General features: G+C 33.9%; 7 protein-coding genes and 1 non-coding gene across 10 annotated transcripts; 2 read left to right on the plus strand and 6 right to left on the minus strand.

The window, feature by feature from the left end:
- Nucleotides 1–2,838: 2,838 nt before the first annotated feature.
- On the minus strand, nt 2,839–6,758 carry LOC18041370. Of its 3 annotated transcripts, XM_006432832.2 has the most exons (4): nt 6,709–6,758; nt 6,288–6,567; nt 4,749–4,958; nt 2,839–3,685 (listed from the first exon to the last, which is right to left on the minus strand). In XM_006432832.2, exons 2-4 carry the CDS (start codon nt 6,546–6,548, stop codon nt 3,056–3,058), a joined length of 1,101 nt encoding a protein of 366 aa, XP_006432895.1. In that variant the 5' UTR covers nt 6,549–6,567; nt 6,709–6,758; the 3' UTR covers nt 2,839–3,055. The 3 variants fall into 3 exon arrangements, with proteins under 3 accessions (XP_006432895.1, XP_024040261.1, XP_024040260.1); XM_024184493.1 differs by lacking the exon at nt 6,709–6,758 and having other exon boundaries at nt 4,749–4,928; nt 6,288–6,623; XM_024184492.1 differs by lacking the exon at nt 6,709–6,758 and having other exon boundaries at nt 6,288–6,623.
- Nucleotides 6,759–7,638: 880 nt separating this feature from the next.
- On the minus strand, nt 7,639–8,492 carry LOC18041371 (NDR1/HIN1-like protein 13). The gene has a single exon (XM_006432833.2). The coding sequence runs from the start codon at nt 8,249–8,251 to the stop codon at nt 7,649–7,651; it is 603 nt and encodes a 200-aa protein (XP_006432896.1). The 5' UTR covers nt 8,252–8,492; the 3' UTR covers nt 7,639–7,648.
- A 3,383-nt stretch (nt 8,493–11,875) lies between these two features.
- Nucleotides 11,876–13,712, minus strand: LOC18041304 (pentatricopeptide repeat-containing protein At1g77360, mitochondrial). The gene has a single exon (XM_006432834.2). The coding sequence runs from the start codon at nt 13,444–13,446 to the stop codon at nt 11,947–11,949; it is 1,500 nt and encodes a 499-aa protein (XP_006432897.1). The 5' UTR covers nt 13,447–13,712; the 3' UTR covers nt 11,876–11,946.
- Nucleotides 13,713–18,871: 5,159 nt separating this feature from the next.
- LOC18041305 lies at nt 18,872–21,866 on the plus strand. Its single transcript, XM_006432835.2, has 5 exons — nt 18,872–19,233; nt 19,334–19,411; nt 19,842–19,923; nt 21,292–21,434; nt 21,564–21,866. The coding sequence occupies exons 1-5, from the start codon at nt 18,985–18,987 to the stop codon at nt 21,771–21,773; spliced, it is 762 nt and encodes a 253-aa protein (XP_006432898.1). The 5' UTR covers nt 18,872–18,984; the 3' UTR covers nt 21,774–21,866.
- A 940-nt stretch (nt 21,867–22,806) lies between these two features.
- On the plus strand, nt 22,807–30,011 carry LOC18041306 (protein NRT1/ PTR FAMILY 5.8; the record flags this gene model as incomplete). The annotated part of the gene is made up of 5 exons (XM_006432836.2): nt 22,807–22,840; nt 23,112–23,329; nt 23,792–24,327; nt 24,625–25,341; nt 29,999–30,011. Coding segments are annotated over exons 1-5 (1,518 nt in total), but the record flags the coding sequence as incomplete, so codon positions are not given.
- A 1,858-nt stretch (nt 30,012–31,869) lies between these two features.
- On the minus strand, nt 31,870–31,976 carry LOC112098702. The gene has a single exon (XR_002905811.1). It is a non-coding gene; the product is annotated as a small nucleolar RNA R71 (small nucleolar RNA).
- A 16,432-nt stretch (nt 31,977–48,408) lies between these two features.
- LOC18041446 (protein SRG1) lies at nt 48,409–51,211 on the minus strand. The gene is made up of 5 exons (XM_006432837.2): nt 51,057–51,211; nt 50,111–50,256; nt 49,623–49,870; nt 49,181–49,505; nt 48,409–48,863 (listed from the first exon to the last, which is right to left on the minus strand). Exons 1-5 carry the CDS (start codon nt 51,157–51,159, stop codon nt 48,606–48,608), a joined length of 1,080 nt encoding a protein of 359 aa, XP_006432900.2. The 5' UTR covers nt 51,160–51,211; the 3' UTR covers nt 48,409–48,605.
- Nucleotides 51,212–55,773: 4,562 nt separating this feature from the next.
- On the minus strand, nt 55,774–57,688 carry LOC18041447 (protein SRG1). Its single transcript, XM_006432838.2, has 4 exons — nt 57,365–57,688; nt 56,850–57,097; nt 56,438–56,762; nt 55,774–56,139 (listed from the first exon to the last, which is right to left on the minus strand). The coding sequence occupies exons 1-4, from the start codon at nt 57,611–57,613 to the stop codon at nt 55,882–55,884; spliced, it is 1,080 nt and encodes a 359-aa protein (XP_006432901.1). The 5' UTR covers nt 57,614–57,688; the 3' UTR covers nt 55,774–55,881.
- Between the last annotated feature and the right edge of the window lie 9,518 nt (nt 57,689–67,206).

Raw genomic sequence — 67,206 nt, forward strand, 5'->3', positions numbered from 1 at the left:
GTATAATTTGTACATATTTTTGTATGATTACTATAAACAAGTTTTATACTGTTGAGATCTGAGGTCTATATTCTAATTTTATTTTAGGGGCCAAAACATCAAAATTTGACAAGAAATTTTAAATAGAAATTAAATGCTATGAAAAAGATCTAAAAGTTTCACGTTCCGTTTTCTGAATTTTAATATATATATATATATATATATATATATATATATATATATATTAAATTAGAATAAAGTCTAAATTAATTCTTTAGTCTTCTGTCTCTCTTAAGATTTGAACACAGGTAGCCGAATAAAAAAAAATTATTAAAAACGACTTGAAGAAAATTATTTAAAAATCACTTGTTTGAATCCTGGAACTCATTGAGTTCGGTATCTCATTTTGAAAATGATTTACACACTTCATACGTCAAAAGTTGTGCGCAATACTTTAAATCTTAATTTCTCAAATTTTGTTTTAAATCCCCTTAAATATCGTATTAGATTTCTCAATATTGGTGTCCATATTATAATAATACATTCCACGTACCATAAACCAACTCCCCAAAATATCTAACGTATTTCTTTATTTAAAAAAAAAGCCAAATATCTAACGTGTGCTTTGATATCGACCACCATCGTCAAACAATAATATAAAATTAGTATTGATTTGATGTTGATAGTAATTGATCATTATGAAAATTCAACAAGTGACAAATTATAATTGATCCAAATGAAAACGAAAATATTGTTTTTTTTTTTTTTCTTGTAATAGGACCTTGTAATAATATGCATACGGCACGCTTTCTTTTTATTTAATTTTACGCCAGCTGACTATGATTCTTAATGTCGCTTTCGTCTAGATTAAAGAATATCATGTCGGTCAAAGCAAAATAATGACTGAGGAAATTTCCCAGAGAAATACAAGACTTGATATCTTCTCTCAAAGTCTGGCTACATTATCAAAAGGCCTTTTCATTTGTAAAGAAATCTTGTCAAAAACTTTAAATATATATCTGATACGATACCATTATTAAGGGGATTGACACCAACACAATCTGATCAATAATCCTGTTAAATTTGATCATAGGTTGAATTAAATTTTTCGATTTTTACTACTATTAACTAAGTGTGTTTGTGGATCGAATTGTGTGGATTAAACATCAATTTATATCCAATCCACGATTTTACATATTGTAAATTTTTAATCTAATCCAATTTACAGATTAGTGAACTTCAATTCAAATTCAATTCATACGTCTGTAGATCGGATGCAGATTTGATGTAATTTATATCCAATCCATTATTTTACGGATTGATTTACGGACTTTTGCATATTCATTTGAGGACTAAAAAATTTTAATTCCGCCCTATTCACGAACTAACTAAATAAAAAAATTAATATAAACATGATTTTCCTACTGATCAAATTTAAAATTAAATAAAATTTAAATAAATTAATTGTTTAAATAAAGTTAAAAAATAAATTCAAAGTTTCAAAATATAACACACTAAAAAAATTGATTTATTTAAATCAGTACATAAAAATTAATTGCTTAGAAAACTATTTTTATTTATTTTTATTTTATATTATTATTGAATAAGATATAATACGGTGTTAATGTAACTATATTCTAACTTTTTTTTTCGAAGAGTTCTAATTTATTTATTTATTAGTAAATAATAATGACATATTTATAAGTTTAATTTTTTATTAAATAAATATTTTTTTTACAAATTTGTTGATTTTTATGAATTTACATAAATAAATCCATAATCGATTTTCCGACGGTAAATTTTTAAATTTTTAATTCAATCCAATCTACTAATCTACGGATCAATTTTTATCGATCAATGGATGGAACAGACCGAATTAAATTTTGAACACCCCTATTTCTAACCTCGAAGTTTTGTGATATTAAGTGACAGCCCATCAGGCATCAGTTCTGTTTGATTTTCTACGTTGTGGATCTTTCGTTGGACCAAAATCTTGATTCCATTTCTGCAAATCACCTGCATTCTAAAGAAGAAGTGATAATGCACCAATAGTTACCAAAAACTGTGGGCCCATTGCTGTATAATGCCGTCAGATTACACTTGAGAATCTGATAGGGAGTTGACGACTTCAGGGTCACATTATATGACCAAATGTCTAGATATTTAAGGTAAATGTCATTTTCCACTTTAATTCACTGACCTAGAAGATTCCTGACAATGCTTGCATTATTGTGCTCATTAGTTGGACTTCTGAGCATGCCGCGCTTGACCTTTCTTCCAATTCTAATGTTGTCATGTTAAGGGGAGCACATCAGGCGAGTGTGCGACTGTACGCACCAAATCTGGTCACCACAAAATTAGGCTACCGAAAAAGAGAAGGAAAAAGAAAAAGAAAAAGGAGAAAGATTGGAGTAGAAAGGAAAGCACACAATTGGAACAATCCAGTATCCACCATCATCTTTTTGACAAAGCATAGAAAGAAAAGCACACAACTAGGATAACAAATAATAAATGCCCAATTTGTTTCTTCGAGCTTATCCAATTTTTAGAGGACTCTACTTTGATGATAGCTTCCTTCACACGGTATTCATGTGTGATTAGAGAAAAAGAGAAGAAGCAAACAATAACCCCCCCAACGATAAATTCTCTCTTCTTTGGCTCAGAGCTTGGGGACATGCCAATATTATACGACTCATAAAACTTTTTAGGCCCAGAAGCAAGAGTTGTGAGACTTGCAGAGGAAGAAATTTTATACGCGTACAAAAGAGGGATAAGCAGAGAGTCACACTCACATCACCAAAGTTGCCGGTCCATTTATGCTGATTATCTTCATCCACAAACGTATCATTAAACCTGCACCACTATAAGGCTTCATCAATTATATAGATAAAAAGTTAGTGAGACTCTAAAAGCTTTTTTTTTTTTTTTCATAAATATATTTCTGCTCAGTCTCTGGTAAGAGAAAAATTACATAAGAGAAAAGGAGGACAAAAGCCTTACTATACAAAGTTGTACGCTAATTAGGGTCTATGGTACATGATTGTCGACTCCAAGTAACGGGTCCATGTTGATTACGCTAGTGTAATGAGATACCAAACCAATTCAGTGTCCGGCATATAAAACGTAAGGCCCATGGAGCCAACACACGGGCAACCTTCGGCAGCGTCGGGTATGTCAGTGTGCCGAGTATAAACCAGTTGAAGCTTAGTAAAGCTACTGCATCAGAAGCTGGTTTGTTCTTTATAGTAGAGAAAAGCTGAATTACACTTCTCAAAGACATGCCCACAACTGTAAAAAGAGCCACTACAAGAGGCATACAAGGATCTTGCGCTTCCCAAATGGTCATTCCAACCAAAAGAGATAACACCGCACTAAAAAGGGACTGTGAGATTGCAACCGCTTTTCTTTGGTTGTGAACTTCGTTCATATCCAAATTTCTTGGGATAGTTCCAGGTGCAAGTCCAGTCCCTAGGTGAGTGAGAAGTTCTGCATTACTCTTATTCTCATTCTCACACGTGTCTTTGTGTTTCATCATGTCCTGTAAGATAATGTCACTCCCCTTCCATGATGGAATCCCATAAGGAACACCATATTCGTCAGCAACAGAACCTTTTTTCTCATTGTTTCTGTCATGACCTGCAAAACTCCAGAGTTCTTTACCACAAATTTCCTTGAGCTGAACAGTGTCATCCTTCAGATCTTGCAACTATGGGAAGGCACATTTGCACAGAGTTAATATATCGACTCAAGCTCGTATTCAACCTCAAAAAAAAAAAAAAAAGCTAATGCAGAACATGAGCAAATTTCTTAAATCTCAAGCCAAACATTAAATTAACAATAGAAGGAAAAGTTACACAAGTTAGAAAAAAAACTGGATAGAAGATTGATCATTCAAATGCATCGGCACTATATATGTTGTTTACAATCTGTTTTTAAAATTTCTAATTCCGAGCATCTCTTTGAGGTAGGATACTTGGATCATGCTCACATGAATGGGGAGGTAATTTAGTTACCTTCACACTACTTCAACAACAAAAATATGTTGACATTATATCAGTAGTTCATCCCAAGTTGTCAGCAGCCAAACAGGAGTTATTAAATTTTTTCAAAGAAGCCCATCTCCTGTTAAGGCAGCTTCATCTTCTTGTATATGTTGAAGTCATTATTACCACAAAACAAATTACAGAGTCCAAAGTTGCTCTCTCTACACAGCTAAAGCCAAAATCATTATTGATCCAGCATCTGCAGATTTCCTTTTTTCTCTTAAGAACACAAAAATAGAAGGAAAAGAAAAAGAAGAAAGAAATAACGTGCAGTACTACGTTATTCCAGTTAGCATTTACGGAGTATGTCAAAGCATTTCTGTGTATACAATGTACCTATATATAACAGATTACTATTTACACGGCATAAATATTTGGCTCTCATTGGCAAGACTAAAGAGATAGAGGAACTAAGACTACTGTAATATATATTTCAATTTGTGTATTTCATGTTTTCAAAGCAATAAAACTGTGCAAGTTATGAACCACAATATGCATAAAAAATAAAATAAAACCAGGAAAGGAAATAAAAACAAGAAACCCTTGTTGCATGTAAGGTGCAATAAATGTTACAAGGGGACATTATAACCAGGAGTCCTGTACAATATTATTCAAGAGACCATATGGTAAGTCAAAATTCCAACCTTGGAGGTCTCTAGTTCACAGAAAGTAACCACATCAGCCAGCAGTACCAATTTAAGAGTTGGTAGATGATTTAATATTTACCTCTCTCTCTAAGAGTTCAATTTTTTCTATAGCCTTGTCATGTTCGTCTTCAAGTTCTGCAAACATTGACTCCAGAATTTTGCATTCTCTGTTGGCTGCCTGAAGATGGTCTTCAAGTATCTTTCTGTCCCATACCAGATTCTCCAACTCTAATTGCATCTCACACAAATTCTCTTCCAGCTGCACATTTTTATAGTCCTTCTCATAGTACTTTATCATGGGAAACAAAATAAGGTTTAGCGTATAGACAGATTTACAATTACTCGTGAGACTTGTATAATTGGAATAGATGCTTACAACAAACTGAAGAATGGAATACACAATCTAACCATCTTAGACTTTAGACACCCGTTCCGAAACTGATTAAGATTAAAAATCACTAAAGATGCCCTCCATGAACCGTTTCATTAAATAATTTCAAAGTTTTTAGATTTTTAAGACCGTGCAAATGATGAAAGAACATAGGATGCTTCTACTTAAAATGTCCAGAAAAAACATAATTTCGTAGCATGGCATCACTTTTACTCTAGTTTATTAGGATGGCAAGGATTTATTCAAATCCCAAGAGGAGAAAAGTTAATAACAGTTTACCAAACAGAACATGGTTAGTACATAAGATATTATACGCCCAAATAAGGGGGTTTACTTATGAGAAGCATTCTTTAAGATATTTGACAACTGAAAGAGTAAATGATAGTGTTCTAAATCAGCTTGGTGTTCTGAGCATCCAGTTCTTTTTAGAACAATTGTTGATTATATCACTTAAAGCATGGGATGAACTTAGCAAATGCAGTGTATCTATTCCGCCACTTCTGTAAATAGAAGTTCTAATTAATAGATGGCAGGCTTTCATCCAATACATCTAATTCTCCTCTCTACACAAATTCTTATTACTTACTTAGACCCCATCCTAAAATTCAATTTAAGAAGCTTAATAAACAGAGGATAACGCCATCTTGGTAATAGAATCACATGGGTGCAAAATCTTCAATATTTCATCATTGGATACGAAAACTGTCATTAAAAAGTTAATACATAGATAAGATATAAGATCAAAACCAAAGGTTTAATGTCTTTATCTTCTTTCTATAAAGCCTTTTTTGGATCAAAATGCCGAGTGCGTTTTGGTCCTTGCTTTGTCATGTCAAATGGGTTGCCTTCAAAATGTGATTTTGGTGACAGGTTTTGGATTTGAAGATGAGCTTGTTTGATAAGATTTAGATTCTTCATCTTACGAAGTAACTTCAAAGAAATCCAGTTATAATCGTGAACTAGGTTAGCCGCTATGAGATGACATGTCTGCATACTTACAAAGAGTCAACTTATTCAATAGCAAAATATGCATAATTTCATTAGCAAACATATTAAACCATCAGAAGAAAATCATAACTAGGCAGCCAATATACAGAGACTAATTAAGCTCCCAGGGCTTAGCCGGGTGGTTTTCAAGCGGCTTCTTTCCTTGGCCACTCGAGCTCAAAGAAAGAGACTAAAAAATTGATTTGAAATTAGTAAACAGTTTAAGGTAGAAAAACTAACCAGGGACTCCCTCTGCAAAGCAGTCAAGACCCTGAAAGGAAGTGAAACAACGGCAATAAAGCATACAATTGCTCTCCAAATCAAGGTCAAATGAAAGCTGATGGAGGCCTTGATCAGCTCGACCCAGGTGTGAACCACAAGGAAAGTTGTTCTCATACCAAACAGAAATGCCCATTTGCATATATAGATTGGCTTTGTAACCAAAATTATCATCATACCCATCAACTCTTGCAACAATGACATCATATTCATATCCATCATTATTATGTCCACTTGCTGCCTGCATGCATACATAAAAGCAATCAATTAACTTAAAACATAAAGCAAAAGGGAAAGAATTTGAGTTGAATGCTTCAAATAATCAAAGGAGAAATTTAAATGCGCAAAGGAAATGCAGAGAGAAGTGAAGAGTTGAGCACACCTGATCAGCTAGTGAGAGGAATAGGACAGGACAGGACAGTTTTAGCAGGGAAGAAGATTTGCATTTGAAGTGAAGTGCATGCAGTTAGTTATGTCATGTGGGGGTCCAAGTGGCAGCAAGAGGATCTACATGATCGACACGTGAGATAAGTGCATGGCTTTTCCCAACTTCGTTGCATTTTTTTAATATTCCTCTGTCTATCTTCGATCCCTTATCCGTTCATTTCATTCATTGCACGAGATACTAAACAAAGAGATTTTTTTCATAATTATGGTTTGTAAGCTATAATTGAAATATTCAAGGTCATATTTGTTACCATCTTTAATTTTAATTTCATAATTAAAGCGTTAACTTATAACTTTTAAACCACTAGCACCGTGACATTAAATTAGGCCACAATTCGTGTTATAGATTAGCCTAATTGTATACTAAATTGATCTTAATATTAAACAAACAAAAACTAAAAACTAATTGGGTAGTAATCATAGCCCCTGGTGGGTTTGTTGCTTATCCCGGGAAAACTAGAAATTTCCCAGATATTTAAAAAATTAAGCAAACAAAAAGTAGTAAAGGGTGCTTAAAATGAACAACTTTGAAAAAGGTAGAAGAAAAAGATAATCTCTTTCCTTTCCTGCCCTTTTCTGCTACATTCAGCAGAGTCTTCTAGATGCAAATTAATTAACCATTAAGTAATTATACTATAAAATTAAAAAAAAAATAATGAAAATGGGGAATTAATGCATCATTCAGAAGCAAATACATATATAGATAGTTTCAATAATGGTGCAGGTTAAAAAACAAAAAGTAATAAAATAAAAGGATAAAGGGTTCATTATTTTTTTTCCCTCTTCTAAATTAACCTAAAATCCCTACTCTCTCCCATCATAGAAGAAAACAAAGAGATGACTAATTGATTTCTTTTTTAAAAAAAAAATTTAATTTATTTGGTCGTGGAGCTGCATCTTGAAGGAATGTAACTCCCATTAGAAGGATGAAACTTGAGCTGACAATCCAAACGACACCAGAATTTAACAGAGCCCAAGACCCCTATTCTCCATCTAGTCCTCGACCCTCCTTTCAAATCGAACCTAACAACATCTTTCTTCAACGACGTGTCCGCAAATTCTTGTAGCTCAGGATCCAATGGCACAGGCCTTGACTCCACAACGTAGTTAAAATCAACTGAGCTATTCTTGCTCACTTCAAAAGGGTCGGCGACAAGCTGCGCAATCTTCAATCCATCAAAGAAAAGATACACGCTTGTATCCGAGAAGCTGGCCCCCGCTTTTGCATTCCCATTCCTCATCCGGATGACAATGGTGACTTGGGTCTCAAGCAACCCCGCCTCGTCGTACTGAAACAAGTCCAAGTGGGCTCCGACGACACTCATGACGGGGATCCTCGGGTGCATTACCAAGTACCCGGTGAATACAACTATGCCGGCGATGATCACTGCGATGGCCAGGATTGTGCAGATGATGGCTATAAGCCAGATCAACGGGTGGGTAATCCGCCGCCGTGGGGGAAAAAACTTCGGTGGCATTGAATTTGGAGGTGACGGCTAGTGTGGAGGCTTATTTCTAATTGTAAGTCTAAGACTAATGAGAGTGACAGCATGAAGCAAAAATAATTTGTTTTGGTTTTGGTAATATTTTATGTGAGTGTTTTAGGCTCAAGTCTTGGGGGGACGATTGGCGAAGAAAAGAATTAAGTAATTGGGTTGTACTTAGGCCTAGATGGTGGGGAAGGTTTTGGTATCTTCCTTTCCTAATTTTAAAGCATTTGTGTTTATTATATATATATATACATGGAGAGAGAGAGAGACACACACATATATATTATATGAACAACATGTATAAGCTTTCTCTGTTAAGGTATCTATGGTCACTTTATCTGCAAGTAAAGGACCAAACTTAATTGCTAAGGAGAAGTCTATGTCACAGCTTCTCTTTGTACTTCCTTCAAGAGCAAACTGAGCATTACCATGTGAAATTAGTTGAAAAAATAAAAAAACTCAAAATTATGCCGTGACTAGGGATGGCAATGGGCACCGCCCGCAGCGGGTTTGCCATTATTAAACCCAAACCCGCACAAAATTTAAATTACTAAACTCACCCGCAACCTGTAGCGGGTTTTAATTTTTTTACAAAAACCCACCCGCAGCGGGTTTTAACAATTACCAAACCCGCAATGGTATCCGGCAGATTTTTTGCGGGTTTCCGTATTTAAAATCACAAATGTTTAATATATAAATTTATAATAATAACCTCAAATTCCATATAACATACTCAATTTTATATTTAAATAATGTAAATGAAAAATTAAAATTTCCACATCAATTCAACACAAATTCTCAAATTTAAGTATAAATTACACAAATCCATTTAAAAAACACAAACTAATATCTAAAAATAATAATTACATTTCATATTATCATTTAAAACAAGCTCCAAGAGAAGATATTCATTTCATTCACCACCATAAGCACCCATCCAACACAATGCCTATAATAATAATTAAGATTAATATTTTCAAATACTAATTCGAAGGAAAATGCCTCTAGTTTTCTTTAGATTATGACTTTAGAATAGGAGATAGGTCACATACACACATACACAACTTTGAGCCTTTGGCTATTTGGTAATTTGATTAATGACATTATTTTCTTTATACATTTTTAGATTAAAATTAAATTAAAAATATTTAGAAAAAATATTACGGGTTTGGTGGATATCCATACGGGTATCCACCGGATATAAGGTTAATACCAAACCCACCCGCATTCATGTGCGGGTTTTAATTTATAATACTAAACCTGCCCGCAACGGGTAAAATTACCCGCAACGGGCGGGTTTTGGCGGATGAGTTTGGGCGAGTTTGCGGGTTTGCGGGTACAATTGCCATCCCTAGCCGTGACATGCATTAGAGTTGCAAGGAGATTTTGGCTTTTTTAAAAAAAAAATTATTACACTATATTATAAAATTGGTACTATTCTAAAATATTAACTAAAAAAATCAACTCAAATGTGGGCTTTGAATTGCTATGGCGTCTTAGCATTTGGGTCTGCTTTAGTTTTGCCACAATGGTTTGAGCTCTGTGTGCTCTTACTCCTTAATGCGAACTTAACTTACTTTGTTCTGATTGAAAGGTTCAAAGCGAGAAAGAGTGATTAGTCCATACAACATAATACATAAAATTCGCATTAAAAAGGAAGGCATGTAAATAAGAACTTTTCAATAACCCTTGCTCATCAAGCTTTTTTGAGTGCATCCAGCAAACATCCCTTGCAATTTTGTTTGTATCAAATGAATTTGATTTGTATTACGAATAAGAGGAGAGTTGAAACAACAAATTCCCTTCGTTGCATGTGTGACAGCAAAGTAAAAATTGGAAAATAATGATGAAATATTACGGTCTCTGTCTCTCTGAGAACAAATCAGATTACAGATATTGTAGTCCCCAAAAAGAATGAAACCAACTAATTCACAAATGACCTTAAATTGTTCAAACCAAAGTTCCAACTTCCTTCACAACTCAAGTTGTGAAAACTTACTATTGAGCAGTACTGCAAATGAACTCAAAAGAAGGTTTATGAATTGAGTGATGACCAAATAATTCAATTAGCTTCTGTAAGAATTAAACTACATTCGGATTAAAACGTAAGGCAACCAAAACTATGCGCGGAGTTTCTCCAAGTGCGGTTGTCACTTGAAAGTGACGAAAACAAACATCAAATAAAACTAAGCATGATCAATCGGTCAAAAACAAGAATGAGAGTTCAAGAAACTAACACCACCATGCATCACCAACCACATACTTCAAAAGAGACAATCAGAAAAGTGATATCATTCTGCAAAAGCCTAAACAACAAAATGATCACGCCCAAAACTGATTTAGATAGGTCAGACCACTACCAAAAGCCTAAATGAGAAAATATTTGTCCAACCTAGCTAAATACAGTTATATCTCATCAAAGAATCAGAACACAGATTGATCAAAAAGTCATATTATTAAGGACAACCTTTATGGCTGTGCAACCCCATACACAGACACTTATTTACCTCTGTCATACTGACTCATTATGGCCACAAAACGACATTTGCACACCAGCGCTCTTCTTTCTTATACACATGCCAGAAATAATAATAATAATAATAATATCTTTCAATGACTGTGCCATAAAAAATACAACAGTCACAGCAATCCTGCAACTTTAGATGCATCGGGATAATCACAAATGCCACATGTGACAAGCATCAATTCGCCCATCATCTAAGGGATAAATGTGATGAAAGTAGATCATAAAATCCCCTCGCGCATTTGCTTCCAAGATGTCAAAAGGAAACTAGTTAGACAGTCCCAATGCTTCTAACTATGTTCAACCTCACCTCCAAATATGTGTTATTAGAACAGAAAACTTCGATAACCACCCAACACACATCATAAAGAGAGCATGTTAAGGTTTTAAACAATCACCATGAAGAATCTCCTTAAGAGACCCAAAAAACTGTCCTTTCATAAGTTAAAAAGGCACAATGAACACATTAATAACTTTTCGAAAGGCATGAAAACTAATACAAAGAGCAGTGGCATTCTTATGAATACTTTTGGGGGAAGGAAAAGAAGAGTTTATACCAAGTCTTCATCAAATTACAAAAAATAAAAATAAAATAGTGATTACAAATTCAAAAGGAATTGGAAAAGGAAAATAGCAAACTAGAGAACTTAACAAACCCTCAAGCACTCATCAAACATATAAGAGGAAACCCACCAGTATGCATAAAAATAAGAGCATTAACCAAGAATTTAGCATATTCATTCTGTGAACTTTAAGAATCATGCAATAAAATCTTCAAAAATGCATTAGGAAATCAGCTGCAGGCGAGCAAAGACATCTACCAATAATTATGTTGAGCTTCAAGAGTTAAGAATGCAACAAGCTAGTCGAAAAAATAAAGGAAAAAAATCTAGAATTCCATTCAAAGTCAAAAGAATGAAGAATAAAAATAGACTACATTTGGGATAAGCTGAATGTAAGGTACCACTAGGGGGAAAAGAAAATGGAAAATAATGCAGGCTAGTCAAGAAACAGAAAATTTTGAATGTACTTCAGCCCCTTTTTTTATGAAAACATCATAGATCTACAATATATTCCTTCCAAATAATATCCCAAATGGAAAGCTAAAAATCTATACAAGAAAGTTAAAATTCTATACAACTTCAGAAACTTACGCCCATCACATTTGCGAAGTTTTCCATCTCCTTTCAAGGCTATCAAATCTATCCCTCATACTCCTACTCTCATTGTAAAAAGCTTTCTTCAACTTCTGCATCGTAACATCATATATAAGAATTCTTCTATTGAGCATCTCTTCAGCAAACCTCCTCACATCTGATAATCTACCCAAGTTACGTAGCCCAACGAGCAGTACGTTTGCACTCGCTTCAAGAGGTAAAATACCATTCTCCAAAATGTAGTTCCATATCTCTATTGCGAATTCAGGTTCATCAGCATCTAACAACATGGTAATGGCAGTAGCACAATTCAAAGGCGTTGGTTGCCACTCATTCTTGATCATTTCATGAAAAAAATTTTCCACCTCATGGACCTTCTTGTTTTTAATCAAACACTCAAAGATCATGTTATAAGTCAAGGAATCCGGAAAAGCTCCATGGAAAACCATCTGATCAAAGAATCGGAACACATTATCCACATCATTGTTGTTACACAGCAATCCAACCACTGCATTATACATGATCAAATTGGGCATCAAATTAAAACCAATACCCACCATTATATCCCACAGTTGCACAGTGTGAGTGGAATCATTCAGCTTAACAAGAATATCAAGAGCATTAGAGAAAAACTTCAAAGTTGGGAAGCAATTCTCCCCTTTCATGACCCGAAGAAACTTTAAGGCCTCATCAACCTGTTTCCCACGAATAAGTGTAATCAAGAAAGTTTCATAAGCCAAAACATGCTCCGGATTCCACTCAAAACGCTCCACCATTTCTCCGAAAGTCTTATTAGCCTCCACCACATTGCCTTCCTTCTCCCAGCCTTCTAACAAAATCGCGAAAGAATCCCCATCAGGATCAACACTCTTCTTAACTCTATTCAAAAACTCCAACGCCCTGCTAGTCTGGTTTTCTTGTCGGCAAATGGCACTCAAAAGCGAATTGACAGCGACGACATCTTGTTCAACACCGTGCCTGCTCATAACATCAAAACTCATCACGGCCTCGTCGTACTTACCAGCTCCGCAATAGCTATCGAAAATGGAAGCAAACGTGGGCAGCGATAGAACCCCGTCCTCTTTCATAACCCGAACAGCATTCCACATTTGTTCGAAACGGCCGTTCTTCCCCAAAACATCCACCATCAGATTCCAAGCGTAAGGGGAGAGCCTCTGGCCGCGGCCAGCCCATCGGAAGAAATCGACGGTGGAGGAAGGGGAGTTGTAGGAGAGCTGAAGGACCTCGTGGACGAGGTCGGGAGTGGGGATTATTCCGGTGCAGGCGAGCGCAGATTCGATGTCGTCGGAGGAGGCGTGGGCGAGGATTTCGCAGATGATTCGGGCGGATGAGGAAATATACGGCGCGTCATGGTGCGTGGGGAATCGTGGTCTAGTTGGGCGATGAGGGTTATGGCTGGTTGGGGAAGTGGTGGTGGAGGACGATGATGGGATTATCTTATTTTTTATGACGAAATCAGGGGTTTCGTCCATTACCTCCATTTATTTATTTATTTTTTTAATTTTGTTGAACGGAGGGCTAAGAGAATAATTTAAACAAACCCCAATGATATGGAAATCGATTCAAAAATTATTTTTTAAAACGAGACTGGCGGAATTGGGGATTGGGAATTGAGAGGGAGAACCTTTAAGAGCTGGTTAATAATGTTGAACTCCTCCTCTTCCTCCCAATGCTGTCGGTTTAGGAATACGACGTGGTCAAGTTCAGTGTTCAGTGTCTAGTTTAATTCTGGTTACCGCTTGGCAGTTGGCACCATTGGCATTGAAAGGGAGAGACTCAGATGAAAATTCGTGATTTTTGAAGGACTAAAAAGTAAAAACGAACAGAATCCCGGCTGCTTAATGGACAACAAAATGGGTTTTGGGTTTGGGCCTTTGGGATCGGGGAACAACAATTCTCAAACTTTTTCAGTAGAACTAGTGGCACCGCTTAAAAGTCCTCATACTACCATTGAACACCCCACTATATAAAACTTAAAAAAAAAAAAAATCCTACTTAAAAGGAAAAATTAACTCTAATAGTCTTTCTCTTTATCTTTGTATCATTTGCGCCTTGAAAAAAAAAAAAAAGATTTGTCATTAGTGAGCAAGTAGTAACTATCGACGTTTATGATGGATGACTCGTCGTTTATAGTTTTGCTAAAAAAAAGAAAACATGTTGTCCGAAATTTTTGTACAGGGACATGCATAAAATAGTACGGCTTGATGCATCAGTTAGACGACCTGTCGTTTACAGTTTAATAAAAACCGATATGGCGGTTTTAATATAAGCACATGCCGATGTGGCGTTTGTTTGGTTTCTTGATCAATGACGTGTCATCTATTGTGCTGAATTCTACATGATTTTAGCATATTTTTTTTTAAAATTACATGGAATAATAATAATTACAATTAATTGTAAAAAAAAAAAGCGAGTGAATTTTGACATTTGAGTTCAATTTGAGTTTCAACTTTATGGATCACTCATGTATTAGATGATGAGTTTTTATAATTTGTAAAATTACTCATTTATCATCCAATAGATATTTTACTCAATTTTAATAGTAATTGCAATAACAATTCTCAATATAACTGCAACTATTAATTACAAATAAAACTATAGTTATGATTATAGTAACAATAAACTTTGGTCATATAAATATAGTTTTATAGTAGGGGTGTTCAATGGTTCAAATCTATTACATTTTGTCAAATCTAAGTCCAATCCATCACATATTGGACTTTATATTTTGGATCCAATCTGATCCAATCACTTATTAAAATCCCATCACTTGTTGATATCTAAACAAACGAAAAGGGAAATCCAATTTAATCTAATCTAATCCGATCAATCTGATTAAAATAAAAAATTTACAAATAAAAATCGTCAATTGGACCATAGAGTTCAAGTTACTAACAACTAAAATAAGAAAAGATCAACTTCTTATCTTAGGGTTTTAAAAAAATGATTGAAATTCGAATATTGAAAGCAACCGATGGTTTTATTCTTTTGTACTTATACAAAATTAGGTTTTACTATTTTTAGGAAAATAAGTTTTTATTCTTTTAGCAAGCTAAATATAAAGGTGACATTTAGCTATTTCAAAAAATAATAAAGAAAATAAAAAATAATAGATTGGATTCGTTTGTATTGGATTTGAACCATAGATCCATATATAATCCAACCCCATAACATTGATTTTTTTTTTTAATTTGCAAGAGTGGTGATATTTGAGTTTGATCCACTCATTTTATCTATATCAACACACTACTCAGTTAGCGCCATTGGTAATTTTAAATAATTTTAATCTCTCATTTTTCTGAACGTCCCACCATATAAAAACTTAAAAAATCTATTTAAAAAGAAAAATTAACTCTAATAACCTTTCTCTTTCTCTTTGCATCATCTTCGCCTCTAAAAAAAAAAAAAGAATTGTCATTAGCATTCGTCGGTGTATATGATGGATGACTCATCATTTACAAATTTACTAAAAAATGCCATTTCGTTAAACTATAAATATTACAAACAACATGTCGTCTGATTCTTTTGTACAATCGACATGCTTATACAGCATGCGCCAGCGAATCAATTAGATGTCTCGTCGTCAACCACTAATGCAGCGCGGAAGTAATACTAGATTTCATTTTAATATACGTTCTTAAAACTCAAGAAGGTAGGCTCTCACAAAGGAGAAAATATTTCAATTAAGAAATACTTAATATTATTAATGAAAAGTTTGTGTCAAGAAACAAGCATAACAAGCCTATTTATACTAGTTATGATTATCCTATTCTTAATAAAATTATGATTCTTTATAAGTAAAGGAATCTGACTTAAACAAGAAATAAATATAAATTAAATCCTAATTAGACTAGAAAAAAAGAAATTAAATTTATACTCATATTATGATTAAGTTTGTCCTACATCAACCACCGTCATGTCGGTTTTGATATAAGCACGTGGAGACTTTACGGATGGGTTTTTCCTTGTTAAATGATGCGTCATTTATTATGTCGAATTCTGCATGATTTTATCACAAGGGTTCTGTTTTTTTTTTTTTTTTAACAATTACATGGAATAATAATAATTGCAATTAATTGTAAAAAATGAAAAAAAACGAGTGAATCTGATATTTGAATTCAATTTGAGTCCCAACTGTTGTGGTTTACTCATCTATTACATAATAAATTTTTATAATTTATAAAATTACTTATTTGCCGTCCAATATATGTGTTACTCAATTTTAATAGTAATTACAATAACAATTCTAATTACAACTACAACTATTAATTATAATTAAAACTATAATTATGACTATAATAACAATAACAAGATAATAAACTTCTGTCATATAAATAAAACTTTGTAGTAGGATTATTCAGTGGTTCAAATTCATTAGATTTTATCAAATTCAAGTCCAACCCATCATATATTGAATTTTATATTTTCGATCCAATCCGATTCAATCACTTATTAAAATCCAAACACTTATAGAAATCTCAACCAGTGAAAAGTGACATCCAATATAATCTGATAAGATCAATTCGATTAAAATGAAAATTTTCAATTACACTCAAGAATTCTAATAATAACAATTGAAAAAAATCAACTGCTTTAATATTTCTTGATTCATGTTTTTTTATTAACATATGATTGAGAGAAAATGGAAAAAAAAAAATTGAAATCTGAATATTGGTTGCTTTCGATTTGTACCTTGTATTATTACTATATATTTATACTTATACAAGATCAAATTTTATTATTTTAGGAAACTCGAAAGTTCATAAGCGGTCGTGAGAAGCCGACAATTCAGCCAACGGTTTGAATAAGAACACAACAATCAGGTAGCGTTTGTTTTTTTGTCTGAAATCTGAATAAACCTGAATTAGTCTGAATTCTGAATAGGTCTGAATGTCTGAATCTGAATAATATGTTTGTTTTTTCGTCTGAATCTCGAAAAACAAGTATTAAGTTGTTTGTTTTTTTCAACTTAAAAAGCTGAAAATATGTACTTTTACATTTGTATCCTTATTAAATTTGAATGTCAAATAAATAATATATTAAATACCACAATATTTTAACATTTATAAGTAAAACTATATTCAAGTGAATACATAATTATTTTAGAATTTTAATATATAAAATACCATAAATTTCAAATTTTATCATATATAATATAAGAAAGAAAAAATAGGGATATTTTTATGTAGGGTAAATATCTATAGGTGAGTTTTGGGATAGACATGAAAAATAAATTATAAAACATGGATATTTTTGACATTAGTAAGTAATTGACTTAATTCAGATTTCTCCATTAAGTAAAAAGCCAAAAAAATTAGCTTATTTTATTAAGTCAAAATTATCTAAAAAGTCTCATTAAGTTATAAAAACAAACACCTCTAATTAACTTAATTAATTAAGTTAAGTCACTTTAAATCATTAAGTTAAAAAACAAACGCCACCTCAATAAAAATTTTGAAAAAGAGCTGCGGTGACAACCATGCAATGAATCGCTCTCTAATTTCGACTCTAACCATGAACTCGCGGTCGTTTCTCTCAAGACGTGCGACTGTTTTTGAAAAGATATTTTGTCATGACTCGTCAGGACCAAAAAAAAAAAAATATCATCAACGGTGAAATGATGATGGCTCATTTGTTATCGTGCGAGAGAGTCCAATTCTTAGGGGCATTCACCTTATATTCGGACACATGGCTCTAGGAAAATGTTTGGTAGTACGAAAAATTCCATCCATCCGCCCGTATGTCCCTTAAATTTTGAATATCTATCAAGGTCGGTTTTAGTAATGCTGTAATTTTTTTTTAAATAATTGCTATTAGTTATATATAGAAATAATTAGTTGTGAAGAAAATTAATTAGATAAAATGTTAAATAATATATATTTATATATATTATATTTTTTTATTGGTAAATATATAACAATTGATAACTAAAATAAATATTTTATACTATTAAATTTATTCTTTATTTTGTTATCTCAATATAATTAGTAATAATATTAATATGTCTAAACTTAATGATTTCATTTCCTATTAATAAGGATAATTTTAGATTTTTATAATATATATGAGGATATATATATATATGAAATTATATTAAGTATAAAAGTAATTCTCAAAATCAGACTTTGAAAAACTATTCCTTTTCTTCTTTTCAAAATCTAATGGAGGATGGAATGATTTTGTCAAAAATGATTTTTAAAAAATTTATCAAACATTAAAATTAACTTTTGACTTTTTAAAATTACTTTTAAACCTTTCAAAAATAACTCAAAGCACACCCTATATCTAGTAGTTAAAAGTTTTCCTAATTAACTACAAACACATATTAGGAAAAATGATATTGTGATTTGTCAGTAGGCTAGCTAGTCACCCACCCAAATCTGAGTCCTAGCACTTGTTTTGGGACTACGTTTCCTTTCAATTATGTCATAATTAGTAGGAATAAATTAGATATTTCTCTAAATTGGTGAAGATAAAAATTCAAATCATATTTTAAAAGAATTGATATATAGACTAATCTTGATTGTAAATATATTAGTAGATTTGTAATTATAATGTATTAATATTTAAAAAATGATGTTTTAATTTAGCCAAATAATTACAAAGATCTCATATTTTAAAAAATTACCATATAAATTTTATTCGGATAATTATGTCGTACTAAAAATCTATGTGATTATTGGTTAAACAAGAAAGCTTCATCACTATTTTATCAAATTATGAGGTGTCTGTCTTCTTTCCCCATTGTAGTGAACTAAAATAATTACGTAATTGAACATTAATTTTTATGTTGTTTTTACTCGAGAACATGAAAAACGGATGCCTCTTGCAGTAAGTGGAGCGTAACCAAAGCACACACGTGGCTTCTCTCTCCCCTTCCGCGAATCTTTCGCATGCCACCGGTTGTTAACAAATTTTGGTACACCTTCACTGACTCGCTCGCTTAACTCGCCAGTTGACTCAATTCGCTCTTCTTCATCCCCATTTCTCTCAGCGAGCCAGCAGCCGACCAACCAACCATGAGACCATCTCGACCGTTGATAACAAGACCCATTAAACCACCGCGCACGCCGCCCATGTGCGTCACCAAAAACTGCAAATTGAAAAGGGTCTTTGATTCTAATATCAATATCAAATTTCCACTAATTACAGTAAACACTAAAAGCTCAAGAAATCAAATTCAGCTTCCGGCATCAACTCACTCCTCATCACCAGTTCTTGCTTCGAAATTGGACAAACTTGAAGCTGTCGAGGAGAAGATAGAGAAGGTTAGTTAGTTAGTTATCATTTCATTTTTTTTATCCGAAATTTTTGGGAATTTTATTATTTTGCGTTCTACTAATATTTTTATTTTATTTTTTTCTGCAGGCTATTTATCGATGCCGGTTCATGACACTTCTGGGTGTTTTTGGGTCTTTGATTGGCTCATTACTCTGTTTCATTAAGGTACTTATTTTTTAAGTTTAAATATATCTTTTTGTTAAATGTTAATTCCACTGTTTAATTGATGCTATGTAATTTTTAGACCTCAATTCTTGGTATTGTCCAAGATATTGTTATATGATAAAAATTGAAAAGAACAATCTTTTTCATCTGAATTTGTAATTAGCTGACAGACTTATTGAATTATAGACTATTTTTACAAATAATGTATTCTTAACCCGGCAAATGCAATTCTATCAGTCATCTTAGAGTAATGTATTTTGTTTGTTTTATGCTGAATGAAATTCAGATTAGGAGATACTAATGATGTGGGGAGCATTAGCAGATCATCTTGGCTGTCATGTGTAGCCATCCATATGTATTGATTATTTTGTTTTTGTGACTATTCTCTTTAGTGTTTTGATTTACACTGTTGACTCTTCTCGATATGCAGGGTTGCACCTATGTTGGGGCATCATTCATGAAGTATTTTGCGAGTCGTGGTAACGTGATATCATTGCTTGTTGAGGCTATTGGTGAGTGTTCTTTTATTTATTGTTAATATTCATGCTGTATCCTGCTTCATTATATATATATATATATATATATCATGTGCTTTTATGGCTCATTGTTTGATTACTTGTTTTTTTTTTTCATTTTTCTTTCACGCTAAGACACTATTTAATTTGAATATATTAATACCTTCATTTTAGTAGTGTGCAAATTTGCATTTACAAACAAAGTTTAGAAATTTTTTCCTTGGAATCACATTACATAAAAGTAACTTTCAACGAAAACCTTGAATTTATTGTTGGTTTTTGTTGCTACTTCTGCTCTTTTTGGAAGCTATGAACCAGTTTGCAAGATTTGAGAGGAGAGTTACAGTTTGGTAATTCTACTTTACATAAAAAAAATCATGTGAGATCCTTTGTTGCTTCTGTGCTAAAACTCTCTTTGGGGCAGCTGCCCCAAGATGGCTCTAAAGTGAACTGAGAAAAAGTTACTGGTCTCTACTTTTAGTTTTTTTTCTTTAGAGGCGGTTATTAGTAATTTCCCATAACTGAATGGATTTTGGAATTTAGCATGATTTTTTTCTTGCTTATGTATGTATTGTTGGCTATATAAAGAGATATCCTTTTGGTGAAACTGATCATATATTTATTACAGATTTTAGGTTGAGCACCTGGGATTATTATCCCAGTGTGTATGGTGTAATGTAGTTGAATTTGTACATCATGTCCCTATAGAAGTCCCTTCAGTTGTCATAATGCCATCGTATCAGTTTTTGTTCTTTTCTCATTTCTTTTTTACTTCCCCTTGAGCGCTCAGTTGCAGTTTCGTATTGCAAACTCTTTAAGTTATTTTTTGGTGACTGAGAATTAGTTTTGTCTTTAAATGAAATACTGAAATCTCTGTTGTTGCTTACATGTTTGTCTTATCTCTTAAAACTACAAGATCATGTGTGCTTGAACTTCTCTTTTTTCAAATTACACATTGTTTTATCACTTCTGAAATCAACTGAAGGTACATATATGCTATTATCTCCGCCTTCCGGCTGCAGAATAAGAAAGTCCTAGGCATAGCAAAATTTGACAAATCCATTTCCTTCATCTCCTCCCTCTAATCAATAGCCCAAATTGGAGCTGCTAACGCCTGTTTCTAGAGTATTTGAAGGAGGCAGATTATTGAATCTGCATTTTAGCAGCATCATTTAACCTCTGAACTTTCACTTATCTAAGAAAATAGGGATGCACACTATACACATTTTTTCCCTCATGTACACGCATGGAATTGAAAATGAATGTGTATGCTATGGCAGAAAGCATCTCATTTCAACTATTGATATAAAGGCTTTCATACAGCCTTTACTGAAGTCATTAACTACCTTTTTGTTGTGCTTCTAGATGTCTATCTCTTAGGAACTGTAATGCTGGTTTTTGGGATGGGTCTATACGAGCTCTTTGTCAGCAATCTGGACATTGGAAAGTTACTGTCAGAAGACAAAGCTCACCACAGATCAAATCTCTTTGGTTTATTCACTTTAAAGGTCTGTCCACTTACTTGTAATCTTTATATTGGTTTAACTTGATTAATGTTTCTACTTTGTCTGGCATGTATTATTTCTTTATTGTTATGTTTTTGGTCTAAATTACCTTTCCTTTGTATCAATCTCTAGGAACGACCAAGGTGGTTAGAAATAAAGTCAGTGAATGAGCTAAAAACAAAGCTCGGCCACGTCATAGTGATGCTACTTCTGATTGGGCTGTTTGACAAGAGTAAGAAGGCTGTTATACAATCTCCTCTGGATTTGCTTTGCTTCTCAGCTTCTGTCCTCCTCTGTTCTGGTTGCCTGTTCTTGTTATCTAAGCTTAATGGCTCCAAGTGAATTTTGTGTTATTTTATTTTTTACCCAAATTAATCTAGAGCTGAGCCATACAATGTGTATATATATATATATGTAAAAATAATACTTTGCTCTTGTATGCTGTTTTAGTGTATATTTTAAGCTGAATAATATAATAGAAACATTCAACTAAATCCAAAATATGCCTTGCATTATAAATATACAAAGGTGAAAATGTATACTCATATGAGGACTCGAACCCTTCTCACTCGTATTTGGCGTATTTTTTTTTTAAATAAAAAGAACGCAGAGTATAATCAAAGATGACTTTTATCATAATCTCTAATGCTTGATTAAAAGAATATTTTTGGTATTAAAATCCCAAAATATGAAAAATTACAGAAAAATATATATAAAATTGAAAATTTTTAGACAATCTTCTATAAAGATAAATATAATCCTGCTTTCTTGACTGTGTCAAAGAAATTGATAAGAATCAATCTTAATGTTTCCAAGTATTCATAATCTGGGTACTTAATTTGGAAGCCATTAAATAATGCAATGGTTCTGCTGACTGCAATTTCGAATATTTCTCAAAGGTTAACATTTAATTTTTTGAATTTTTTTAGAAATTTTATTCTTATCCTCATCATCTTATAATAAACAAATGTATTGGACATTGATGTATGAACAGAAAGTATATAAACAATAAAACAAATATTGCAGCATGGATAGTGCCTTTCTGTGAACTCCATCGTCAACTGCATAAGAAAATTGTGCCTCCTCTGTGACGTACAAAATTCTCCATGCAAAATGTCGACACTTAAAGCTCCTCGATAGCATATTTCTAATAGCATTTCAAATGGAAATTGGCCTTCAAATTCTATTTTCTTGTATAAGTTAATTTACTTTAGTCCATTTTAGTGATTGTTTAATGCTCAAAATGGCATCATTATTCTCTTGTTCTTTGTGTTGCCTTCTTTGGTTTTAAAATCCCAGACAAAGACAACTACTCTCTTGTTAGTTACAAATCTATATTTATTCTCTCAAGGCTGAAGGTCACAGAAACAGGATCATGGGGCTCTGCAAATCATGCCTTATGCTTATAGGTATAGCAAGTCTCCTCATCTTCACTACTTTGAAACAAAGAAATATACTAGAGTCTTGGGTAATCTCGAGTATTTTACCATTTTACTAAGTGCTTATCACATATGCATGACAAAAATTTAGTGAAATGGTGCATTACACAAAAGAAAATAAATATGGAACACGTGGCAACATATAATAGCGTTAATGCGCTTACAACTTAATAAAAACTTACATTTAGTTTTGTTGTTGTTGTTGTTGATGTTGTTATTATTTTGGTTCATTTGCTTATAGTGATAGCTGGGAAAGAGAGATTCGCATTCAAAGGAGTGGCATCAAATCTAGTAACATATCTGACGGATGTGATGAAAATGAGCAACTCTTCGGCAGCCAAGACTGTTAGTAGCTGGAATGGGTTAACATCAATGCTGCCGCTGCTATTGGCTCCACTCGCTGACTCTTATTGGGATCGACATTCCACCATTCTTGCCTTTTCTTTCATCTATGTTCTGGTTTGCCACCTTCATTTCCTCTTCTTTATCACTCAGTTATTTGTAAATTTTACATTGAATTTCTTTCAATATCTTTGACCTAGTTGTACGAGGAGAAAAACTCAAATTATTTTTATCTCTTTATAATGATCACTCAGCTCCAACAAATGTGAATGTGTGTCAAAATATTTTTATATGTGGGTACAATTAACATGACATGTTTATCTCATATAAGTTTTTCTCGTATAAGAGAATTAGTAAAATAGTTGAGAAATATAAAATGACACTTTATTTACACCTCATCATGTACTTTCCTTAATAAATTGTACTATAAACTCTACAGCAACAACGGCTATTTCATAAGCACTTTTCATTTTTTTTTTCCAAGTACTTTAATAATAAGCGTATTGACTCTGTGATAAGCACCCCCAAATGGACCTTAAGTTCTATTAACAATTAATTTAACATTGTTTCTCTGTTCAGGGGCTAATGGCCTTGACATCAACAGCATTTGCTTGGGCAGAGTCACCAGCAAACACCACAAGTTGTTCTTCTTTTCTCTTTCTTCCCCTATCTTTGATTTCACTAGGCCTAGCTGGATACAACCCATCTTTACAAGCATTTGGAGCAGACCAAATGGATAATAATAATGATGATGAAGAGATATTGCCTTGTACCCTAGATAATCAAAATAAAAAATCAAACAATAACAAGAGTTTGTTCTTCAAATGGTGGTATTTTGGTGTTTGTAGTGGCAGCCTTTTGGGTATCACACTTATGTCCTACATTCAAGACACCTTTGGTTGGGTAATAGGATTTGCAATTCCCACAATTGCTATGCTTACATCAACAGCATTTTTCTCATTTGCAAGCCGCTTTTGTAAGAAAAAATCAGACCATGAGGCTCTAAAGAACAAGCCATTCATGAGCATAGTTCAAGCCATCAAAGCAGCTGCCTCAAAATTAAAGAACAGCAAAGCCATCTCACCAATTGACAAATCTGATGCAATGGAGCTAGAGTAAGTATATATATTTGTGTTTAGTGAGAACGATACTTTTATCTTTTTTTTTTTTTTTTAACTACTTTGAGTCCCTAATAAATTTTAATAAACTAAGTAAAAAGGTAAACGTGACCTTTTTCACATTTTCCTTTAAACAAAACAGTGTGTTTTTTCTATTAATATTTTAAGATAAGGGACCCAAATAGTAGAAATAATTTCTAAGTGGACTAAATTATCATTCCGCTTGTATTTATTTTTAAGATTGCTTCGTTAGTCTGATTTATGATGAGGTGATAAGTTTCCACTTGCTGATAGGCTTCAGGAGAAACCCCTTTGCTGCAATGATCAAAATAAGGAGTTGGATGATGAGCTTGAGAATCCTAAAAATGTTAAACATGCTGTCCAAAATGTGAAGATCTTACTAAGGCTTTTGCCCATTTGGACAATGCTACTCATGTTTGCAGTAATATTCCAACAACCAGTTACATTTTTCACTAAACAAGGCATGGCAATGAAGAGGAACATAGGAAGCAGATTTAAGATCCCACCAGCAACACTTCAAAGTGCTATTACAGTATCCATAATACTCTTGATGCCATTATACGACACAGTTTTGATTCCGATAATACAAATCATAACATGCTATCAATTCAAAAAGGGTATCAGCGTAATGCAAAGAATGGGGATCGGTATGTTTCTTACTAGCATAGCCATGGTGATAGCCGCAGCTGTGGAAACAAAGAGACTACAAAGGAGCAAACAGGCAGAAGCAAAGCCGATTACTATATTTTGGTTGCTACCTGAGTACGTTTTGTTGGGTATTTCAGACATTTTCACAGTTGTTGCAATGCAGGAATTTTTCTACAATGAAGTGTCGGTGAGAATGAGAACAATGGGGTTTGCTCTATATACGAGTGTTTTTGGTGTTGGAAGTTTTTTGAGTGCCTTATTGATCTCAGTCATTGAATTTTTCACAAGCTCAAGAGCTAGGCAAAGCTGGTTCTCGGATGATATGACACAAGCCCGGATGAATGACATAATTTTTTTTTTTTAATATCTAACTATAAGTAATATCTTTGATATTTATATCCTTACAAATAAGAAAAAATTAAATCTTATAATTAGGAAATAAGTTATTGTATAAAGATCAATATTTTTAGAATGTAAATTTCTCATTTAGACCTTTTTCCATTAAGATAAAAGTGACAAAATTTTTGATTTAAAGTTCAAAGGTCCACGATTTACCTGGTCTCGTGGATTTCTTTTCAAACGGCTAGACATAGCCTTATGCAACAATGAGTGGTTATTAAAGTTTACGGATAACTCAGTTCTCCATCTTCCGAAGGTTGCTTCAGATCACAGACCGGTGCTAGTTCGGTTTGAGAGAGCTGTGCACAGACATCATGGCAAACATGCCCTTTCAGTTTTTGGCTTCTTGGTTAACTTATGAGCATTTTAATAACTTTGTAAAGCAGACGTGGGATCCTCAAGCTTATTACAGTGATGCGGCATCTCTTTTCGTCAAGGAGGTTCAAGCTTGAATCGGGAGGTTTTTGGGAATATTTTCAGCAAAAACGACAGTTAATGGCTCGGATTAACGGGACTCAAGCAGCCTTGGAGAATTCTAGTTCTAGAGGGTTAATGCGCTTAGAGGCTTGTTTACGAAATGAATTGGAGATGGTGATGGGGCAGGAGGAGATTCTTTGGTGGTAAAATCGAGAAAAGATTGGAATATGCTTAGGGACAAAAATACTAATTTCTTTCACCAAAAAACTATTGTTTGCAGGTGGCGGAATAGAATTGAAGCCATTCAGGACAATTCGGGCAATTGGTTGTACAATGAGGAAGAAATCCGGAACCATGCAGTTGCGTATTTCTCTTCCTTATTCAAAAGTGAAGCTGCAAGTTCCCAAGTTTATCATGTTCCGAATTATTTCCCAATTCTGGATGCTTATGATATTGATTGTGTTGCTAACCCAGTTTTAGAAGAAGAAATCAAGAGCGTTGTTTTTAGTATGAAACTTCTAAAGGCTCCAGGTACTAATGGTTTGCATGCTATTTTTTATTAGTCTCAATGGCAAGTTGTTGGGCCTTCTTTCTGTAAGTTTATTGCTAACATCTTTAATTCTGGTAAGATTCCTCAAGAAGTCAATACTACTCTTCTGGTATTGATTCCTAAAGTGGAGCATTCTACTAGCTTAAAAATGTTCAGGCCTATCAGCTTATGTACAGTCACTTACAAAACAATGACTAAAATAATTGCCAACCGTTTGCAAGCCGTGTTGCCTGAAATTATAGGCCCCCATCAGACAAGTTTTGTTCTTGGCCGTCACATCATAGATAATATTGTAGTTGCACAGGAAGTAGTTCATTCAATGTGCCGAAAAACTGGTAAGAAAGGGCTTATGGCTATCAAGTTTGATCTCGAGAAGGTGTATGATCGGCTCAATTGGTCTTTTATCTTTGATACTCTTCAACAGATTGGCCTTCTGATTCATTTATCTAGGCTCATCATGGAACGTGAACTACAGCTAAAATGAGCATTTTGTGGAATTGAGAGGTTACTGAGGAATTTTCTCCGGGGAGAGGAATCCGATAGGAAGATCCTCTGTCTCCCTATATTTTTATTATTTGCATTGAGCGTTTGAGCCGTGGTATATCCCAAGCTGTGATGGAGGGCAGTTGGAAGCCAATTCGGTTGGCCAAACGTGAAACTCCTTTAACACATTTATTTTTTGCTGATGATTTACTTTTATTTGCAGAAGCCTCAATTGATTAAGCTTATATCATTGATGCAGTTCTGAAGAATTATTATCAGAGTTCTGAAGCAAAGGTTAATAAATCGAAAACCAAAGTCTTTTTCTCTAAGAATGTGCTATCTAGAGATGCTCAGCTTATCGGTGATGCCTTGCGTTTTTCGGCTACTAATGATTTAGGTTGCTATCTTGGAATGACTTTAATCCATTCGCGGATAAATAGAGCTACTTACCAATCCATTCTAGACAAGGTGGACATGCGGCTTACTGGTTGGAATGCGGCTCATTTATCCTTTGCTGGAAGAGTCACTTTGGCTCAATCGGTGATTCAAGCAATGCCCATATATGCTATGCAAACAACCTTGTTTCCTTCCCTGGTGCGCTATAAAATTGATAAGTCTTGTCATCGGTTTATTTGGGATGGGAAGTCGAAAAGGCACAAGATGAGCATGGTGGGTTGGGATAAAATATGTATGCCAAAAAATCATGGGGGCCTGGGGTTTACAAAGTTAGATGGGATGAACCATGAGTTGCTGATGAAGCTGACTTGGGAAGTTGTCTCTAACTCGAACAAATTATGGGTGAAGGTTTTTTGTTCTAAATATGGTTTGGATCCTAGAAACTTACCGCTCTCCCTCCCAGATAAACAAGGGTCTCATATTTGGATGGCTATTAGGAGAACGTGGTCAGCAACCATGCATGCAGCCCGCTGGTCAGTATGTAATGGTATTAGAACTCGGTTTTGGCTTGACTGTTGGGCAACGAAACAAGAACCTTTGATAAATTTCGCCCTCCAATCGATCTTTCACGAAGTTGTTAATGCTACTGTGAGTGAGTTTACAAATGAACAAGGGAGTTGGAATTGGCTGAGCTTTGAACATTTGCTGCCAAATTATATTCTCATGCAAATTGCCTCAGTTATGCCTCTTGCTTCTCATCTTGGCACAGAAAAAATTTACTGGAGTTTTGATCCAAGAGGTGTGTTTATTGTTCACTCAGCCTATGACTCTATTTGTCATTAAAACCTAGCCGTTCAAGATGAAGCAAGGAACTTACCATGGTCTTAGAAGGGGCCTCAATCTATCTGCCTCTTTCTTTGGCAGATTATGCATGAGAAATTGAAGACTCATGGTGAGCTGTCTCGGAGTCACATTCCCGTGTCTATGGCTTGTGATAGATGTGGGGCTTTGGTTGAGGATATTTTTCATGCATTGCGAGATTGCCACTGTATTAAACGGTTTTGGCTTTGACTTATCCCAGTGTGTGAGCATTATACTTTTTTTCACTCTAATTTACAAGACTGGATTGTTGCTAATTTACAGAATAAGTGGAAGTTTGTTTCTTCTATCCCTTGGGAGTGTGTTTTCGGCGTGGCCGTTTAGAGGTTATGGTTATTGAGGAATCATTTTATGGTTGATGGGAAATTGGTGGATAACTCAACAATTTATTTGGATATTATGGCCAGAGCTAATGAAATTCATAGAGTGAATAATTCTCACATGAGTCAGCAACCGAGGAGAAAAGAGATGTTTATTGGCTGGCAGTCTCCTCTATGGCCATGGTGTAAATTGAATACGGATGGATCTTGTAAAATTTCACGGGATGCAGGGGCTAGTGGTGTTATTCGTGATTTTGTCGGTTACTGGATTTCGTATGAATATTGGGGAGTGTTCGGTGATTATGGCTGAGCTATGGGGTCTATATCAAGGCTTAATCCTGGCGCGGGATGTTGGCATAAAACGTCTTTTGGTGGAAGTGGATAGTCTTTGTGTTACTCAGATGATATCTAAGCAAGTGGTCGTGCCTAATACTTTCTATGCTATAGTTGTTGCTGTCCGGGAATTACTAAGCAGAAACTGGCAGATTTCTATCACACTGTTAGAGTGTAATTTATGCACTAGTTTTGCATTGTGTACTTCCCTTAATATCGATATTTTGCACTTAATAATAGTGATTTACTTGTGTTTTACTTTTGTAGGTGCAATTCTATTGATTGGTGATAAAATTGAGCTACAAGATGATGTTTAAGGATGATTGTTCTCTTGGAGAAATTATGAGCGTCAGAAGAACTTTGTTGATAAGGCGTGGGCGCGTGTTGTCAACTATGGACCTGCAGTTTTTAGTTTAACATGTTTTGTATTTTTAGTTATTTTTGTAATTACGAATTTAATATTTCGGATATTAGTATTTTATTTAAAATAGAATTCTAGAGGAGAAGAGAGAGAGAGTATTTAAGGGAGGAATCTATTGTGAAAGGAGACTTTTGGGAAAAGAGAGAAACCTTAGATCTAAATTTTTCTCTTCTCTCTATGAAGAACTAAACCTATTATTCTGGTTGAAGGTTAATGAAGCTTTGATTCATCACTACTGTGAGATCTTTCTTATGCTTTAATTGTTTTATTACTTTTTGGGTATTTGTTTATTCTCTGAATTATTTTCATGATTATGTTTGTTAATTAGCTAATTGGCCACTATTTAATTATCAACTTAATCTATTGTCAATTAAAGGATTCATCGTATGAAGAATTTAATGTTTGTGACAAATAACATAGTAGAGAGTTGTGTTGTGAGAATAAACAATCTAATTTAAATGAACCATCGTATGTGTTTGTTGATTATGATTTGGGTCTCTCTGGTTTTTCAGGCTGTCAGTTGATTAAATCCTATGATCGTATCTAGGGGTGTGCATCGGATCGGATTCAGATAAATCCGATCCGATCCGATCCAATCCAATCCAAACTAATTCGGATCGGATTCGGATTTGAAGGCAAATCCGATTGGATGAAATTTGTGCAATCCGATCGGATTTGGTTCGGATCGGATCGGATTCGGATCAATCCGAATCATCCGATCGGATTTGCATTGTAAACTAAAAAAAAAAACTGAAAATTAAAAAAATAAGCTAAATGACTAAATGTTTTTGGATGATAATTTTTATTTTGGTTTATTTTATTGTTGGATGATATAATGATAATATTTATTTTGTGATTTTGTGTTGTTTATTTATTTGGAGACTTTGAGTAATGTTTGATTGTTTATTTTGTGTTGTTTGTTTGGAGACTTGGAGTAATGTTTATTTTGTGTTGTTTACTTGGAGACTCGGAGTTGGAGCAAAGTTTATTTTGTGTTATTCATTTGGACTTTGGAGAGTTGGAGCAATGTTTATTTTGTGTTGCTTATTTGGAGGCTTGGACTTGGAGTAATGTTTATGCACCTAGCTTGTAAGAGGATTACTAATTAAATTAAATGGGAGTGTTTGCACAAAATGAATGCATATGAGAATATAAATGAGCCATTGATTATAGATTATTAGATTTGATTATTTAAATGTTTTCATTTAATGGTTTATATTTTTTTATTTTTGTGAATGGAAACTTTGTATCGGCTTGTTTTCTTGGTATATGTCAATGCCATATTGTCAAGGAAATAATACATTGTCATTTGTCAACTTGTTTTGGTTTTTTTTTTTTTTTTTTAATGGTTAGTAAGTTTTCATTAATTATATATTTCATAAATTTTTTGTGAGAATCGTTAAAAATGTCCAAATCCGATTTCAATCCGAATTAATCCAAATCCAAAATATAATTCGAATCCGAAATATAATCTAAAATCTAAACTCATCCGATCCGATCCGAAGCCGAGTAATCGGAAATTTTCATCCAATCCGAATCCGATCCGAATAATTCGGATCGGATTTAAAGTCGGATTGAATTCAGATGAATTTTTTTTCAATCCAAATTATCCGAATCTGATCGGATTCATCCGAATCCGAAATTGCCCACCCCTAATCGTATCTTGGGTTGTCTATTGATTAGAGAAATAACCAACCGTCGTACCTTGGTTATCGACTAATTAAGGAGAGATTGGCTATTAAAGGGTCTCAGTAGCTATAACCGGTCTATTCATAAGTAGTAATAATTTATATTTGAATCAATGATCAGTAGTCGAATCAAGCTGAGTTAATTCCTTCAACCAGAGCTTTCTCCAATTTGAATTACAACTTTAATTTGCATTCTTGTTATTTTAGTTTGATTTTTATTATTGTCAACAATTCCCCCATTTTACGTTTTACATTTTAAAAGGATTTAAATAATTACCGATCTCTGTGGACACGACCCTGCTCAATCACCATACACAATTTATTTAGAGTAGGTATTTATTTTTGCTGGCTTCGACAACCATCAAATTTTAGCGCCGTTGCAGGGGATTGGTGTCGTTTATTTAATCATTTTTACGTTTCACTTGGTGTATGGTTCGTTCTTCTCGTACAGGTACACTTTCGTTTGATCCTGAAATTGAGAAGACAGCTCGCCAGCTGAGACAGCAGACGAAGCGAGCTAAGCAACGATCCTCGTCACCTTTGCTTTATGAAACAGATACGGTGCCTGATTTGGTTGAATCATCTAGCGATTCAGAAGAACAAGTGATGGATAGAGCTGCACCTGTAGAAAGAACTCTTAGAGAGTTAGCTGAACCAGACTTGAATCAGCAACCACTCTGCATTCAATATGTAGACTTGGAGGTAAATTTTGAATTAAAGTCTGGTCTTATTCATTTGTTACCCAAGTTTCATGGTTTTGCAGGTGAAGATCCTCATAAACATCTCAAGGAGTTTCATGTTGTGTGTTCAAGTATGAGGCCACAAGGTGTGACTGAAGAGCATATTAAGTTGCGTGCTTTTCCTTTCTCTTTAGATGGACTAGCTAAAGAATGGTTATACTACTTGCCTCATGGATCGATTACAACGTGGAATGGTTTGAAGAAGCAGTTCCTTGAGAAATACTTTCCTGCTTCAAGAGCTGCCAACATCAGAAAAGACATTTGTGGGATCAGACAACTTCCTGGGGAGACTTTATATGAGTATTGGGAGCGATTCAAACAATTGTGTGCCAGCTGTCCTCAGCATCAGATTTCGATCAACTTCTTATTCAATATTTTTACGAAGGACTATCATTAATGGATAGGAGTATGATAGATGCTGTTAGTGGAGGCGTGTTGGTGAACAAGACCCCTACTTAAGCAAGGGAGTTGATCTCAAATATGGCTGCCAATGCACAACAATTTGGCTGCATGCAAGATCACACTTCAAGGAAGGTGAATGAGGTAAATATTTCTTCTGTTGAACAACGTTTAAATAAACTTGCTTCTCTTGTGGAAAAATTTGTTGTTGGTAATGTCCAAGAGGTGAAGACTTGTGACATTTGTTACAATATGGGTCATTCAACTGATATGTGTCATACACTTCAAGAAGAACTCGTTGAACAAGTCAATGCAGTTGGAGGATTTCCAGGCATGCCTCAGAGGAGGTATGATCCTTATGCACAAACATACAATCCGGGATGGAAGGATCACCCCAACTTCAGCTATGGAGTTAGGCCGTCAGGATTCCCACAATGTTAACATGAATATGTTAATAATATTGATTTTGATGATAATACACTTTAAATGATTTTTGATAAAAATGTTGGAGCTATTCCTTAATAAACAAAAGCCTTAATAATCATTCAATTCATATTCATAAAAGATGGACTTTCAAATTAGAAAAAGATTCTTTGCAAAATCTAGTTTAAAATGTGATTCTAGAAATAAACGGTGAACCACTTTCTTTTAAACGGTTAACCGATTAATACCAGAGAGCAACATATTGCCTAAGCTCTAACCGTTTATGAAAAACGAAAAACACAAAAGATGGGAAGGCTACTGGAATTTAACGACGAACCTTTTATTTAAACGGTTAACCGATAAAATCCAGAATGAAAGATTGTACCTGGAAACAAACGGTAAAAGCTTAATTGAAACGGATAAGGCTAACTTGTTTTGCAGGTTATTGGAAACAAACGGCGAACCGTTAATTACAAACGGCTAACCGATAAATTCCAGAAAGGTTATTTCGTATAACTCTTTAACCGTTTAGTATGAACTAACAACTGAAGCTTATCTTGCAGGTCTCTGGAATTTAACGGCTAATGGGTAATCCTAAACGGCAAACCGTTTATTTGAAATTTGGCCCAACGGTAACTTTTGACTAGCCTAAACGGTTAACCATTAATGGTTAACGGCGAACCGTTTTCAGGCCGACAGTTTGTAACGGCTAGTTTTTCAGCTCCAAATATAAATAAGCTCATTCAAATTCAAAAAAGATTGATCACAACACGACTGTTGAGCTTATATTCAAGAATACAATCTTCATAGAACTTCGAACACATTCTTGCTTCATCTATTCACATATTGGGCATCATTGTGTAATCTTATATATTGTGAGAGGCAAAACAAATTTGAAAACTTTTGTTTTGAGTGATTGTAAGTGTTGGGATACACTTGGGTTAAAGAGATTGGGATAATCTCTTGTTGTAAAGGTTATTGACACCTTGGAAGTCAAGTGTAAGCATTTGAAGCTTTGGAGGCTTGCTTAGTGGAATCCTCAAGCCCGGAAAGCTTGGAGGCGTAGACGTAGGCGAGGTTGGCCGAACCACGTAAAAATCTATGTGTTTGAATTTCTCTTCCCTTATCTTTTTATATTGTGATCAACTTAATTGTTATTGCTTTAAATTTGGATTATATTTGCTTTAAGTTTTTCCTTATAAATTGAATAATTTTTATAATCTCAATTCACCCCCCTTTTAGGTTGCATACTTGTACTTCACACAACAGTATCCACCAAGACAACCAGCACCTCCACAGTCAAACTCCAAGTCAGGTATATCTCTTGAAGAAATTGTTAAACCACTTGCGACTAATACTCAACAATTTCAGCAGGCACAAGCATTCAGAATTTAGAGAACCAAATGAGTCAATTGGCGACTACAGTGAGCCGTCTGGAGTCTCAAGTATTAGGGAGGTTGCCTTCACAATCTGAGGTGAATCCAAAGCAAAACGTTAGTGCTGTCATCCTTAGAAGTGGGAAGGAGTTGCAAGAGCCTAGTAAGAAAGTGACAAAGCATGTAGAAGAGGAGCTTGAGAAGAATGAATTGATGCCTAAATCTCAAGATGTGCAACCCACCAGAGCAAAACCCCTACCTATTGTGATACCTCCTCATTTTCCAAGCCGGTTTGCAAAATCCAAGAAGGAGGAACAAGAAAAAGACATCCTTGAGACATTTCGCAAGGTTGAGGTAAATATTCATTTATTAGATGCTATAAAACAAATACCTCGATATGCTAAAGTCCTTAAAGAACTGTGCACCTCCAAGAGAAAATTAAGAGGAGATGAAAAAGTTCACATGGGGGAGAATGTTTCAGCAGTTCTCCAAAAGAAACTACCTCCTAAGTGCAAGGATCTAGGTATGTTTACTATCCCTTGTAAAATTGGTAGTGTTAGAGTTGAAAAAGCTATGTTAGATCTAGGAGCTTCTATTAATGTCATGCCTCGTTCCATTTATTCATCTTTGAATGTTGGTCCATTAAAAGAAATTGGCGTGATAATTCAACTAGCTGATAGGTCTAATGCATATCCTGATGGGGTATTAGAAGATGTCTTAGTACAAGTTAATAAGTTGGTTTTTCCTGCCGATTTTTATGTACTTGATATGGAAGAGGATAACTCCTCTAATTCTGTCCCAATTTTACTAGGAAGACCTTTTCTTAAGACTGCTAGGACTAAAATGGATGTACATAAAGGGACTCTCACTATGGAGTTTGATGGAGAGGTTATAGAATTTAATATGAATGATGCCATGAAATATCCTAATGAGGAACATTTGGTATTTTCTGTGGATGTTATTAATCCTATAGTGCATGAAGTTTTTTACAAGGAAAAGACGAAGACATTTCATGACAGAATGATTTTGAGAAAGGAGTTCTCTGTTGGTAAAAAAATTCTTCTTTTTCATTATAAGCTTAAACTTTTTCCGGGTAAATTACGTTCTTGCTGGGTTTGACCTTTTATTGTTACTAATGTTTTTCCTCATGGTGCAGTTGAAATTCGGAGTTCGACCTCTGACAAAGTTTTTAAGGTTAATGATCATCGCTTAAAACATTTTTATGAAGGTTTTTCGGTGAATATTGTGGAGGATGTGGCTCTCGAGAGTCCCAATTATGGAGAATGATGCATAAATGTGTTTAGCCAAAGACATAAAACAAATGCACTTTTTGGGAGGCAACCCAAATGATTTATTTATTTTGGTTTTTGTTTTATCTTCTTTTAATTTTGATTCAGATTTTTTTAAAAAAAATAATATGTTTGCTTATTTTGGCCAGAAGAAAATTTTTGATAAGGTGTGCATACGTCTTAACTAATAAGTACTTCTATAATTCTTAAAGTAAAATAGTTTTAAGGCGTGCCCACGTGCTTATATAAAAAGTACTTCTGAAATTTTTAGTGTCTCAAAGTGATTTATCACAAAAAAAAAATTAATTTTTTTATCTATTTATTTATTTGAAAAAAAAACGAAATAAAAAAAGATTTTCTTTTCTTCTTTCTTTTAATTTTTTTATCTATTTATTTATTTGAAAAAAAAACGAAATAAAAAAAGATTTTCTTTTCTTCTTTCTTTTATATATTTATTATTATTTATTTATTTAAAAAAAATGAAAAAAAAATAAAAAATCACTGTTCACAAAATTCCTAATTCAAAACAAATCTTTTTCTTTCCCGCAGCAACCAGCCACTCCAGCTTTCACCGCGCAACACAGCCACGCAACAACAGCAATCGTGTGCGCAACACAGCCCACGCAGCAGCATCAGCAGCCGTACACACAACCAGCTCCATCCCGTGCGCGCGCAGGTCCAACCTTCTCTTAGCGGCGCTCAGAACCAGCGTTAGCCCAGCTCTCGCGTGCAATCAGTCCAGCGCGCAGATCCAACAGCCCCAGTGCACAGAATCAGCCCCAGCCTGCGCGCGCAACACAATCAGCTCCATCCCGTGTCCATGAAGCAAGCTCCAGCCGAGCAGCAATCATCCGCAACCAGCCTATGCCCTGTATTCCAGCCGCGTGAATCGAAATCCGTGAGTGCAATTATTGTAACAATGCCGAAGAGGAAAGCATAAACTTCCAAGTCATCTAAAAAGACAGTTGTCGCAAAGAAATCCAAGATTGCCGCTCCCACTACGGTTCCATGGAGCACAGTTTCAGATTCACGCCAAGCCGTGAGACAAAGATCGAAACATGGAAAAGGCATGAGTGTTTTGCCACTTGCGGAATCCAATCTTGGAGGGTGCCTCGCATTCGCGACTCAACAAGAGAAAGAAAGGTACAAAGATATTTCCAAGTGAAAAATACTTTCAGCTAAGTATATTCATTACCCGACTCTTGAAAAATTGAATGTTAAGGATAATTTTGATTCTTTGATAGATAAGATTAGTTTGCGTAAGTTTGTTGATGTTGATTGTTTGGGTTATGCTGAGTTGATTAGGGAGTTCTATGCTACTTTTCAATTTAATATACCGAATGATTTTACTTTGCATACCCCAAATGTTATAAAGTTTAGGTTAATGGGATGAAAATTTTCACACTCTATCATGGATTTTAACCTAGCTTTAGGATTCATTGATGATGATTATTCTTCTAGCGATGCATATTTAGGAACAAATTGTGAGTTTAGCGAAAATTTTGAGCCTTATGGTTTTTGGCATAATTTATATGTTGATCACAATGCCTATGACCCGAGTAAATCAAAGAGTTCTTTCTTATGTGATCCTGTTTTGAAATGTGTGCATCGATTCTTAGCATATAAGTTTTTAAGAAAGAAATATCACTCATGAGTTTTCTCTAAAACTGAATTTTATTTTATCTGGTGCATGTTAAATGATGTGAGGCCTAATTTAGGTTTTTGGTTAGCAGATCAATTTCAAAGTGTGCTTAAACGGTATAGGACTTTATTTCTTGGTCCATACATTACTCTGTTAGCTATAAACCTATGTGTGCTTGATCCTGACAATAATGATTTGCATCCTGCTTGCAAAAAGGAATTTTTTGATATGTCTGTGTTTGAAAGAACATGTGTGGTCGAATTCAAGGAGGAGAGATTTCAGTTTACTGAACCAGGACCAACTCAACCGGTCTATTCATAAGTAGTAATAATTTATATTTGAATCAATGATCAGTAGTCGAATCAAGCTGAGTTAATTCCTTCAACCAGAGCTTTCTCCAATTTGAATTACAACTTTAATTTGCATTCTTGTTATTTTAATTTGATTTTTATTATTGTCAACAATTTTCCCATTTTACGTTTTACATTTTAAATGGATTTAAATAATTACCGATCTCTGTGGACACGACCCTGCTCAATCACTATACACAATTTATTTAGAGTAGCTATTTATTTTTGCTGGGTTCGACAACCATCACACACACATTTTTCGTGAAGTGAATTTAGCTGCGGATTTCATGGCTAATATGACTCATTCAGTTTCTCATGGTTTGCATTTATTTACTAGCCCGCCTGTGGGTATTTATTTAATTATATTGCAAGACATGTTTGTGGTTACCCAACCCCAATTTATTCCAGTTTAGCTCGTTCTATTGAGCCCCTTTTATAAAAAATAATGTAACAAAAATTTACTTTTTATATGTAGATGTAGATGTTTAAAAATCAGACATAAATTACAAAAAATAAATAAAGAAATTATTAAAAAAAGTCTAAAATTAATAAAATTTCAAATTTCAGATGCTTAACAAATAATCTCCTTTGATGAGATCATAATTATTATGAAAGAGCGATATATATACTACTAAGGGCGGAGCTAAGCCGCCGGGTAAAGTTTTTGGAAATAAATTTTTAGTTTGATTACACAAATTTCCTAGCTAGCATGACCCGATTGAGAATTTCAAACAAGACCTATGTAATTGAAGAAAACTTTTCTAATCGAGATGAATTATTGGTTTATCTCAAATATGTCATGAACAGTTGGTGGCTTGTATGTTTGTATGATCAGTAATTAAAAAAATTTAACATTCTATTTCATGGATGGATGGAATTATCGTCTGCCACTTCCACACATCGATCACCACTAATTCTTAAACTATTTTCAATTTTTTTCCCTATAAAAATCCCCATCAAATCAAAAGTTACTCCATATGCGTTACTTCTTGTGTTAGCAGACAATATTGTTTTGTTGACAGGTTAAACATTTTGGAAAATTCATTTTACAAGATAGGTTATGTCGAATTTTTTTAGGCCCATGTTACATAATTTCATTTCATGTAAGAATTCAACTATTGGCACCCTTTAAAATCTTCTTGAACTCCATCTTTAAGTAAATTCTATTAAATAATACTGAAAAATCCTTTATTGCTATTAATTGCTCGCTTTAATTCTTAAAATGTCATCATACTAGATAGTAATTTTTCTCACTCAAAAAAACCAAAAAAAGAAAAAGAAAAGAAAAAAGAAAATGCTTTTTTTTTTCTTTTCCGTATGGAGTCTTGCTAGCCACCACAATCTACAGATTTGTCGGTGACAAAAGTTTTGTTGATTGATAAACATGAAATTTTTGCTTCTTGTTCCGCATGATTCTTGCTACCCAACACTTTCACTTCATTTTGTGTTTGTGCCACAGCATTTCATCAACATTTCTCTCTATCTATCTGTTTTCCACGATTTGTTCCTCAATCTTCTCAGACTTTCGGGTATTAATTATAATAAAATCAATATATTTTTGATATGGAGGCAATGAAATAAATGCATGTGCTAATTGGATTGTGTGGGTGTGTCTGAAAAAGACTAGAAGAGTTTTATGAGAAATAGAACCGACCACGTCGAGGTCGAGTTAAATTTATATTTTGTCCTTTTATTGTAATTACAATAGCGGAGTTTTATAAGATTAATGGAGGGGTGTTAATAGTTCAATGTTTCGAACTGAAAATGGGGCCTCGCCAGGTCGGTACAGAGCTCAGGCCCTGCTCGGCCAGGCTTATTTGGTACACCCCCTAATTCGTATGAGAAGTAAAAGGAGTACAGTTATTTGGCCCCCCCGTTTCATCTCATTAGACCCCTCTAATATTGAAATTACCACAAAGAATAGAAACTGTCGTGTATTTACTTTTCGATCAAACCCAATAACGCAGCTTCTCTTCTCCTTTATATTTTAGCTTGCATGTTATAAGCGTCAAATGCTTTTATTTCTTGAAACAAAATATTGCACTCATCCTATAGCAATTTGATGAGTAGTACAATACAATCCCAGCTTGATTTTATTTTTATAATTTTTTATTTCTTTTTCACTCTAAAATATTGAACTTTAGAAATTTATTTGTCTAAAACAGCCTCTAATAAACATTAATATGACAAACAATCAATTTTGGAAATTAATGAGGCATAAAAGAAAATGGGGTCTTGTGAGATAACATGTGGGGGGTTGACTATCACTACTCAAGAAAAAGTCGCCGTTTTTGGTAACTGACTCAGAAATTGAAATTTAGGATGTTTGATTTAATTTTTTCATATAAAGTGAATGGTTAAATAGACCATGGTGACTCGAATAAAAAAATAAAATAAAATGGAAGCTGTCTTAATATTATAAGCTTTTTGCATGAAAGGGCACCACCTTGTATTATACAATTTAGGATCAATTTCGAATTACTCTATGAATTGACTATTTATAAATTATTTCCTTACTTTTCAAAACTTAAATTATCTCTATTTTTGTTCAAAAGATAAGAAAAAAAAAGTATGGGTTGATGAATTTATTTATTTTGTCTTCTTAATAAGAATAAGAGGTAAATTGAATTTTTTAAAAATAAAATGTGATTTCAAAATAATCAATTCACGAAAAAATCCAAAATTAACCTCAAGGTACCACTATAAACATAATTTTTTCAAAAGCAAAATTAAAAGCTGTGTCATCTTCCAAATTTCGACACAAACACCTTAATTTTCTGGGCCAACAGAAAGAAGCCACGTTGCTTGAAAATAATCACTTCAAATCAACCTACACCAATCTTAATTACATATTAAAAAATTAGGTCCTAGGTCAACAATTGAAATTACATATATACATAAATCGACAAAGAAACATAGAATATATACATAATTTATTTTGTAATTTTATTTTATTTTTCTTTTAATAAGAACCACAAATAGATAAGGTGAAGCAAGAAGTTTAAAGAAGGGAGTAGTGTCTATATAAATTGCTGCCTTTATTAATGAAAATGTTGGTCATTAATAGACCTTATAGCACAACTAAGTTACACACTTTATTGCTTAGAAATAGGAACTAACAAGCAAAAAATAAGGGGAAATAGTAACTAAAATAATCACTAAATATTAGCCACCAACTTGTTCGATATTTATCAACTAACAGTTATGCCTAACTCGGTCTTATTTAAGCATTTCCTAAGATTGGATACTACAAAATATATACTGCAGGTGATATAAGTCTGCAGCATATATCATTGCTCCTTAGAGGAATAAATTCCTTTATGAATGATACGTCTATCAAGTATACACTCAGGCTGAGGCAGTATAGCTGATGTATCCTGGCAGTATAGTTGATGTATCCTCCGATGTAAGGGTAGTTTCAAAGCTGCAGGGGCATGGGCTCAACCAACTTTCTTAGGAGATTGATATAAAACACATTATGGATTTGGACCCTCTTAGTAACTCCAATTTGTAGGCCATAAGAAACATGGAGCTAGGTTGAGAGAACTACGAAAAGCTACAGACTTCTGATGATAAGGATAAAAATTTGAGGTACAAATAATCGCCAACACTAGAAACAATTTCCCTGTAATGATGATCGGCTTGATTTTTCATTCTATCTTAAGCAACAATCAAATTGCATCGAAGATCACACAAAATGGATTCATGGTCCTTTAGTGTCTCACCCACAACATGAATATTAGTAGTACACTGAAACATAGGAGAGTAATGTTAGAGGAGGTATGCTATAGATAGCTTTAAAAGGAGAAATTTTGGTGGAAATATGCGTTGACGTATTATAGCTATACTCAGCCCAAGGTAGCTAATCGAGCCAATCGAGCTGTTTGGTTCACTTGTGAAGTAATAGAGATAGATCTTGTTTAGAATTGAAGTGCTGTAACATTTAAGCTACAGCTACTATGGAAAAAAGTTGTAATTATGAAACAAAGGTTAACAATATATAGTAAATATAAATTTTAAATAATAATTTTGACAAAATTATTAAAGACATAATAAATTTTACATCATACACGTGAAAAATCATATCAACATAGCTTCCAAGTCACAGTATCTAGTGTTTATCAAACACTTTAGTGCTATACCTTTTAAGTTATAGCTGTCCAACCTCAATCTCAAACACACCCATACTATTCTAAGATTCCATTAACAACTTCTATTTGTTCGTCAGTTTGTGGATGGTATAGTCCCTTGAAACAAAGCCTTCCAAAATGAATGGATAAAAACCAGTTTCTTTATCACTAACGATGGAAGTTGGTGTCCAATGGAATCGCACAATCTATGCTATAAAAACCTTAGTCACTATCAGGGCTGTATACGAATGTTTCAAATTAATGAAGTGTGTGTATTTTGACAAATGATCCACAGTTACCATAATGACAATGTAACCTTGTGATGGTGGAAGCCCATCAATGAAATCCATAGAATTGTTGGTGGTTGAACTTATGGGGAATGGAAAATGTAGAGAAATACAACAATAATGGTGGAACTTTATTACGTAAAGTAATGTGTTTACAACTAACTCTGTATGTAGGAAGAAAAATAATAGTAATAAGTAAACTGCAGAAAATTTGTGTGCTTCAAGGCACGTTACAAATGTCGCTTTCCTTCAGACGTTATTTGCCCCCACCAATTGAGTGATGCACATGGGTTAAGCAACTATGCCTCCAAGATACAATAAAGCACTTGTTTGTTTGCTTGCGTTGTGCATCGACGAAAGCAAACCAGAATACTTTTGAATGTTACAAGCCTGCCAAGAAATAATATATTGTTCCTGTAGAAAACAATATATTGGATTGTGAATGTACAAAAGAAATGGGTGTTTTATGTTGAAATTCGTACTAGAAAGGAATGCTAAGAAAAGAGTGGTGTAGGATAATTGTTTTCATATCTAAATGGCTTAAACATGACCCCTATTTATAGATATACTTGTGCCCCCTCATTTGGGATGTCATCTTTCATGATACCCCTTCATTCATGACCATTGGATCTAGATTTGATTTTAATCAATGGTCCAAATTGAACCACCACCATTTCAAATGAAATATCACCATGAAATGATGCATCTCTAAGTGAAATGTTGTCATGAAAAGTTATATCATTTAGTAAAAATATACATTTTCTACACGACACAATTAAATGGATATGTCCTTACAACAAGACATCATTTAATTAGACATGTCTTTAGTGAAAAGTACATTTTCTATAAGGCACAATTAATAGGACATGTATATACCATAAGATACATTTATTTTGAAAATTATTTTCCAACAAGAAAAGTTTGTCCAGATTTTGTCCAAAATTGGTAAAGATTAGAGAAGTCCTGCTGGTTGTAGATTTCAACAAGAAAAGTTTGTCCAGATTTTGTCCAAAATTGGTAAAGATTAAAGAAGTCCTGCTGGTTGTAGATTTCAACCGTACACCATGGAAATACTTCACAGCACCGTATGAAATTCTTCATCTCTGCATGCATTCCAGGCTAATAAAAACTAGATTTTAGCATGCTAAGAGTTTTTTGTTAGCCAAAATGCCTTCTGATTGGTGATGATTGCGCTTTCTATAAAATAACTTGTAGAAAGAAGCAGGACTCAAAAAGAGCTTTCGTTGTTTATACCAGACTCCATCTCTTTGAATTAATGATTAAGTCAAAATTGGCTATATAAGGGATTTTATGCTACTTCATTCTGTAGTGTGGCCCATCAATCGGCTAAAGGAAGAGAGATTGCTAAAAATTCAAGCTTTGCCAATCGTGAAAAAGCGTTGGCTCTCTAATTTTCTAATCCTTTTTTATATTGAATCGTATAATCATTTCTGAGAATTTTTGGCAGCTATCATATCTGAACAAGTGTGTGATGTGTTGTTCCATTAGAAATTTGAGACTCTTTTGGTCTGCACGAACAATGAAAGGCTTACCAACAAATATGAATGCCATTTGTGAATTTCCTTGATGATTACATGCATCTCTTTCTTGTAAGTAGATAAGGCCAATGCTGAACCCTTGAGTGTGTCACTAAAAAATGGCACTAGCTGATCATGTTGTGATAAGATGGCTCTAATACCGACTCCATAAGCATCGCACTCAACAACAAACAACTGTGAAAAGTCTAGCAACCAGAGAACATGAGGGGATTTTAATGCTTGTTTCAACTGGGTGAAAGCAGATTTTGCTTTTAAGGTCCAATAGAAGTCTTCCTTTGTTAATAACCTTGTTAAAGGTGTTGTGATTTCCTCAAAGCCTCGGTAAAATTGACAAATCCAAAAACCATTTATTTCTTTGGTTGACTTTGGAATTGGCGGCTTAAGTACGGTTTGGATTTTTTTCAAATCAATTGCCACTCAACAAGGGAAATAAGATGGCCTAAATACTCTGCCTCCAAAACTCCAAAACAACACTTTGATTATTCACAAACAGAGAGTTATCAGATAAAATCTATTCGACTATTTGAAGATGGAAAATATGATTTGCCCAAGTTTTACTAAATATAAAAATATAGTTAAAAAAAAAAGACTAGGACAAACTTTCGTAAACAGGGGTGTAATAAATCAATCATCAAGCTTTGGAATGTTGAAAGTGCATTGGTCAAGCCAAATGGCATGACGATAAACTCGCAATAGCCATCATGTGTTCTGAATGTTATCTTGTGATGTTTTTGCTTTTTGAACATGTATTTGATGATATTTGATCTCAATGCTAACTTGGAAAAGTATGTAGCTCTGTGCAACTCACACAAAAGCTTATCGATTATAAGTATCAGATACTTGTATTTGATGGTAATGTTGTTTTACACTCGACAATCTATATAAAGCACCACCCCCGTCTGCTTTTTTGACAAGTAATACTAGTAATGAAAAAGGGCTGGTGCTTTGTCGTATTGTGCCAGATTCAAGTAACTCCCTTTCTATCTTTTCAATTTTAGTCTTATGATAATATAGGAACCTATACGGACGAACGCTTACTGGGCCTTGATTTTTTTGCAACTGTATGTCTTGGTCATAGACCTCTTTAGTGGTAATTCATTAAGAGGATTAAAGGCATGACCATATTCTATTGAGGTCGAAGGTCTGCAGGATACTTCTTGGGGGCATATTTGTTCATCACCTAAAGTGATCTAAAAGAAGAAACTAGTGCCATCTAAACATAACAATTCATTATCATTCAAGTCCATGAATTTTCAGTCTTCCTATACCTCTATAAGTGTGAGCCTATCCATCTGAAGTAAAGGTCTTGGTCAACTAACTATAATCAGTTGTGATGGTACACAAGGTTTCTAGCCACTGGACCCCTAACACAGCCTAGCAGGCAGATACTAGTGGTACATAGAAGTATGATGATGGTTTTGTGTCATGATTTGGAACTTCGTATTGCGTACTACTAGCAATCTAAATTTGGAAACTATAGATTGATTTATGAAGTTGTAGGTGTTTCTGCCATCAATCAATACCATGATATCCTTGTTTTTTCAAAAATTCCTTAAGACGCGGATGGTTTATGGATGCTCAATGGCTGCAATTGCATGGTACGAGATCTCCAATATTGACTCAATGATATCCAGTTTAACTTTATCTTTTGTAGCTTCAATATAGTTGTGTTCTAGAGAATTTTTAATCATAAATAATTAGGCACTTTGGTAGCAGTGACAGGTAAAAATTTTTCATCGTAATAATAATAAAGTCCCTTCTCACTTCATTTATTTGCCTCTTGGCTTGTGATGTGCCGAAAGCGAATCAGCGAGTTATTGGGGCCTTGGTTCATTTTTTAAATTGCTGAAGGGTCAAACAAACCAGTTAAATTGTTTGGCATGATTGTTTGTACCCTTGCAATTATTGAAGGACAAAAAGAACTATTTTTTTTTTTTACAGGTTTTTACATTCCTCGATTAGTTGAGTGACACCAATAGTATCTGTTAAGGTTTGCAGCTGGTTAATCTTGACATCTAAGCGAATTTTGCCTTTGAGACCTGCAATAAAACAACACACTAATAATTGTCAGGTAACCTATCAACACGGTGGGACAATTTTTCGAAAGCTTTCTAATAGGCCTCTACACTTAAGGTTTGTTTTAAATGAGTTAGTGTAATGCCAAATTTTCATGATTTTAAATTATTAAAATTTTTTATTAGAAATCATAATTGACATTATTGCCCTTATTAACAAGGATTATTAAATCCATAATTAGTATTTATGGGATAATTTTGGAAAAGAGTTACTATTTCCAAAGTTAATAGGGTTTCCTAAGGTTCCCTACAAATTTATACTTTTCCCTCTCCCATAACCCTAAATCCACAACATTTTATTTTATTCTCTCTGCTGCTTAATACTCTTTTACTCACATCTTATGATTCAAACTTTTGCTCAGGAGAGAGAGTATTAACTATTGGTAAGTTTTACTCTCTCTATCTCCACTTGATTTCACTATCGTTATGCCCTATTTAGGGTTTTATTGGCATGATTTTAGATTGTTACAGACCATTATGCATGATTTAGGGCGTATTCAAATTGTGTTTAGTGCGCTAATTTATTGTTGAGTCATGTTAGTTAATCTTGGATGCAATAAACACACTGAACAATTCTGGATAACATGAATATAAAAAAAAAAGCATATATTTTATGAGCGATTTTTTTAGAAGAACATTGTCTTTATGAAAACTAGACATGAAGGACTCATTGAATAATTTTTTTTTTCAATTTTATATGGATTTTCAAAACTGACACTATTGCACTGAAAAACTGTGGTTCCAGCAGAATGACCAGATTCACAAAATTATTTGTAGTGTCAAATGAACTCAAAAAATTCTAAATTTTAGATAGAGGTTAATATGTGTGTCTTGTATTTCTAGTTTTAATTTCATATTTTTCTTATTAATATATAATTTTACAAAAATCTCGGAATCCATATTGTTTAATTAAGGCACTGTGAGATAGGCTTGAATTTATCAAGAAACAAATAGTTTTGAAAATGTTTTTGGTGTCAGGTCCTCTTGAAATATTTATGAGAGATACCGATGGATGTCCAGAATAGTTTTGTAAAATATTGTGCCATTTTGATTTCTAGATTAAGAGTTAAAATTCTAAGAATAAGACTTATGCATGTATGAATAAGAAAATCATGTTCTTAGAATAAGTTGTTAATAGTTATATCTTGTATCTGTTTAAGGTGTTGGAGGTATTTGAGGCTGTTAGAGGCTTAGAGGTTTGTTTAAATCATTACTCTATCGAGGTAAGTAGCTTTATTCTTAATTTATTTGATATGTATGATTATTTTGATACTACTATAAGTGCATGTGCTTTTATAGTTCTTTGAAAATTAATTGTTTTTCATAACGAAATTAGTTTATGTAAATGTTTTCAAATCTGAAAATTGTGTTTTTTTCTTTCATGGTTTTAACATAATATTATAAATACCTTTAAATATGCAATTTGTTTTGCTAAATGATTATCTTTTATGAATTTGTCTCTAAAATATTATAATGGAATTTGTTTTGCAAGCCTAATTCATTATTATGATCTTTTACAAGTCTGATAAGAATGTTTTGACCAGGTATACGATAAAGATTATTTATCATTGTTCACGGGCCACCTCTTAAGACCATATGGGGGTCACATTTCGAGGGCCAGAGTGCTACAAAGTGCTACGTACAAGTCATTACGTATGGAAAATGAATTTAAATATTTTGACTCATTGTTGGTAGTTATTTTGATTCTGATTCTGATCGTATTATACGATGTATATATTTTGGAGTAGTATTCAGTTTCTGTTTTGAATATGTACACGATATTTTGATTTTGATCCTGTTTCTGACCGAGTCACAAGGAGTGTAGGTAAACACTATGTGACATGAGCTAACCTTTTTGTTTTCTGAATATCTACTATACAATTTGCTTCCATGATTAATTATGCTTTTGATGTTATGAATTACTATTAATTTATGCCATTTTTTTATAATATGTCATTTTATGAAATTTATAATTCATAACACACGTTTTGATAAAAAGAAGGCTTGAAATATTTTTGTTACCCGATAACCCTAGTGTATTGAGAATGATTTTACTTATTAAGTTAACAAATCATCCCTCGCCATTACGTTTTGCAGACTAAGTACCTTGTTGAGAGGTGTGCTTATTGCTTATCCTTGGAGCTAAAGATTCATTTACTTTTGCTAGTTGAATAAGATAAGGATAAACTCATCTTTCCTTTATGTTTTTTTTTTTACTTTATGAACTTGTAATTATGGAGTTTTGAGACTTCTGTCATATTTACGTCTTCGGAAGAAAATATTTAGTATTAGACATATGGATTCGTGGATTTATTTAAATAAAATTTGAGATTTTTCAATTTAAAATTTTTGTGTAAGGATTTCGATTTATGAGTGACCTCTTTTACCACGTGCTCCGCACGTGTTATATTTGGGGTGTTACAATTAGAGCTTTAGATAGATCTTCGTAATCTATTGGTTCAAATCGTTGGAGCATGGTTTGTGTGAATTCACTCCAAGTTAATGGTCCCTTGAATTTAGTTACCTTCAAAGATGGAGAGAGGCAAGCTGGTCTGAAGCAATATCCTTAAAATCAAAATATTATGTCGCTTTGTAATTCCATCTTATGGGATCTTCTCCTCCAAACCTTGAGAAAGGAGAGCTTGAGGTGATGGTGATTTTGGTCAAGAAAAGAGCTAGAACAGGAGGTGTTTAGTTGACCTGGTTGGTGTGATGATTCTCAGGGAGCAAATGGATTGATTTTGGTGTTGGTGGTGTTTGAGCTGTGGGAAACCCACAAGGATTGAGCCTCTGTGAAACCTGTTTGTAGAGTGTCATTAACTTGATGAAAGGTAGAATAGAGTCGGGCTGGAATCTCGTTAATTTCATTGCAAAATTCAGCATTGGTTTTGTCATGGGTGTCCATTATCGGAATAGTCCTCTGATACTAATTAATAAGAACCAGAAGCGGATAAGGTGAAGGAAGAAGTTTAGAGAAGGGAGCAGTTTTTGTATAATTTGCTGCCTTTATAAATGAAAATCTTGGTCATTTATAGACCCTGCAGTACTACTAAGCAATTTAGTTGCTTAGAAATAGGAACTAACAAGCAAAAGAAAAAAGGAGAAAATAGCAACTGAATAATCACTAAATATCAGCCACCAACTTATTCAGAGTTTATCAACTAATAGCTACTCCTGTCTTGGTCTTATTTGAGCATTTCCTCACATTGCATATTGCAGAATATATGCTGCAGACTATAAAAGGCTACACCATATGTCATTTTCCTACTAGTTATAATTTACACACAGAAACAACTTCATATACCTATCTTTCATCCATTGAAGTACACAGCCAACGAGTACTAAACACAATCCAAATTCCAACAGAGTTCATAAGTTCACAACTTAATTTGATTTATTTTATCAGAACGGACTCCATATAATCTCCTCATGTAACTGGAAGCGCAACTTTTAATTACGATGGTTTTGAATTCTCAAGAAATCAATAAATGATATTCCACGTAGTTCACTTGAAAAAAATCTTTTAAAGTGATCTACCACACTTATCCTCTTAAATAATGTTGGTGTCTCTCGAGTAATAAGACTTGGTGCTGGACCCAATTCTCCATCTAATTTTGCACCATAGAATGTAGCAAAAGATAATCTTTCCTTCACTGAGTTCATAGTTGCACGATGTTCGATACTACGGTAAGTTCCATTGGTAAAAACCTACAAGATCATGAAGTAAATGAAAAAAAATGAGCTAGAAAGTGTACAAAGAGGAGAAAAATAGATTGATGAAACTAGATATCACCTATATATTCTATGCTAACAACATAGCTTGTATTGCAAGCGACATGTCACTAATAATTTCTTGTTATGAATTTGGTGTTAGTTAACTATATTTTTTTAATCATTAATACGATAGTCCTACTCTACTTATCAATAAATTACACGTCATATGTCACATTACCAGACATACAAACTCTGTAAAGATGTACGTTACTTATCAGTAGTTATAGGCTATAGAAAATGATAAGTGTTACCTCTAAAATGTCTCCAATGTTGACTATAAAGGCATCTGGAAGGGGTCTAACAGCAACCCATTTTCCATCTTTCTTTATTTGGAGACCATCCATCTGATTGATTTGGAGGAGGATGGTAAGTGCGGAGGCATCACAATGGGAATTAATGCCGATAACTTGCTCTGGTTGCGGACAAGGAGGATAATAATTCATCCTTAATGATTGTACCCCGTTTTCAAACAACTCTTTCATATCATTAGGATCCATTCTTAGAGCTTTAGCCATTTGATCAAGGATTTTCAGGGCCAGATTTTTCAGTTCTGATAAGTAAACTTCCAAGTCATCTCTGCATGCAAATAACAATATATAGTCCAGTAATTATTATTGGATGGAATATACTATATGACAAAAATCTTCGCTTTGATTTGCCTTCGGATCTTAAACGAACAAAAAAACATAGAACCTGAATGGAAGAGGCAACTTGGGCAACAAGTGGAGTTTCCTCAGATAATTTGGGAGAGTGAACAAAGTAAAGCCGTATCCCCAATCAAGCTTCTGCTCTTCAGACGCAATAAAGAGCTGCCCAAATCCCTCAATATCTCCTGGTTGTTGCCAAAACTTCCTTTTCTCATCAATTGGCATATCAAAGAAGTCTAGAATCTCTGCTTTCACTTTCTCCACCAATGAACTGCTCACTCCATGATTTATCAACTGCATATATGCAAATAAAAGCAAGATGTTCTTTCCGTACACGGTTCATGTAGGAAATTTAAAGTTGAGGGAAAACTACTAAAGAAACTGATAATCAAAACGCTAACAAAAACAACGATATACTAGTGTCGGTTTACTGCTTTTCCTATCAAGTGAGTAAACCGACACCAACTTACCTTCTTTCAGTCAACATTTTGACCAATTCTATTGTCTGAATATCGCTGCTCAATTATTATGTACCTGAAAGAAACCCCAGTCTTTGCATGCACGGTCAAGCTTCTCAAGCTCTGAGTCATCCCCAGAGACCAGCTTGTGCATGTCGATGACTGGAAGTTGTTCTGCTGAAGATTCGTCGTTGCGAATCAAGGGATGGTCTATGTCAGGGCCAGAGGTGGCTTTAGGTATAGGCGAACAAGGCGGTCGCCTAAGGCCCCATATTTTGTGAAAGCCTCATTTTTTGAATTTTTTTAATAATTCTCATTTTTTTTAATTACGTATTTTAAGAAATCAAAAAGCTTATTAACATCTCTCCAATTATTAATTATCATACAGTTAAGAATTAGTTTTTATGAAAAATCTATATTTGATAACATTAATGTTAAATAGATATAACTAATAATATTATTTAATCATTAATTCATTCATTATTAGTCTTTCCAAAAAAAATTAAATTAGTTATCTTTTCAATTTCCTCAAAAAAATTAATTATTTAACGTTAGAATATTTGACTTTTAGCATTTCTTTTAATTTCCATTAAAAACTTTGTAATCTCAAAAATCAGTAAATGAAAAAATTTCTTCCTCACTTCTCTAGAAAGAAAAATATTATATTCATTGGTTCATTTAAAAAAAATCAATTTATAGAAATACAAAGTCCATTTCTATTATCTGATCATTAATTCATCATCTCAACTTTTTATGTTCTATCATTCTAAATATCTTATTTGAAAATAATATTATTCGTATTTATTTGATTGTTTATTTTGTAATAGTTTTAATGGAATAAAAAAATATCTTCTTAACTTTTTTTTTTAGGTTTTATTTTTAAAATTGAAGAATTACAAATGAAATAAATTTTGAGTTTTTTTTTTTTTATTTCTTTGAGCATTGAAATTACAAAACAAATAGAGGCCTCATAAAAAAATTTCGCCTAAGGCCCCAAACACTCTAAAGCCGGCCCTGGTCAGGGACATAACGTGGAGGAACAGTGGTCAGTGGCTTATTATTTGCGAGCTCCAGAATCGAAGGCTCCACGAGAGAACTCGCAATAACTGTTGCTTTTGCCTCCATATTATATAGATTTAGATTATCTGATTTCTAGCTATTACCTTTTGGTTTTTCCTCCTCTCGCCTGCAGACTCATCTGGTTTGTGTTTTAACAAGAAACTCTTAAATAAATAGTACTCTCTCTCTGGATGAACTGTACTCTAGTTGGGTGTAATAAAATATTAATTTTATTAAAAAAATTTGAGAGAATCCTGACTACTGTCCATACTTTGAGGAATAGAATTTTCTATCATCTGCATAAATAATTAAAGTGCTGATTAATTTATTTTGTACACTTATTTAATAAATTTTAAAAATTAATTTTTATTTTTGTATATTATTTTAAATATTAAAAAACCTCTCTATTTATATCTTACTATCATTTATCCAATTTTATTTTTGTATTAAGAAAAAAAAAACTTCATTCTAGATAACTATTATAATATAATATAATATAATATAATATAATATAATATAATATAATATAATATAATATAATATAATTGATAACTGATTAAATTTTACTAGAGAGTTGCAGACTAGTTAGAGTCCAATTTGTATTTCTAATTGATATCTTCAAGCACCAACAATATATATGCAGCTGGTTTTTTCCTTTTTTTTTGGAATTTAAATTTAAAGTTTTTTAAAAATAATGTTACTTATATTTTCTGCATAAACCATTTTTTATTTTCAATTTCTATAGCTGGTAACTTGTTGGGTATTTATTAAACCTTTAATATTTTATTTTACAATTGATGATTTAGATTTGTTATTAAAGAAAGTTCTCGGGTTTAAATAAGATTATTGAATTTGAGTGTGCGTTAAATGGTGTCAAATATTCCTTTAATTAAATGACTTGTGTAGCTGCTAATCATGAAAGATTTTACAATAAAATAGTATTCTTATCCATGTAGTCTCTCACATTGTGTGGTTAATTTTTAAATAATCTCACTGAATTGCCATTTTGAATGGTAAAACCAGGCTGACCACACAAATTTATGTACACGTTTTTTTTTTCCAAATACTGTTTCGTTGTAAAATGGTAAATTAGATATAGACACATAGACAACAATGACAAATGGACAACTGTAGCTATCAAGTTTTCGTCTCCAATCTAGAAGTTATGAAATTATTGGGATATTTTTTTGTTGATCGGTCCGTGTCATTGGTAGAAATTACGAAATTTAGAGGGGGCCATGACTTTTTCAAGTGCATCATTAATTTAAATTTATTTTTGTTTCATCTTGACCAAGGGCTCATTTACGATTACTATTGAGACTCCAAAGTAATTTTAAAAGGTTACAATCTAAGGTATCTAGTAATTTTTTTAAAAAATTAATCTTGATAAAACTTGATTTTAAAAATCAATTTTATACTTAATACAATTTTATATATATCTTTACATATTTTACATAAAACCAAAATTATCTTTAATTGATTAACAAATAAAATCAGAAAATTTAAGTTCACTATTATTTTTATTTTTTTTTCTTCACGTATCTTTACTCCAATTCTTTTCCTATTTATTTTTAATTCCATTAATAATTCTCAATGAGTAAATGTTCATTTATTCCTTATATTTTAAATTAAGTGCCTATTTAGTCTCTATACTTTTGAAAAATACCTCAAGATATTTTTACTATTAAATATGTGACATTTTGCCCATATTTTTCCTTGCCATTATAGTAATAATACCCATGCTACAATGTTGAGAACATTAATTAATTTATCCATTAAAAAAGTTGACTAACAAATTAACCAATAATTATCAAGAAACCCCGCTCTCTGCATTCAAGATCAAGTTTCTCAAGCTCGGAATCATATCCAAAGAGCAATTTCTGCTGGTCGATGACCGGAAGTTGTTCTGTTGAAGAATTGTCGTCGTTGCAAATCATTACACCTTTTACATCACGGCAAACATATCGTGGTGGAACTTTAGTCATCATTGGCTTCACTGCCTGCTCCTGAATCGAAGGTTCCGCGGGAGAACTTGCTATCGTTGTTGCTTTTGCTGCCATGGTTTTTGACTAATTACCCTTCTTTCTTCTCCAAACTCTTGTGATTAAACAAGACTACACAGGGTTCTCAATTATTCAAGTAGAGTCATTAGAAAAATATTGCTTTAAATAGTAAAGAAGATATTTTATACATTAATTGATCAAATAGATAACTAAATACCTACGACTTGGAAAAGGGACCAACTCCTTGACCGGAGTGAAGTAGTGGTATTCATGAATTAAATTTTATGGATTGGATCAAATTTATAATTTTAGGGATTATAAATTTTTAATTTAATTTAATCCACGGATTGGTGAAATTCAAATCAAATCAAATCTATGTGTCTATAGATCGGATGCGGGTTTAACCTAATCTATATCTAATTCATCATTTTATGGGTTAGTTTGTGGGTTAAGAATTTTTGATTATGTTAAATTTAAAATTGAATAAAATTTAAATAAAGCCAAAATAATACGTTCAAAGTTTCAAATATATCACAACAAAAAGAAAAAAATCTCAGTTATTTAGATTAATACATAAAAATTAACTAAAATTATGAAAACTAACTGTTTAAGAAGTTATATTTGCTTATTTAATTATTTTTTATTTTATATTATCATGGATAAGATATAATATGCAATTAATGTAATTACTCTCGCCGATACACACATCCCATCCACCACTGTCCCTTATCAGCCAGCCTGTCGCCGTCATCGTCGCCATCGCGCTTGTGTCAGCCTGTCGTCGTCGGCGCAGCCAGCCTGTCTTAGTTCATCCGGTCGTGCTCGTGTCGTCGGTAGCCCGCTGTCGCGTCGCTGGAGTTGTATAACTTGTGTTTAATTTTTTATTTATTCGTTGATTTTGACGGAAAGATTTGGAAGCAAATGAAATGGTCAGTTTTATAATTACAAATTATTTGAAACATGCAAATAGATTTTCATGAAGTTCACGAGGAGGCTGTGTTTTCAATTGAATCAATTTTAAGTGTGCTTGTAGCAGCTGCCATGCTCAATAATCCATTCCACACATGAATTTCAAAACACTTGTTTTCCTTAATTTTGTGAGTTGGGTTTCGTAAATTGGAGTTTAATTTGTTGGGTGTTTTATAAATAAATTGTTGAATGAATCTAATCACCAGCCAAGGGCTTCCTCATCCATTTTGAACCGAACCAACCCGTTGGTGAATCGAACTGGATCGCAAAATCGAACTGATCGAAATGGAATGGTGGTGTGAGACTACTCATGTATGATTTTGACACTAATATCACATAAAAGTCAATTTTTCTAACTTATACACAAAAACTAATTTAAAAGAGTTGAGATTATGTCAAGCTTATAATAATAACCTTATAAATATTCTCAACCGATGTGTAATAATATCTTCAACATTTATCAATATTTATATTTTATTCTTTAATAATAATATTTAAAAAAAATCATGTGTTGGAAAAACCAATTACATGTATTATTTTTGTCAATTTTTGTTGATATAATATGGAAAGTAAATGCCACGCTTAAGCATTTTTCAAATTTGGATGTCTGACCACATTGCTTGAGCAAGATTATTCAGCATAAAGGATATATACATTAGGTTTGCACGTGGCCTGACTTGCTTTTTGGAGATTAGGTTTGCACGAGGCCTGACTTGTTTTTTGGAATTTTGTTGGATCTTGATCCCTTACATAATGATCTACGTTATATTAATTATAGAATTAAACAAAGTAACTTGAGTATAGTTTACCTCATATAACTCCGTGCTTATTTAGTGCAACTCTATGATCGATGTAATTTATATCATTATATAAGGAATTTCTTATTTTTTATTGATATTTTAAAATACTAATGTCTCACCTTCAAGGAAAGTGAGAACAATTTTCTTTACATTTGATTTGAAATTAGTCATACGTTATATTTAATTATAATTTATAGTTGAATAATCTAAATCTATAAGTGATTTTAATTATTCAAATTGAATTAAATTATGAGATAGATGAATGACTAATTCAAATTTTAAAAAAAAGTCAGTAAAGTGTTTCTCTATAAAGAGAGACATACAAAGCTTTTTGTTTCAAAAAGCACTATATTATCATATTTAAAAAAAAAAAAGGAGACTAACAGCTTTTTTATAACTTTTTACTTTTGTCTCATATTCCTTCATCAATTTATTTTTATCATTTTTTAAACAATGTTGGATGTTCGATATAATTTTTCCGTATAAAGTCAATGAAAAAATAGACCACGATGAGTGGAAGCAAAATATTATAAGCTTTTTCCATGAAAGAGCACCGTGTGTTATACAATGAATATGGTTTTAAAGGGACCATCATAAACATCATCTTTTCAAAAGCAAAATTGAAAACTGTCATCTTTTAAACTTTCCAGGCAAAATAGAAAGAATTCACATTTGTTGAAAATAATCACTTCAAGTCATCATACGCCAATCTCAATTGTAGGTTCAAATCAGGTCATAGGACAACAATTGAAACTGCAGATATATATAAATCGACAACATAGAATATGCATAAAATTTATTATGGACTTTTATTTTAACTTTTCTACTAGTTATAGTTTACACACAAATACAAGTTACACAACTCCGTAGACTTATTTAAGTTTATCCATTGGAGTATACACAGCCCAGCAAGTCTAAACACAATCCAACAGAATAAGTTCACAACTTAATTGACTTATTTTATCAGAATGGACTCCGTGTAATCTCGTCATGTAACTGGTAGCAATCAACAACTTTTAAGTGCCCTGGTCTTGAATTTTCAAGAAATCAATAAAAGACTTTCCACGCAGCTCACTTGAAAAAAATCTTTTGAAGTAATCTGTCACACTTATTTTTTTAAACAATGTTGGAGTTTTCGGAGTGATAAGACTTGGTGCTGGACCCAATTCTCCATCTAATTTCGGGTTGTAAAATGTAGCAAAAGATAATCTTTCCTTCGCTGAGTTTACAGTCGCACGATGTTCGATACTACGATAAGTTCCATTGGTAAAAATCTACAACATAATAAAGTAAATAAATAAAAAAAGAACATAAATAGATGAAACCAGTTATCATCTACACATCCCATGCTAACAACATAATTTTTATCGCAAGCAAGGTGTTCCCAACCCTTTTTTCTTTTTTATGAATTCGGTGTTAGTTGACTTTATTTTCTATCATTAATACAAATTATACAATAATTGTACTCCACTTACAATGAAAAACACGTCAGATATCACATGACATTACTAGAGATACAAAGTACGTAGAATATAGCATTAGTCATAGGCTATAGAAAATGACAAGTGTTACCTCTAAAGCGTCACCAATATTGACTACAAAGGCATCCGGGAGGGGTTTAACAGCAACCCATTTTCCATCTTTCTTAATTTGGAGACCATCCATCTCATTGACTTGGAGGAGGAGGGTGAGGGCGGAGGTATCACAATGAGAATTATGGCCGACAACTTGTTCTGGTTGCGGACAAGGAGGATAATAATTCATCCTGAGTGATTGCATCCCGTTTTCAAACAACTCTTTCATATCATTGGGATCCATTCTTAGAGCTTTAGCCATTTGGTCAAGGATTTTCAGGGCAAGATTTTTAAGTTCTGTCAAGTAAACTTCCAAGTCATCTCTGCATGCAAATTACGCTATACAGTCCAGTAATTATCATAAGATAGAATATACTATATAGCAAAACTCTACGCTTCAAATATAGAACCTGAATGGAAGAGGCAACTTGGGGAACAAGTGGGGTTTCCTCAGATGAGTTGGGAATGTGGTCAAAGTAAAGCCGTATCCCCAATCAAGTTTCTGCTCTTCAGACGTAATAAAGAGCTGCCCAAATCCCTCAATATCTCCTGGCTGTTGCCAAAACTTCTTTTTCTCATCTATTGGAAGATTAAAGAAGTCTTGAATCTCTGCTTTCACTTTCTCCACCAATGAACTGCTCACTCCATGATTCATCAACTGCATGTATGCAAATTAAAGCAAGATGTCCTTTCCATATATACATGGGTCATAAAGGAAATTCTGAAGTGCAGGAAACAAAATGATTTTTATGGAAAAAGCCAAAGAAACGGAGAGCTGATAAAATGCGAACAAAAACAACGATAAATTAGTCTCTGTTTACTGTGTTTACAATCAAGTGACTAATCCGGTACCGATTTACTTCCTTTTTGTCAACGTTTTGTCTAATTTTTATTATCTGAATATCACTCCTAAATTGTTATGTACCTGACAGAAACCCCACTCTTTACATGCACGGTCAAGCTTCTCAAGCTCTGAGTCATCTCCAGAGAGCAACTTGTGCATATCAATGACTGGAAGTTGTTGTGCTGAAGAATCGTCGGTGCGAATCAAGGGATGGTCCATCTCAGGGCGAACATAACGTGGAGGAATTGTGATCAGTGGCTTATTATGTGCCAGCTCCAGAATCGAAGGCTCCACGAGAGAACTCCCAATATCTGTCGCTTCTGCCTCCATATTATATAGATTTGGATTATCTGGTTTCTAGCTGTTTCTTTGTTTTTTTCTCCCTTCTCCTCCAGACTCAGCTGGTTTGTGTTTAATAAGAAACTCATATAAATAGTCCTCTGGATGTACTGCAATCCACTTGGGTCTAATAAAATAATAATTTTGTTATAAAAATTCAAGAGGATCGTGACTTCATGTGCCAGATCCAGAATCGAAGGCTCCACGAGAGAACTCCATATTATATAGATTTGGATTATCTGATTTCTACCTATTTCTTTTTCTTTTTTTTTCCTTCCCTCTCCTGCAGACTCAGCTGGTTTGTGTTTAACAAGAAACTTATATATAAATAGTCCTCTGGATGTACTGCAATCCACTTGGGTCTAATAAAATAATAATTTTGTTATAAAAATTCAAGAGGATCGTGACTTCATGTGCCAGATCCAGAATCGAAGGCTCCACGAGAGAACTCCATATTATATAGATTTGGATTATCTGATTTCTAGCTATTTCTTTTTTGGTTTGTGTTTAACAAGAAACTTATATATAAATAGTCCTCTGGATGTATTGTTAGATTTATTTCTCACATTATGTGGACTGACATAAATCATTCTAATTATTTTCTATATTTTACCGAATTAATACGTGACTAAAGTCAAATATTGTTGAGCAATTTTGACATACCCTGTACAGTAGTATATTATGGACAAGTATATCCTTAATTGTGTTATTTTCGCCCATAATGGGATGGGCAATTTTATACTAACACATGAGGGGTCCCTGTGCTCAACCGCTGTATTTAAGTAACTTCAGCCCATTGGAAGTTAACTGTTCGAAAAATTAGTGGCATGAGTGCAGTGCACCTCTCTCTCTCTCTTGTCTCCCGTGTGTGTGCACAGTAAATTTTGAAGCAAGCCGATCCTTGAGCTAAGGAAAAGAAAGCGGAATTCAGAAGCTAGACCGAAGCAGCAGCAACTCTGTTGAAGCTCCATAACAAGCTGCAAGTTCGGATTCATGGGAGATCGTGGTAAATTTCGGAATTACTTAAAATATGTGTTTATTTGGAAATGCACGATTAAAGGCATAACGTTTGTTTTTGTTTCATCAATTGGTATCAGAGCTCAATGGTTATGCATTTCCTTGTAAACCATAGTCGTTTTGTTGGTGAAATCTCACTCATGGATTTTTTTTTCCTTTAATTTCGGATTTTTCGGATTGTTCGAATTTGGGCATATTTGATCAAATAGTTGTTAAATAATGCATGAGTGATGATTTTGGAATAGAGATATAATTTTTCCGTAATTTTTGGTGGTCAAAATTGGGATGGTATGAATGAGGTTACTGTAGCTTACTGTAGCTACACTGTTGAGACATCCGAAGATGATATTGTGGGATAATATCTTTTGGATCCCTAAACTTTACGAAATGTCACTATGGCCCCAAGTATTTGCAAAATTTTCGAAATGGTCCTTGACCGAGGGTCAACTTTGTAAAAGATCAGTTTGGTCCCTTAAATTTTGGTAAATTATATTATGGCCCAATATTTTATTTTATTTTATTTACAGTTTGGGCCAAAATTTTTAATATTTAAAACAGTAAGCATAATTCTGAAAATTCGGTAGTTTAGTCCAAAATCCTTTAAATTTTGGCGATTTTTTCAGAATTTTAAATTTAAGAATAATCCATCATTGTTGAATTGTATGGGCATAATATTCATATATTTTATTGAGGCATGTAGATATTTTATTTGATTGAATATCTTGGTGGAAACTTTAATTACGTTTTGACAAAGTTTATTTAGCCTCAATTTTGTTAATGTGTGAAATATATATATGATGCAAAACTACAATTTAGAGTGATTGTGTATCTGCTTATTGTAGGACCAATCATGATAAATTATTTGGTGGTTTGCAATTGATTGTCCATTTACAATTATGAATTATGGATTATGTGATGGATTGTTATTGTTTTGACCAAGATCCATACGGGTGATGATACTGCCCTGTCGGCAAATCACTACTTGGTAGGATGCTTGGGAAGATAAAGAGGTTTGTTGAGTATTTTCTACTGAGTGGCTTGATTACCCTGTCGGTAATAGGTCAATGTTGGTGTTATATTCAACTTGTCTGCTTTATCTTTAGGTTAGTGCACTCCTATAATGTTAAAGGATGCCTAACATATTGTGTTGCTATTGGAGAAACTTAGAATGAGGAGTAATTGATTATAGCATGATTTTAGTTTTGCATGCTTGATAATTCTTTTGTTATTGCTTCCTCAGCTCTAGATATTCTCTCCTTTCTCCAAGTAGCCTCCCTCAAGAATTCAACTGGGACAAATTTTGAGGACTGGCGTGAGTCCATTTTGTTTTATCTGTCTACATTGAATAGAGACTTGGCCTTAAGAGTTGATGAACCAGCCAAGCCCACAGATAAGAGCACTGCTGCTGAAAAAGCAGAGTGGGCAGCTTAGGATGAATCCAATAGACACTGTCTGGATACAATGAAATACACCATTGATAGAACAACTAGAGATAGCATCCCTGCATGTGATAAGGCCAAAGATTACTTGTCAGCTGTTGGAAGAACTTTTAAGAAGGTAGATAAGGCAGAAAAGGGTAATTATCTTAGGCTGCTTGCTAATACCCAGTATGATGGTGTTTCTGGGGTCAGAGAGCACATCCTTAAGATGACTAGTTACCATAAGAAGTTAAAGGACATGGATGTCAGTCTGCCTGATGACTACCTGGTCTTCCAAATCCTTGAATCCCTTCCACCACAATTTGGCAATTTGAGAAGCCAATACAATACTCAGAGAGACACTTGGAATATCACTGAGTTGACTGCTTATGTGGTTCAAGAAGAGGAATCATTGAAGAAGGGGAAATCTCACACTGTCATGGTGGCAACTACTCAAGAGAGTGGGAGTGTGAAGAAAGGCTCTTCAAAGGGCAGCAATAAGTTTTTCAAGAAGAAAAAGTTTGGAAAGAAAACTTCACGTGGTAATTCTTCTACCACTTCTGGTTCCACTTCTGAGAGCTTTAAGGGAAAGTGCCACTTTTGTAAGAAACCTGGGCACAAGAGAGCTGAATGCAGGGGATTCAAAGCATGGTTGGAAAAGAAAGGTATTCCTGTAGCCTTTGTAGGCTTTGAATCTAATTTAGTTGATGTTCCTTCTGATACTTGGTGGTTGGATACTGGTGCAACCATTAATATAACGAATTCCTTACAGGAATTCAGAAGCATGAGGGAGCCCAATGAAGGGGAGTTGATAGTACACATGGGTAATGGAGTGACAGCCAAAGTTGAAAGCATAGGAGTTGTCAGACTACATCTAGCCACAGGCTATTTTTTGGATCTGTTAGACACGGCTTATATTCCTTCTATTAGGAGAAACTTGATATCTGTATCTATTTTGGATAGATGTGGCTATACTTTTCATTTTGGTGATAGAAAAGTTTACTTATTCCGCAATTCAGAGTTAGTTGGTTCCGGCACTCTATATGATGGCTTATATATGATTGATTTATTTTCTCGTGCTGTTGAATCATCATCTAATGCTCATGTTATGCATGTTGTTAGCTCTAATCGCGCCAGGGTTGATGAAAATTCCTCTATGTTGTGGCATAAACGGTTAGGTCACATTTCTAAACAGAGGATGGAGAGGCTTATTAAAGATGACATTCTACATAATTTAGATTTCTCTGATTTTGGCACTTGTGTTGATTGTATCAAAGGTAAACTTACTGCCAAAACCAGAAAAGAGAGAACTCGGAGGAGTCAACAGGTGCTGGAGTTGGTGCATACAGACATCTGTGGGCCATTTACTCATATTGCTATTGGAGGGTATAAGTACTTCATCACGTTCATCGATGACTTTTCTCGTTATGGTCATGTTGAACTTCTTACTGAAAAGTCTGAATCTTTATCTGTGTTTCAAGCCTTTAAGGCTAATGTTGAGCTCCAAAAGGGCAAGAAAATTAAAGCAGTAAGATCAGACAGAGGTGGTGAGTACTATGGGCGATATGATGAAACTGGGCGTAATCCTGGACCTTTTGCTAAATTTCTTCAGAAATGTGGAATAGAAGCCCAGTATACAATGCCCGGGACTCCTGAACAGAATGGAATTGCAGAAAGGAGAAATCGTACCCTTCTTGACATGGTGTGGTGTATGCTGAGTAACTCCACCTTACCAGGTTTTCTATGGGGTGAAGCCTTAAGGACTGCAGCTTACGTTTTGAATCAAGTACCTAGTAAGTCAGTGCCCAAAACTCCTTATGAGTTGTGGTCAGGAAAGAGACCGAGTCTTCGTCATTTTCATGTCTGGGGATGCAGAGCAGAAGTGAGGCCCTATAATCCACAATCAAGGAAACTTGATTCGAAAACAATTAGTGGTCATTTTATTGGCTATTGTATCGGCTCAAGGGGTTCTAGATTTTATTGTCCTTCCCACACTACTAGAATCATTGAGTCTGATCGTGCCATTTATTTTGAGGATGATCACAATGGTGGGAGTTCTGAGCCTCGCATTCTGACATTGAGAGAAGAACGTGTGGTTTTGCCTATTCCATCTTTTCCGACTTCTACGATGGGATTACCACATATTGATGATTCTTCTGTTGATCCTGAACTTCATCATGATATGGAGCCTATGATTGTAGATGATGATGGTACTGATGTGCCATTGAGGAGATCAGAGAGGATCAGGAAACCTGCAATTTCTGATGATTATGTTGTTTACTTGCAGGAGCATGATTTTGATGCTGACTCTTCATCTGATCCTATTACCTTTCAAGAGGCCATCAGTTGTTCAGAATCCTCATCTTGGCTACATGCGATGCATGATGAGATGTCATCTATGTATCATAATGGGGTTTGGGATTTAGTTGAGTTGCCAGATGGATACAGGCCAATTGGTTGCAAATGGGTTTTCAAAACCAAGAGAGATGCCAGAGGTCAGGTAGAGAGGTACAAGGCCAGGCTTGTGGCTAAGGGTTTCAGTCAAAGAGAAGGCATTGATTACACTGAAACCTACTCTCCTGTTTCTACCAAAGACTCTTTTCGTATTATCATGGCATTAGTAGCTCATTTCAATTTAGAATTGCATCAGATGGATGTGAAGACAGCTTTTCTCAATGGAAGCTTATTTGAAGATGTGTACATGGTGCAACCTGATGGTTTTGTTGAGACTGATAGAGAAAATATGGTGTGTAAGCTTAAAAGGTCCATTTATGGACTTAAACAGGCATCCAGACAGTGGTATTTGAAATTTCACGATATTGTCACCTCTTATGGGTTCCAGGAGAATGCCGTTGATCAGTGTATATACTTGAGAGTCAGTGGGAGCAAGTATATAATTTTGGTGCTTTATGTGGATGATATCTTGCTCGCTGCTAATGACACTAATTTGTTACTTGAGACAAAGCAAATGTTGTCATGCAGCTTTGATATGAAGGATCTTGGTGAAGCCCATTATGTATTAGGGATAGAGATTCTTCGTGACAGATCTAGAGGAATTCTAGGTTTGTCTCAAAAGACTTACATTGATCGCATTTTGAAAAGGTTCAATTTGCAGTCTTGTGCTCCTGGGAAAGCTCCAATTTCGAAAGGTGACAAAATTTCCAAGTCTCAATGTCCCGATAATGATGTAGACAAAGCTAGAATGCAAACAGTCCCGTATGCATCAGTTGTGGGTAGCTTGATGTATGCTCAAGTCTGTACTCGCCCTGATATTGCTTTTCCAGTGGGAGTACTTGGTAGATACCTGAGCAATCCTGGATATGAACACTGGAAGGCTGCAAAGAAAGTACTCAGATATTTGCAAGCCACTAAAGATTTTGTATTGACATATCAGCAATCTGACTATTTGAATATAGTTGGATATTCTGATGCTGATTTCGCAGGGTGCTTGGAAGACAAGAAATCCACATCTGGTTACATCTTTATGATGGCAGGAGGAGTTATATCATGGAAAAGTGTCAAGCAGACACTCATAGCTTCTTCAACAATGGAAGCAGAATATGTAGCTTGTTTTGAGGCTACACGTCATGCTTTATGGATGCAGAATTTTATCATAGGGCTAGATTGTATATTGGCCGTTCCGAGGCCATTAAAGATATACTGTGATAATTCTGCAGCTGTTTCTTTTTCTCACAACACAGGAAGTTCCTCACGTTCCAAGCACATTGATATTAAATACTTATTTGTGAGAGAGAAAATTGCTCTATCTTGTGTATCAGTAGAGTATATCCCTACAGAACTCATGTTAGCCGATCCACTTACTAAAGCTTTAGCTCCAAAAGTATTTAGGGAGCATGTAACGCATATGGGATTATTTGAATCCACTTATATATGCTGAGTCAGTGGGAGTTCTGGTTTGTATTATGAGTTGCAACTTAAATGAGCTTATGTATTACTCATTTTGTTATCATGCATGCATGTTGTTATGTGATATTGATATGCCATATATTGTGTACACATTTGGCTGCGTATGGCATTATGTATAGAATGAGGATACGATGGTCCGAGACATTTTGCTCAGTCTCAATATGGACATTAAAGACTGAAGCATTATGATTTAGTTTCAGTGTGCTTTCTTGAGACATTTTGATTTAGTCTCATTATGATTAAAAAGGAAGCTCGCTTCTCAAGACATTTTGCTATAGTCTCATTATGGTTATAAAGAAGTGATGGTCTAGGAGACATATTGTTTTCGTCTCATTTTGCTAGACATCTGGACTTCATGGAAATGAGCATTGTTGTGCAAATTTTAATGTACTCGCAAGTGCACGAATCTATTGTAGTATAGATCAATGGTGACGAGTGTCGATCCCACGAGGAGGTGGATTTTAATTGTGTATAGAATTAATTTTGCAAATGGTTGATTGGATCTGTGGTGGAAATGATTTGGAATATGCTAAAACTTAAATTAAAATGGTGAGAATAAATTCTGAAATTGGAATTGAAATGGCGAGAATAAATTGAAGAGAATTCTATTGAAATGACGTACTTGGGTATCTGGATCCATATCAACATGCATCATGGGCTAAATAATCCGTATTAATGCCAATTAAATCATAAGGGGGGAATCCACACCTCATGAACCACGCTCTAATCAATATGGTGTTAAGGGCTTATCGTGCCAAATAATAATAACCTTATACTAGAGAGCCGGTGTAACCAAGGCGGTATCTAGACAAGATCAGTATTATTTGTCGACGATAAGTCAAATCATCCACAAAAACTAGAGGGGAAAAGAAAATAAATTTACCAAATAAAGCCCATGACACATGTTGAGACTTCACCTTCAACCCAAGCTTGAAAGAAAATTAGCCACTCATAATTGAACTAGGGGCAAAAAGGGAATTTATTAAAATACAAAGAAAATACAAGATGGAGAAGGAATTACAGAAAATGGATCCCAAAAATGGATTAAGAGATATCAAATTAGGGGGGGGAGGCCCCCTTTTTATAGATACATGGAGTAAATCATGGCCATCGGATTAAAAACAGTTTGGACGCTCAGGATTGCGCCACGTCATCAGTCAACAGTCCACGGTTTGACCACGTAGATGAACAGTAACACGGTTTGACCCGGATGAACAGTAACGCGGTTTAGTTGAAAATAATCATGTGTGATGCATGCACCGTACGCGAGATTTTTCGTCCACTGATATGCTGCCACGTCACCATCAACAGTACATAAGAAATTTAGTCCAACAGGATCGTGACACCTCATCAGTCAATGCCACATCATCGGTCAATGCCACATCATCGATCCGTCTATGTGAACAGTGCCGTGAACAGTAACATATACAGTACCGTATACGTGAATAGTACCGTACATGTGAATAGTGCCATTTTTCCTTTTATGCCCCTCCTAAGGTTTTCGACCGTCCTGAGTTCAAAAGTGATGTCCGTTTTGCCATCTGATCTCTCCTTTATTGTGAAATAACTATAATACCCCTAAAATACATAAAATACTTAATTAAAATAACACACGCGTAATTACATCACAAGAAGGTTAAATACATAAAAGTAAGAGTTGTTAGTAAGACTTGAAATGTAAAATGATGGTTTTCTCCTTTATAAATATGTATTTTCTAACACTCAACACACCCCCCAACCAGCTTATTGCTAGTCCCTAGCAAATAAAGCGAAAACAAAATTTAAATTCAAAATGATTTTTTTTTTTTTTTTAGAAACACTCGTGTTTATTCAATCAGATTAATGATAGCAATCAAATAAAAGTATAAGCATTATCTCCAGTCTAAAGCAACATCACACCCACATCAACCATCCACATGAATTAGCCCAGTAGACTTTGTTATAGCTACTTTCAAGAATGACATGTCAAACCCCAAAATCTCACTGGAAGTAGTGACACTCTCACAAAGAAATTAAAACCCAATAAACATAGTCACTCCAATGAATGGTAATTGAGAGAGAAAATAATAAAGAAATGATATCACATGCTCTCACCAAGATGAAATAAATATGCCCTCAGCTTAGAAATAATACGATCTCAAGTCAAATAAAATGTTAGTCAACCCACTTTATTTATCTTTTTTTTTTTTTTTTTAATTATGCATCACTACATCTTTTTAGCCCATATAACTAGCTTCTACTTCAAACTATAGTTCCCTAAAATCAAGAAGGACTTTTATTAGGACGTAACGTAGGCTAGGGATATGGCTAACAAAGAAAGGAAATAAGGAAAACAAAGTGTATGTTTGAGAAAAATGCAGAATTTTTTTTTTTTTTTTTTTTTGGAACTTGCAAGGTGGATTTCACCTATTATTGTTATTTTTATTCTTTTGAAACAACAACTTTTGTTTTTGTTTTTTTTTTTCTTTTTGCTTTTATTTGGCATAACTTCACTGAACAACATAATTATTTACATTTTCTCAAACATAAATAGGTGATGGAACTTAAAAGACATTGGGTAATACTCCAAATCGGAGTGGGTCAAGATGATAAGTTGACAAAGAAAAGGTTTTTGTTCTTTTTTTTTTTTTTTTTTTTTTTTTAAAGGCTCAAAAGGGGTAACTATGGATATTTAATAAAAGGGATGGCTAGAAAGGCTCAAACGGATCAAAGATGGCCTTTCCATCGTCTTTTAGGGCTCTAAATAATTATCCATATCTACTAGTTAGATGGGCCTCCCAATGTAGCAACACACATTTTTTTCTTTTTTCTTTTTTTTTTTTAATTTTACCATATTTTTTTTTTTTAAGGGTTAACTTAAAAGAAATCTAGAGATCGTGTATAAAATAATAAACTGCTAAGCTGTATAGAGAATGGGCAAAAGGGTTACTCTCCAAGAAAATGATAGGCTCAACAACTCACTTGGCACTTATTTATGACATGTTCATTCCTTCAAGCAACTCATATTTGTCTCCGACATCAACATGTAAAGTAGCAAACATAGCGTAACATCACTTAAGACCAAAGATAATACAAATACTAAAATTTGAAATTAATCATGTCATCCAATGTTAAAACAAATAACACAATTTTTTTTTTTTTTTTAAACAACATTCTATCCCCCAACCTATTCTAAACATGAAAGGAAAATATGCATGCAGAAATGTGAAAATGATGTAGAAA

The sequence above is a fragment of the Citrus clementina genome, unplaced genomic scaffold, assembly GCF_000493195.1.
Source record: "Citrus clementina cultivar Clemenules unplaced genomic scaffold, Citrus_clementina_v1.0 scaffold_5, whole genome shotgun sequence".
Classification (NCBI taxonomy): domain Eukaryota; kingdom Viridiplantae; phylum Streptophyta; class Magnoliopsida; order Sapindales; family Rutaceae; genus Citrus; species Citrus x clementina.

What these genes read in the sequence shown, in the direction of transcription:
- LOC18041305 (XM_006432835.2), top strand. Translation starts at nt 18,985, where the DNA reads ATGAGACCATCTCGACCGTTGATAACAAGACCCATTAAACCACCGCGC. An exon ending in TCGAGGAGAAGATAGAGAAG is followed by an intron (nt 19,234 to 19,333) that starts GTTAGTTAGTTA and finishes TTTTTTCTGCAG; the next exon opens with GCTATTTATCGATGCCGGTT. An exon ending in CATTACTCTGTTTCATTAAG is followed by an intron (nt 19,412 to 19,841) that starts GTACTTATTTTT and finishes CTCGATATGCAG; the next exon opens with GGTTGCACCTATGTTGGGGC.
- LOC18041371 (XM_006432833.2), bottom strand. Translation starts at nt 8,251, where the DNA reads ATGCCACCGAAGTTTTTTCCCCCACGGCGGCGGATTACCCACCCGTTG.
- LOC18041446 (XM_006432837.2), bottom strand. Translation starts at nt 51,159, where the DNA reads ATGGAGGCAAAAGCAACAGTTATTGCGAGTTCTCTCGTGGAGCCTTCG. An exon ending in TGTTCCTCCACGTTATGTCC is followed by an intron (nt 50,257 to 51,056) that starts CTGACCAGGGCC and finishes AAGCCACCTCTG; the next exon opens with GCCCTGACATAGACCATCCC. An exon ending in AAGACTGGGGTTTCTTTCAG is followed by an intron (nt 49,871 to 50,110) that starts GTACATAATAAT and finishes GCATATATGCAG; the next exon opens with TTGATAAATCATGGAGTGAG.
- LOC18041447 (XM_006432838.2), bottom strand. Translation starts at nt 57,613, where the DNA reads ATGGAGGCAGAAGCGACAGATATTGGGAGTTCTCTCGTGGAGCCTTCG. An exon ending in AAGAGTGGGGTTTCTGTCAG is followed by an intron (nt 57,098 to 57,364) that starts GTACATAACAAT and finishes GCATACATGCAG; the next exon opens with TTGATGAATCATGGAGTGAG. An exon ending in AAGTTGCCTCTTCCATTCAG is followed by an intron (nt 56,763 to 56,849) that starts GTTCTATATTTG and finishes ATTTGCATGCAG; the next exon opens with AGATGACTTGGAAGTTTACT.
- LOC18041370 (XM_024184492.1), bottom strand. Translation starts at nt 6,581, where the DNA reads ATGTATGCATGCAGGCAGCAAGTGGACATAATAATGATGGATATGAAT. An exon ending in CTTTGCAGAGGGAGTCCCTG is followed by an intron (nt 4,959 to 6,287) that starts GTTAGTTTTTCT and finishes CCCATGATAAAG; the next exon opens with TACTATGAGAAGGACTATAA. An exon ending in TTGAACTCTTAGAGAGAGAG is followed by an intron (nt 3,686 to 4,748) that starts GTAAATATTAAA and finishes GCCTTCCCATAG; the next exon opens with TTGCAAGATCTGAAGGATGA.
- LOC18041304 (XM_006432834.2), bottom strand. Translation starts at nt 13,446, where the DNA reads ATGGAGGTAATGGACGAAACCCCTGATTTCGTCATAAAAAATAAGATA.